Below are 57,639 nucleotides of genomic sequence, written 5' to 3' on the forward strand. Positions count from 1 at the left end.
GTACATTTACTGTGAAATCCAAGAATAACTGAAACCAACAGGAAAAAATATAGAAGTGTTACCCCTGAATCTTCCCTTCAACTTGAAAATCAATTTCAGGCAAGTCTAAACTCAAACTAATAGAAAAGTATATGGAATAAAAACAGAGAAATAACACTGTGATTTGTGGATTAGCAAGCTGTCTCATGCCCAGATCACTGCTTTCAACATGAGCATGACTCGGTTAAAATGTGAAGAAAACTGCATTACGTTTCGAGTCTCAGATGCACACTCGTGTCTAATTCTATTGATCAGCATAGATGGTGTTTTCACTAGTAGGTGTCTGTGTGTGTGTGTGTGTGTGTGTGTGTGTGTGTGTGTGTGTGTGTGTGTGTGTGTGTGTGTGTGTGTGTGTGTGTGTGTGTGTGTGTTTGTTACTATTACAGAAGGAGCTGTGAGAACATACAGTACATATAAATGCAAAATATTTATATTTATTGGTGACCACAAAAAAAACATTAATCTGTTATTAATATTATTAATTTCCTAAATAACTGTGATTGACTTTTAACAGTTAATGCATCATACAAATATTAAGGTAAAATATGTACTCAATACAAACAGATTATTTCATTCCATATTGCATATTTCATTATGCTTCACAACAATAATTATTTTAAAGTGATTTTAGTTTCTGGTACACAACAGTGCAGCACTGTGGCCATTCTGTAGACTGTTCAATAGACAGTCACTCAGTCTTCTCCTGGGACTCATCAGGGTTTATAATCATGAAGATAGGATTTGCAATTGAGTTGAATTGGTTTGTATCAAAAAAAAAAAAAAAAAACAAGTCTAGTTTTGCATACGATTTATCATGCAAATGTACAGCATATCAGACAGAATATTAAACTATAGGATGAATTTAGATATTGTAGTCAGGGGAGTGTTCCCCATTTCTGAAGGCCAACATAGAGAGAATGAGGAGTAGCTTCTTTCCACATGTCATACAAGAGCAACACTGGACTTTCCTGAACTTGTCTTCTGCGCAACACCCTCTACCTCAACCAGAGTTTTGCAAAGCATATAACAATTAGTGATATCTAGTTTATATATTCTGTTGGAATAAACTATTTAGACTTCAAGAATATTCAATTCAATATACTGTGTTATTCTCATCAAATTAATTTCAGTCATACTGTATCTCTGTATTCACATGCTCTGTCTTTATGTTTATATATTACAGTCATACTGTATCTCTGTATTCACATGCTCTGTCTATATGTTTTTTCCAGCAGACAGCTGGAAAAAACATTCCACCACTTATAGATAGTTATATTGTGTATGATTGTGTATGTGACCAATAACATTCGAATTCATTAGCTTACCATTAATAAAACAAATACCTTAACACAGGATACATTTCGGAAATCCTCAATGTATTGACTATGTACAAATATAGACAAAAATATCTATATCATATTTTGAAAAATCATTATTTCCCAAGAGTGACAGGAAGCAAATTTTTAATGATGATTGGTCATTTCGGAGGTTTCATTGTTCATAACTTTTACTTTCACCCACAATTACAATTTATTTATTTGTAGCATACAGAATTTTACATACTGTAACTAATCTAATCCAAATTCATCTTAACTAATATTGTATGAACAAATTAGTCTGGAGTCAGTGTTATGAACTCACTATGAACAAATTAAGCAGTAAAATATCACCATTTCTTAAGATGCCATTTCAAACTGGCAAAGAACAAAAGAGACACCACAATTTATGTGAGCCTTTGCTTATTTGCTGTATGACACTGTAGTCCGGTGGTTTATCTGTCTTCATATGCACACCAAAAAAAAAAAAAAAAGCATCATAACAGTTCATCATTTATTGCCAAATGCTGTAAATGTAAATTTATTGTACACAATTGTCACAATTTTGTTATATATATATATATATAGTTTTATGTATAACTACATTGTGACACGTGTACAACAAATGATGAACTGTTATGATGCTTTATTGATTGTTTTGATTGAGTTCTAAACTGACAGGATGTGATTACTACTCTAAGCTGATTTGATTGCTGAATGTACTTAACACGTTCCACAAGATTAAATTGAGTACCATTAACACAGTTATTTTTCATATCTCCAACCTGATTTAAATGTCTGTTTTCACATCCCTGAACAAAATCCTGACAACATCAAGCTCACACCTGAGTCAAAAACCAAACCAACGACACTCATTTTTCCAAAAGAACAATTTATTTATTTTCACACTTGTTAACATTAAACATTAACACTCTGGATGTGAAGTGTGTGTGTGTGTGTGTGTGTGTGTGTGTGTGTGTGTGTGTGTGTGTGTGTGTGTGTGTGTGTGTGTGTGTGTGTGTGTGTGTGTGTGTAAGCAAAACAAAAGTTTATTTCCTTAAGAAATAAAATAGAAAATCTTAAACAAAAGATTTTTCATATATACACACATTTAACAGGTGTATAGATCAACAAGATGTACTTCTTTACATCTGATTATTTTGAATGCAAAATGACATGAAGACATAAACATAAGATCCAGAAGGCAGATGTCTGGAACATTTTGGCTGTTCTGCTCATTTTGATATCAGGAAGTTTGCAGAGACATTGTCAGTGTGGAGGATCAGATTTGACTATATGTCTCATCTCCTCTGCCTTTTTAACCGCTTCCTCCAGATTCCGAGGTGACACCAATTCCAAACGCTGCAGTGCCTCCAGCAGCTGAGCACGTGAATTGCTGATGAAGGAGTGAGACAGGAACCAAGGAAGACCACCACCATTCCTCAAGGTATAAAGGGGTACTCTAGTCAGACCCAATACCTAGATAGAGAGATTGATTTTAGGTCATTAACATGAAAAAAAAAATATTATTTGAAAGCTTGTGGATTTACCTCAAAGCCGTGATCCACAGCATTAGAGACCGCAGCTTTCTCGATCTCTAGCAGCTCAGACTCTGTAATCTTCTTGCAATAAAAGTGTAAGATGAGGCTGGGAGGAGACTGAGCAAGGTGAGACGACACATAGTCGTTCACGGACACAGACACCGCTGCCCCCAGTTCCTCCTGTAGCTCTCTGCTCAAGCCGGCCTCCAGACTCTCCTCTGATGGTTTAACTAGCCTGCAGTAAGCATTTCAAAACACCTTAATCTACAATCACACTTAAAGGTAACAATGTTTGCCCCATGTCACAACTGCCACACTGTTTATTTGTTGGTGTAAAGCCCCAAACATTCAGATCTGATAATACAATATTAATAGCAAAATACTCAGGCTGCTGTTTGCTAAATATCAAAATGTAATTGTGTTAGTATAGGTTTCTGTAAATGTTGCTTATATTTCTATTTAGAAAAATGTATTTTATTTACCAATGTAACATGCTGGTACATGAATTGGTTAAGGTAAATTGGTGCTAGGTGTGAGTGCATGGTGCCTGAATTGGCCTGGCATCCTAACAAGCTGTGTTCCTGACTCACACCCAGTGTTCCTGGGACAGGCTCCAAATCCACTAAGGTTTACTGAAGATAAATACGTAATATTAAACGTTTACTACTTAATCACATGCAATCTGGAAACTAGCTGAGTGTTTGGATAGAGCACAATGCATATATTTTGACTTCTTGTTTTTACTTCTTGTACTGCTAGAGATTTGTCTATATATCTAATTTACTTCTTGGAACCAGAGCCGACTTCTTGTTTATAACTTTCTCTTTCATTTTTCTGTGATAAAAGCTGAGCTTATGATTGTGCTGACAGTAGGCAGTAAAAGCATAGAAAGTAAAATAATAGGAAGTATAATCTAGCTGGGAAAAAATCTGATGAATCTGTATACCTGGAGAATATTGGATGTAATATCTCATGCCAGGGAGCAGCCCAAGTAATTTAAAGAAAGCAGTTTTTTGGAAACCGATCTTGGTTGTGGGTACAATTCTCACCTTGGACCTGTGTGCATGGAGCTGGCCGTGTTTTTTTTTCCAAGGTGCTACAGTTTTCTCACCCATTCCAAACGCTTGTGTTGTAATCTGACTGGCATCTCTAGGTTGTTTCTAGTTTGAATGCGTGTGTAAGTGTGTGGGTTTGTGCCCCTTGTATCCCTGCCTTGAGTTCCATGTGATAGACTCCAGGTTCCCTGTGACCCTGACACAGAAAATGGAGGGATGGATCAACTAATTTGCATCAAATGGATTAGATTCTCACTCAGCCTTCATGTGTCACCTTACTGCTAGTTGTTGTTTTTGAATTTGAAAACTCCAAATTGCTCACTTACACAGGAGTCTATGTTTGCCTGTTTCTTCTTAGTGTGAAACGGTTAGAATTTATGTAGCTTCTTTAATTTAACTTACCCTCCTGGGAAGCCGAGTAAACCATCAAAGCGCATCTGCATCTGAAAAAGATGTGGAATTTTATTTCATTTGTGTGTGTGTGGTGTTTTGACCGCATTTGCAGAAGCATGTTGGGGAAAAGGTGGTTTCAAGTCCTAATTATTAGTTTTTGCTAATGATTTGACTTTGATTTTCATACAATTAGAAGGATTGATTAAATATATAGCCAAATATATAGTGCAAGCGATCATAGAGATAATGATAATAGTGATTCTACCCTTCATACAAAACCGTTCATTCTTTTTGTACCGAAATCCACCATACAATCTTGATACACTGTCCCAGCGCTTTGTTCACTCTACCCATAATCACGTGACCAACGCCTGAAGCTTTGTTTCACGTCATTACTGCTTTTTATCTGCCAGAAAAGAAGCACAAACCCTGGCAGCCATTTTGAGGATTGTGTAATGAAGTTGTCTAAGTAGTTTAATGAAGCAGAAGTAATGATTAAGGAGACAGTGAGCAGTTTAGCAGTTTAGTTACCAACTGAGAATGGATCAATGCTTAGTTTTGAATTCATCATAAAATATAAAACTGCCCAAAACACCTCTTTCAATTTGAGTTACCAGTGTATACAGATATCCTTTCATTTTAACTATACACAATATACAGGATACACATAAAATACATTGAAATGAAATAAACTTTCTTGACTGTATGTACACAAAACAAATATATAAATAATGAACTGATCATGGACTACAGGAAAATAATGAATGCAGAGACTTATGAAGTTATAAATTCCTTGGTGTCTTCATCACTGAGGATTTCGCATGGTCACTGCACAGCAGGCCTGTTATAAGGTACACACAGCAACACCTTTACAACCTCATGCACAGTAAAAGATTCTATCCGAGGGCATCCTTACTAGCAGCGTTAACAGCTGGTTTGGGAACCGTGCTGATCTTAACCATAAAATCCTGCATGTAGCATTAAAGTAGTACAAATTACCCAGTGCATCACATGAGGGGAACCTCGCTCCGTCCAGGACATTTACTACAGACGGTAGCTGAGGAGTGCCTGGAGGAGTGTCAAAATATCCAGCCATCTGAACCAGCCATCTCACACTACCTCCTGGAGGCAGATGGTACCTCAGTGTTCCCACAGGCCAAATCACTGCTGAATAATTCTGCATAGCTCTAGCAGTACATTAAGTGCACACAGCACATTATCTGCGTATAACGTAGCCTACCGACTACACTCTACAATTTTATACCAATTTAACTGTTTACATATACAAGTGGGGTCATTTTCTTTTAAATGATGGACCACAAAACATCCATTGTTTTAAAATTATTTTAATATTGCCCTGATTAAGTTAAGATGTTTACATATATAACTACCACAGAATTACCACAAACAAACAGGTTCAAATGTATACATAGGATTATACTCTGAATGATGAATGAATAAGATAGAAGAAATAGATATATAGAGAAGAAATAAGAAAGAAGAAATAGATAGATAGACAGAGAGAGAAATAGATAAAGATAGAGAGCGAGAGAGAGTGTGTGTGAGCCGCTTCTCTACTAATAACGAACCATGACTTTAACTACTTAAATACACCAACATTTCCATATTCAACCAAATAAGTTAAATGACTCGTAAAAACCACCCATTTAGCTTAAGTAGGCTAATTTGAAATGTTTTCAATAGTGTGTGCAACTGTAACTGTATGTTACTATGGTTACAGCTGTATTATAGGAGCCTCGTTAATTTATGGTGACTGGAAATAGTGCACACAAACCTTCGAGCCAATCGTGTATACAGTACAGAAATACCCCAGTGTGGAGATTATTAATGGCTGCACTTTGTCATTTTAACCGCCAGACGGTGCTAACGTGCACTAAAGTACGGAAACCTTATTGTGGCGTCCTCACCGCCATTTTATGGTATTTCAAAATACAAGGCTGTCTGTGTGCGTCTCTGTGTTGTAAAAAATGAGTCCTATGTCTGGTTTTGCTGTGGATCTCACTGAATTTCATGGCATATCCCACATAAGACTAAGAAATAAAAACTTCCTTACCAGTACGATATGTTTAATTGGGATTTTGCCGAAGAGTTTAGCTTTGCTATCTGCATACAGCAGGATGTGACAGGCGTGTTTTTGGTCCAGTCTGGACAACGCTTCTTCTTTACTTATGTCTCTTGCAGCCATTTCGCACTCGAGCTAGTTTTAGCTTATCAGAGAAATAACTTAATAAATCTGATAACCGATAACAGTGTCAAGACAACTACAGTGGCCTAATAAAGTTAAATTTCAAAATATGAGTCCTGCATCATAGACCTCATGCAGTGTTTGGATAATGGAGTGACTTGGTGTTGATGGCCTGTGTATGATTATTTCTATCAGGCCTGAACTGGAGGCTAAAAACGTCTCCATTACCCTCACAGCATCAGTGAGGGTAATGGAGACGATTATATTATATATCAAATATAATATTTGATATATTATCAAATATAAACAAGTAAACCCGAGAATACCAAATGCCATGCCTGACTAGTTACACATTCAGCCTTTGGGAAATCTTGTATAAATTCAATTTTTATTATTTTATTTTTAATTGTATTGTATTGTTTTTTATTATTTAATTTAATTAAAATTTATTTTATTAATTTATATATATATATATATATATATATATATATATATAGATATATATATATATATATATTCCCCCTGCTTGATTTCAAATCTTGATTCAAGATCAGCTTTGTCACATTTGTTTTCTAATTAAAAATGTAAACAGACTTTCTCTTATTTTGTTTTAACCATGTTATTTCTGTCACGGATCTTGCAAAGCAACCCTTAATGTAAGAAAGACACTATATAAATAAAACATTATTATTAGAATCAGTATATTAGTAACAGAAGTAATATTATTAGTAATACAGGCTGCAGTAGAAGGTGTAGTTTTAGTAGCAGTAGGAGTATCAGCAGTATGTAGTAATATTAGGAGCAGCAGCAGTAGTAATAGGAGGAGGAGGAGGAGGAGGAAGAAGAAGAGGAGGAGTAATAGGGGTATACTGTTTAAATCACTGTAAGCTCTATCCTCTTACATATTCTACATAGACAGATAGGTGATAAGAAGAAAACAACATAAAGTGTCTTGGTCAGGTGTCCACATACATTTGGTCATATAGTGCATAATGGAAGTCTTAGTTGTTGCACTTAAACTTTTATGTGAAACTTCTTAAATTAGAAATATATTTATCAATTAATTTCTATACCTGTGTAAGTTTTATTTTAGAGATGGATGTTTACGTACAACATTAATCGAGTGAAAGAGGAACTGTCTTTAATGACATGATGATAAACTCATGATGTGATGATAAATAGTCTGTGGTATCTTACACAGAGATGCAGTGGATAAATAATTAAATTAATAGTAACAAATAGCAATGGTACCATAACATTTAATTTACATTTGTGGCATTTGGCAGACAACCTTATCCAGAGTGACTTACATTGTATCTCATTTTATACACCTAAGCAATTGAGAGTAAAGGGCCTTGCTCAGGGGCCCAGCAGTGACAGATTGGAGGACCTGGAATTCAAAGATTGGTGGACCCAGCAGTGACAGATTGGTGGACCTGGGATATAATATATGATGCTGTAATTGAGAGGAACCTGTAACACCAGTTTATATTAATGATTGTTACTGATGTCTATATGTCTATATACTGTACATCTTGGTTTTAATGTACCATTTAGAAATAATTTATTTGTTTGCCTACTTGTGGTTTGACAAAATAATCTTCACGGCATAGACACACATACTTGCCTGCAGTTTTCTTATTCTCAAAACAAGCTGCTAAGTGTCAGGCCATGCAGAGTGCTGCTGAGCGGTATGCAGCCCGGCCTGGAGTGTGTGTTGTCCATCTAAGGGGTGTAAGAATACAGCAGAGAGACAGTGAGGCAGGAAACAGATGGCTGCTCAAGTGTCTGGCCTCGTGCCCCCAGCACTTGTCAGAATTCTTGAGCAGCCTTACAGCGGGATTGGAGGCTTGCAACATCACTACGCTATGGGACTAGAAGAGGAAGGAGCACGTTTCACAGCCACACCCTTTAAGTGAAAAATCATTTGTCTTCATTTGCCTGCACCAGCTGGACATTGCTACACAGGACAGCCATACACTAAGGATCAGAGAGACATTAACCTCTGAGCCTTACACTCTGATAGCCAGCTTGAGTGGGTTTTACTATGAGGACATTTTGCTTCATACATTAATGTGTCACCATCAGACAGGTTAATTTTTTTTATTGATTCAATTTAAATGTTATTATAGAGTGTACATATTTATCTGTACTGTGAATATCTAAAATATACTGTACTGGATTTGTTGGTGTGTGTCTATGTTTTTATATCTTGGTGTGGAACATTATTTATTTTGTTATTCTTTTAAAAATAAAATAAAAAAAACTAAAGGATGCTAATATTTAGGTGTAGAATTAATAAGCTTCTGTAATTATTATGTAAATAAAAGGTCCTCATAAGAATAGTATGACAATGTGCGTGTGTGTGTGTGTGTGTGTGTGTGTGTGTGTGTGTGTGTGTGTGTGTGTGTGTGTGTGTGTGTGTGTGTGTGTGTGTGTGTGTGTGTGTGACAGGAGGGCAGCAGTTGTCACAAGGGACAGGTGTGGACTTTGTCTCTTGAGGCTTTCTGACTGAACCGCTCAGAGGCATCCGCTCACCGCCAGCATTCTCTGCTTCTTTGAAGCTTTGCCTTCTCTCAGAGCGGCTCTCTATGAACACACATTATGTTTGTGCAGCCGCACAGTGACCTCTCCTCATATATCCTCCCTATGATCACGGCTCCTGCAGTGTCACACCATGTCTGTGTGGGAACACTGCAACTGTACAAGGTCATGTACATATCTGTGTATAAAATAAGTGCATTCTGTTGGAATTTTATGTCTATGTGTGTATTAGTAAATGCTTCAGCAATTACAAATGTGTGCTTTATATTCACCTACATTAAAAAACAGAAAATCATAATCTTGACAATTTCATCAGTGAGCTTCATTACTTCATTACACAAGGCGGAAGTTTACCAGGGACATCATTCAAAATGTTTCTATTCAAAATTAATACATACACACACTCATAGACGCATACACACATAACTTAGGGGTTTTAATGGAAACCTGTTTACCTTAAAGGCCCAAATCAGTTTAATATACAGATAAGACATCAAAATGACATCTCGTTGCTCTTGATTTGTCTAATCCAATTGATCAGAAGGCATGGGTTAATTTTCTATAACCTCATGGCTTTAATAGATACGGCTGTGAAGTAAATTCCTTTAGCAGTTTGGAAGGAGTCAGTGCTTTATAGCAGACATGTTCTTATAAACATTGTGAAACTGTAATTTAATTTGAATAAAATTGTTCACAAATCATGGTGTCAGAGAAATTAAACACTTTGGGACATACGACTGCAGAAAAATGATCCATGTCTGGGTGGCATGTGTTACGACCCCAAAGTTGATTATGTTCATATATAATAGAATACCATGATTCAGTGGTTAACACATTTGCCTCGCACGTCCAGAGCTGTGGGTTTGATTCCCACAGTGTGCACTGAGTTTGCATGTTCTCCTCATGTTTCAGAAGATTATTCTGGGTAATCCAGAAAAAACAGCCCAAAGAGGTGAATGATTGTTGATTGGCATCTATAAATATTTATTTGGTGTGTTAAGAATGTACATGTAATCTATCAGTATTTGATGCCATTGCCTGCTGTTTACTTTTAAAATGCTTGTTACTTTGTAACACAACACTTGAATTTCGTCGCTTGGTTTAAGTCTGTGTGCTATTTAAATCAATCTACAAATTGTCTGTGATTGTTGTTGTCATTTCAAACCTTTCACTTTGTTATCTTTAAGCCATTGTAGGTATGCTTAGTATCCTCGTCCTGCTGGAATGTGGTGTTGCTTCAATATTGCATCCTAATTAAGATTATCTTCCTAGTTTGTGAAGTGCACCAGTACCTTTTAGAGTAAAACACCAAAAGGCTTTCATTCTGGTGTAGTGTTGTGTAGTGTGGATGTGTACACTTGGAACCTGAAGCATCCTTCACTAATTTATTTTGTTGTTGTCTTGAATACATTAAAATATTTAAAACAAAGTTCATTTAGTTTATTGTGGCTCCTTCCTGAAAGATGTCATGTCTGTCTGGTCCCAAGTTGTTAGATTTGTATACAGTTGTTCATGGTTCTTTCAGTTCTTTGGAGCTGAGTTAGTGGAGGTCCACATTTTTTTTCTGAGGTCTTAGCTGATTTGCTTGGATTTTTAGCATGGTGTGAATAACACTTTCTATAAAAGTAGGCCCTGAAATACTGCTATGAATGCACTCCCAATTAAGTAAAAGTCATTATATCAATTTCTGGGGTCTTTCAAGAGATGATCAGCTTGGTGACTACAAACTTTTCACCTACTGGAATTATGATATTGTTAATTCATGAAAATAAATCTGCCTTTATAACGTTAAAGTTATAAAGAATACCTCTAATGTGAACAAAGCAGATTTCCTAACTGACTTGCCATAACAAATGTATAGTAACTGGACAAATGTGGAGCTTAAAAAAACTGAAACTGAATCTCTAAAGCCTAAAATGTATGCAACATAATACTTTCTCAAAGACTGACTGAAATCAGAATCGCAGAAATAGGAATCAAATCCGGCAATCAATGCTCTACATTCGTTTACAATTTTAATGATCAAATTGATTTGTGATTGTTTATTCTCTAAGGTATTTGTACGTCATGCAGTTCATATGTTTGACACTACATGCCAAACATTATAGTATATGGTATATACTTGACCCTAAATGTCAAGGATTTGATCCCAGATGACCCCTAATTACACAGTACTCTCAAGCAAGGCACTTCTGCTTCAGCAGAAAATAACAATAGTAATGGAGTTGGTTAACACAAATCACTCTGAACAAAAGCATCATCTAAATAACTAACTATTGCTATCTGCATGGATTGATGGAGTAATAGATAGATGGGCAGATGGATAGGGTTTGGATAAGGGTATCTGCCAAATGCCATAAATGTAAATATTAATGACAGACAGACAGACTATATGCCCCAAAGTGGAGATTTGTTATCTATAGTAGCTGAAACGCGTAAATACACCTACTGGTCTAGAATCAAAACCTTGTTAGTGCTGTCCATCTTATTTGGGCTGACTGTGTGGCAGATTGTTCTGGCATGGCTGTGCTATTCTGGATCTACATTACTAAGTTTTATGAGCACTAGTGGCTATTGTCCTGGTTTAGGCGTCAGGCTCAGATAGGGTGGGAGACATTTCGCTGTCAAAACAATGACTAAAATAGACAAACAGCTGCAGGTGCTCTTATCTAGGTTACATTCTAAAGTGTGTGTGTGTGTGTGTGTGTGTGTGTGTGTGTGTGTGTGTGTGTGTGTGTGTGTGTGTGTGTGTGTGTGTGTGTGTGTGTGTGTGTGTGTGTGTGTGTGTGTGTGTGTGTGTGTGTTTTAGCGGTAGAAGATGTTGGAGGACAGGGAGATCAGCTCTATCACAATGCAGCTGAGCCTGGAACTAGAGCCATGAGGTGGCGGTGATGACGCATGTCCATTCTGAGAGACACTCGCTAAAAGACTGATTAGCTCACATTATTACTAATACAGGAGGAGGGCTGGAGATTAGAGGTCCTAGATATAGCTAAAGTTAAACAGACTCAGTCTCTCTATCTCTCTCTAGTTTATCACTCAATCACACACACATACACACACAGTGTGCTGAGTAACTGTCCTGCATGGTCTATCAACGTATTTAACCTGTGATTAATGAGGGATATTAAACAAAACCTGCATTAGTGTATACAAATCAAGAAAGGAAGTCAAAAGTTACTCAAAGCTCCAGTAAACGCAAACCATTTAGAAAATGAAATGTACAGAATAATAATAATAATAATAATAATAATAATAATAATAATAATAATAATAATAATGATAATAGGTTTCTTAAAGCTCTTTATGTGAGAAAGAAAACAGAAAAGGAAGTATAAAAGTAAAAAACAATGTATAATAGTATGCATCAAAAACAGTTCAAGGTGTAAAATACAATTCATAATAATAATAATAATAATAATAATAATAATAATAATAATAATAATAATAATAATAATAATAATAATAATAAAGAATATAACTTATTCACAAAAAAGTAAAGATTTAAATACAATAGGAGAGTGTGTTTCTCTGATCAGTGAAAAAGTCCCACAGTTTTTAAGATATAAAACAATATGCCCTATAGGGCCCCAGGCCATCATTTCAGTCTTTTAAACTCAGTTGAAATAACTTTGTATGTGATAATCTAAAACAACTGCTGAGCTCCATGTGCAGTTCCAGGAAGTCTGTATGATTTCAGATGGTTATTGCATCACTTTTTTTCAAGGTTTGCATACGAGATAAAGGCTACAACAAATTCTGCTAAACTACAAAATAAAACTAAGAAATTAACCATAAAAACATTACATATAAGCATAAGTCTAATATGATACTTATTATATTTAATAATTAGGTTATTTTATAGGTTAAATAAGGCTATTTTACACTGATAAACAATACACATGGTTTAACAAGTACAATAATAATAATAATAATAATAATAATAATAATAATAATAATAATAATAATAATAATCAGACAGACAGACAGACAGTTAGAAAGATAGATATGCTCATAATCATAGTTGTAATCATAATAATACAATAAGATGAAAAAGAAAAAAAAACTGATAAAAGCTAATAAACCTCACTCTATCCTTACTCTAAGGCAACGTTAACAGCTGAAGCCATGTATGTACAGATTAATAGTCCATCTAAACACAATGAATATCGTTAATGTTATTCAAAGCTAAACAATTTATTATTATAAATCAACTTAGGATTCGATTGATTTCCGGTACCTAGCTAAAATCTTTATAAATAAATTAACGGGTTTGCACTATGTACTGCAACAGCTATATATGGTTGAAATGACAATAAAAGCTACTTGACTTGACTTGACTACTTGAACACACTAAAACACTGTTAACCAATAATAACTGAACAGAAGTGGCATCTGCCTCTTTAACCACAGAGCCATGCCAGACAGCATGTCTATCTCTGAACATGTCTATCTCCACATGGAATGGCTACCATCACGACTGGGAGTATTCTCTTCTATTTTCGGCCTCCACAGCAGGCTCTGCTCTCTGCTACAGGACTCTTATCTCGGCTTTGGCTATCAAGGTCGAGAGCCTCGGAACCCCAACAACCAAAAGGAGGTTCAGGTTTTATTAGTGATTAAGTGTAAATACCAGCCATTATATCATATCTTAAAGGAGAATTACTGTGACATTACTGTGGCCTTTACTGAGAAATACATAATACTCTATTTCTCCATGTTTTATGTGTCCAAAGTCAAGTCCTACCTTATGTATCTAGTACAGAGCATAAAATCTAGAGCAACTTTTAGATACAGATTAGTGACAAATTAAAAGAAAACTAACAGTGCGTTGGTAATTTGCCAAGCCAACATGAGCTGCCAGAATATCTTCTAAATGTTAATAATTGTAATAAATCTTAATAAACACATAATTCATTATTAATTATGTATTGTATTAAGGAGTGAACACTATTCTTCCATAAGATATTCTCTGTTTAACACATCAACACAAAATCTCTGGTTGAGATCTGCATGTAAACACGATTACATTACTTACGCACTCTGGATGGGAGCATTGTCATCCTAGAAGAGACCACTACCATTGTTTTCATTATATGATAAAGATGATCAGTCAGATTTGTCAATCATCTGAATAAACATGACCATATATATGATACTATTTTGTGCTTTCTAATTAGCAAGTAATAAAGCATTATGATTTTATGAATTAGAATATAACACATTATGCATGATACTGCTTAAAAATGAAAATACTGTTCAACTGCTAAAATCTTATATTATAAAATATTAAACAGGCAGTATATATTAAAACATGCACTGAGTGAAATATTTAGACCCTTTTAGATTAGGCTATTTTACTCAATACAAATCTAATGCATTTTTTTTATAATAATAAGAAATAAATAAATAAGATTGGAAAGGAAAATAGTCATATATTTTGCAAAACTAAAGAAACAATTGCTTATGCTCATGCTCAACATTTTTTGTGCATCAGGACTTTGTGGCACAAGAAATATAATAATTCAGAAATTTTATGTTTTATGAATGCTATAATTATTGCAGCTTACCAACTAAGCTGCAGAAGAAAAACAGATGTAAAAATGTAATCATTTATAGTGCTTAAACTTAACCTAGTTTTAACATTTAATATTATTTCAGTTTTCTCTGTTAAATATACAGTTAATTATTTCTCCTATTCAATTTCATACACAGTATGAAGTATTGTATTTGTCATAAAATATTCTGTGTGGTTAAAGATGCTGAGGAAAACCTTCCTAGTAGTTTATCCTCCTGTGAAAGTTGCAGGTCTAGGTAAAGGTCTTTGTGAATACTGAAGATGTAAGGGTTATTATAGATAAGACTGTACACATAGTGCTCTAAAATATAATGAGTCTATTTGAGCTTCTACGTTGCATTACACTGCATTGCATTAGTTCTGTATTACAAAAGTTTTGGTGTTATTTTATAGATCTGAATGCAATAATAAGCTATTTTATTCTATAAAAGTATTTCGATTTTCTCAGTTCAGATATATGCATGAACAGTAAAGGCAGTAAAGGCAGTAAAGGCAGTGAAGGCAGTGAAGGCAGCTTTCATTCAAATATCGATAATAAGGGAACAAATTGCTTCTGTCGTGCAAAACGAATTGTTCACGTTGTGCAAAGGACATCACGCTAATTGGTGGCTGCTTTCCTGTTAGCGTGTTTGGTCAGGGTTTTGCTTTAACCTTGATTGCAATGTAGAGATCGGTGTAGAAATGTTCAGCACCGGCGAACATCAGTCGGCTTTTAAAAATAGTCTGCGTGCAGATAGAAATGCCGCTGGCCTTTTGTGCGCGCGCACAGCCAATGAGCGCGGAGCTGGTTGCTCAGAGCGCGCGCGCGTTTCTCCCCTTTCTGCCCAACTCTGACCTTGAGGGAGACAATAAAAGAGGGTCAGAGCGCGCGCCTGGGGCAAGCCGAGCCACCGTGAGCCTTCCACAGGTCAGTACCCACGTGCATTTTCTAATATCTCTGACGGGAATATGTTTAGAGATTCAAACGTTTCATGTCTTTCACTTTTAGGCTGTTCATGAGAGAGAGGGGACATACTTTCCGAAGTGTTATACATGCTCTCTGACCTGGATATGTGTGCTGTGAAATGTGTGCAGGTGTTTTAAGGACCAGTTTCGCGTCCCGGAGTGTTTACTTGCGTCCAGCTTTATGGAGCTGATTGAGTTCTTCGAGAGCGCGCACAAGCAACCTGGGCCTGTGCACGCGCACGCGCAGGGATTGGACGGTACTGTCTCATCAATCTGCGTCTCAAGCAGTGCATCTCGTTTGGAAGCACATAACAAAAAAAATTGTACTGAAAAACAGCATTGCTTAGTGATGAATGACTTGCAGAAATACCTTGTGGAATTCAATGCCAGGTTTGCATTTTTAATACACAGATACAAATGAAATAGAATAAAAGACTGGGGCATTTTTCCTATTTTAAATACAATAATTGTACTAATACTGAAACCTTGTGTCAGTGTCAGCTAACCCTAACCAATTTCTTTTAAAATGACCAAGCTGTAAAATGAACTATTCCACTAACAGTTACAGGTAAAAGAAACTACAATAGGATGCACAGAACTGCAGCTTTTTTATATTGAGTTTAACACAAAAAATCTCTTAAATTGCAAATATGAAAAACGCATAGTTATACAATAAAATGTATATTAAAATTGTAATAATTTACATAAATTCTATACATACAAAAATACAACAAACCTACGTTAATGTTGTTTGGCATGGCTTTTTTATGCTATTTCAAGTTGGAGCTGATTTTTTTTTAACCCCTTGCACATCTGATATGTAGATTTGCAGATTCATATACATGCACAGTAGCTATATAGCAAAATATTTATGAGAAAATGCTTGGTATCATATATCATATATATTTAATTTAAAGATGAAATAAAATAGCCAAGAATAAAGGAAATCTTTCTCAGGGGTTTCTTAGTTACTGACATTTCTCTGTGTGTTTTGTGCAGAAAAGATGCAGGTCTGGATCCCTGATCAGTTGGAAGCCACAATGTGGAGATGAAAACAAATCAGATGTAAAGAAGATGGAAGAATTATATTGATAAGAAATTCACAGAGTAAGCATAAATCTGATGAATGTATACCCCATAAATGCAAAATTCAGGAAATGCTCATTTATAATAATAATAATAATAATAATAATAATAATAATAATAATAATAATAATAATAATAATAATAATAATAACTATATATATTTGCATATAAACTTCTATGTCCACTTGGAGCGTATGAGATTTACATTGGTTTCAGAAACAAATTAAATGATTGTTTTACTGTTAATCACAGTTTTTGCACATCAGAGTATATGCAAATACCTACTAGTGATTTGTCTAATTGCTGTGGTTTTATTTGTTTTTCTTCCCTCACCTCCATGCACCCTTCTTACAGACCTCCTCATGGCTGTTCGGTGTGACAGGGAACCATAACAAATGGCTACCAGTCTACACTACTGCTGACATCTCAGATTTTCAGAAGCTCAGATGCTTGAAATTATATCTGCTTCATTGCTGACAATGCACACCATGACTTGCTAGAATGTAAGCCAACAGCCACTTTCTTTTTAATTTCACACACACACACACACACACACACACACACACACACACACACACACACACACACACACACACACACACACACACACACACACACACACACACACACACACAACTTTTTTCTTTTTGTCTTTTTCTTTTGCAGCCAGTTGGCTGCTTTTTGGTATTTATATCACCTCTGATGTATCCTATCCTCTCTCTCTCTCTATATATATATATATATATATATATATATTTATATATATATATATATATATATATATATTATAATGAGTGCCCAAGACATTCTGTAGGTCCAAATAAAAGAAATACATTATATGTGCATGATGTGTGCTGTTCTTAGCCTGTTTCTCTTTCTCTTTACAGTTTTGAGCAGTTGTACATCAGTTTCACAACTGACAAACTTAAGCAGGGTTTTTTTAACCAGCACATGTTCATCTTGGAGCAAAAGGAATATAACAGGTGGCACTGAATGGACTTTATTGACGTTGGCTTAGACCTACATTGACCTCATTGACTAGGTGAGCTCATCCTGTATAAGTAAGATTAAGTCATGATAACTGCTAAATAATTGTGATCCCCAGTGATGTATTTTTATTGCGTTGATGGCGGTCATCTGCGTATGTGTAATAAGAGAAAATGCATAAGCTACAAATCAGCAAAACCCTAATGCTAGAATTTACCAATACCTAAGCAATTTGGACCAGTTTTTAGAAATCAGTTATTATATATACAGTATATATAATATTGAATATTTATATATATATATATATATATATATATATATATATATAGAAATATGCTAAGAATTAGACATCCAAATGAAGTAAATTGTGAATATCTTCCAAGCATTATCTTTCAATTTAATGACAAGCAGTTTTTATAATTTCACAATAAATTCTATGATTATTCAATATAAATTCATAAAATCAATATATATTCTTGTTTTAAGAGACTGAGGCAAGAAAAGAAGAAATGCACTTCACTCTGATTAAGCAGTTATTTACAGCACAGAAAGTTGAGGTTGAATGCAGAAATTGGAAAGACAGAGTTGATTTGTTGATAAAATCAGATGCAAAATGACAATTAGAGAGCAGCAAATTTGAAAACATTAGAAAATATTGAATGGTTGTATTATATGAGGATTGGTCCGTAAACAATTGAGAACTCTTTCATGGACCCATAATTCCTATAAAAGATGTTGGAGAGCGAGGCAGTTAAGACTTGCAGTGATGTTTAGGTAACTTCACCCATGAACATCACTTTAAGTCTGTGCTGGCTCCACTCTCACCTGCAGCACCAACATTATACAAGGTAAGAGTTAAGAGTTAAAGAGTTTTGGTTAAGCAGAGCAAGTGGAGTGGAATTGCCTCTTGTGGTCTTAAAGGTATTGCTTTGTATATTTCCTAATGATGAACTTTTGGCATATTTTCACAGGAGAATCCTAACCTAATGGCCAACCAGATGAGCACTCGGTCTAACTTTGTATGCTGCAGCATTTGTGAAATGCAGACCTACTGAAACTTGCACCCTGCATCTACTATTCCAAAGGACAAATCGGACAGTGGGACAATGAGACAATGAGACTGTAGAGAAACTTCTAAGTTTGCTGTATACTAACCACATGCAATACAGGTTAGCCAACACAATGGTTAAAACATCTTAATCTGTTCTTTCTCCCTTCTATAATTTCTTCACCCTGAGTTCATGACTCTGTTCCTCCTCATCTGCTTGATCACACAGAAGATATGAGCGATAAGCAGATAACAAAGATTACCGGCATGCTGTAGTAATTCTGCTTATGATGATTAAGGAAAATAATAAGCCTTCAAGTATTTTTTGCATACTTAAGTCAAAATTATTAACTGGTACCTTTTTTTTTTATCAAAGTGCTTAAGAGTTGAATGTGTTTTTGTATGGCTGCAATTTTAAGGAGGTATGAGAGGAATGTGTGAGGTATGTTTAGCCTGTGATGTGGCGTGTGTCCAACATGTGTCCACAAACGCGTCCATGATTGTGTGTGGCCCCTTTGCAAGAAGCCTGTTAAACCCCTTCTACCCCAAATAGCATTGGCAAAAGCAGGTGTGGTGGTGGGTCATGTGGTGGCTCAAAGGAACCCCGTGCCAGTTGTTGAGTATTCTTTCCCAGTATGACCCCCATCCCCACATTATAAATAACCCTCACTGCTTTGTTAGGAATAGTTGCTGTCAATAGCATACACATTGCTGAGATACCAGCTCAGGTGATTGAGGATTAAGTCCTCTTGTTTCACCATTGAGTTGGGTTGCAGATAATCAACAACCTCTCTCCAACCTCTGACTGAGTGTCTCTGATTGTCATGCCATGCCAGCAATGCGGAATTGATTTACTTTCCAGGCATGTCTAGTGTCACCATGGGCTTACTGATATAGAACACAAGACACAATGGCGTGTGCTAGTCTGACCCTATTTGGTGCTGGCCTCGCTGAGCTAATTTAGAACAATGGGGAGGAGGGATTGAGTTCCACTATCAAAAAGGAGGCTCTCACTCCTAAACTTGTACTCAAATGAAAAGGAAGAATACTTACTGCCAAATTCTGTAAATGTAAACGTACTGCATACTAATACATTTATAGGACTTGGATTGATCCTTTATTTTTATGCACTGTTTGCACTAGTTTGCCCACTATGCACTTTCTGTGGCTAGGACAACTACTTTGTAGCACCATAGTCTTGGAGGAACATTGTTTTATTTCAGTATGTACTGTGTCAGGTATACATGGTTGAAATGACAATAAAAAACTTGTCCTTTTTCCTAAAGAAAGCAGAGACCTCGGGATGTGGATTGGTTAAGTAGGCAAGACAGTCCATTAGAGCAAATGTAAAAATCTCTGGATTAAGAGCGACATCCAGGCACACTGGATGAGCCTTTTGTTTGAAGTGGATGAAGATTGTGTAGAAAGGCCTAATTGAGATTTTTATTTTATTTTAAGAGGAAAACAAATTGAGAATTGAGCTGTAATGTGAAAACGACTATATTAACTACAATGGAGGGTTGGTTCAATCCAAAATCAACATAGATATGTATCCTCTTTATATATTATCTATACGTATGCAAGTTACATAAAGGCCAAGTAGCATGAAAAAAATAAAGGCAATGGAGCTCGATGGGTATATAGTCATCTGTATGATGTGGCAGTAACAGATCACCATAACAGCTGGTTCTTGATCTGGAAAAGGTCCAAATAGATATTGAACAAATTGGCCAAAATGTGCAAAACCTGGTGGAATGAAAGTACAAGACCATCCTGGACTATTTCAGAAAGATTTACCACAGTGCAGCACAGAGCAGATATGGACGAGTATCTTGCAAAACAACTGTGCCTTTTCACGAAACAGGCACATTGTTCAGCCATGATTGCCTATATTTAGAGTAGGTGACTTCACACAGTGATGAAGCATGCTCCTGATTAAATTTTTGGTTTTCACTTTGCTCTATCCTAGAGATTTCATATAGTAACATGATGTTATTCAAAACTCGCAGATGTTTCGATGGCTGCCTGAGTACAAAAATGACAAAGTTTTAAATAAAGCAAAATTAAAGAGAATTATTGGTGTGATGTATATATGTAATATGCAATGTTTTGAAAATTAAAGAATGTTAATAAGATTGTATATTTCTTTTATGTCCTGTCCACTACAGCAAGGAACCGCTTGACCATTAATCAGAATAACATTCGTGCCATAAGCTTATGTAATGGTGTGAGATTCATGTGTTACCTGGAACACACTCACATCTCACTGTCACACATCCCCTCAACATGAACGACACATTTTTAAGTCTCTGCCTCAGTTATGTTATACAGTACTGAGAATAAGGCATGCAATTAGTTATGCACGTATCCAAGTTCTCCCAGAACACCATATCTAAGCTCTGGATGTTGACAGATTCCTGATAGACAACCTCTAATTGTCTATTGCCTAATTATAATAACAATCTTAAGCCAAACCATGGCTGCAGTGGGTTTAAGGCAACTTGTGTTTTGTGTTCACAGAAATATTATTAGTCATCAGCCATAAAATACATCACTGCACCAGATCAGGGAATAAAGCAGTTCCGTAGAGACTGAAACTTAGTCATCATTGGTATCATCATCATCTGAATGTATTCCTTGACAGAATTTAAATGTGGCTTATAGGCTTCCATAGAAGATGCTGCAGATTTGTTTTAATCAGTTTTGAAAGGCAACCTGTAGCTTGTGCCCCTACACTCAAGTAGCAACTTTATTCACGGCTACATAGCCTAATAAAATGCACTCATTTCACATTTTGTGTCACTCTATATCTCTATTTTTCTTCCGAGACAGAAAAAAGTGTGCCCAGCTTTCCTTTCTCAACAATTACACTACAATAATGTTGAGTAAAAGAGCATTAAAGAGAACATTCCTGTTCTTACCTAACAGTAGAACCGATGTGGTTGATTTCTTTTATAACCCATCTGCCTCAAGGTTGAAGGTTGCACCTCAAGGTTCACGGAGTTGCTCTTTTATTCACCAGGATGGCAAAGAGTAGTTACGCAAATTATACAACCATCCCGTTATCTGAGACTAGTGCTAATCTGTGGCTAGATTTTTATACCATACTGTGTAAACCCTAGAGAATATTTTGCATGAAAAAAATTTAATTGTGTTTACTGCAGCTTCTGAAAATGCTCAAGCCATACTAAGATCCCAATTTTACCTCATTCTGATATTCTGAACAACTTCTGTTTACCTCTTACAACACATGCATTTGTCTTCATGGCCTATTAGTGGCTTATTTTTAAAATGTTTTCTGGGATTTGTTCTGTTTACTGCTTTTGAGTCGTGGATTCGGACAAATGCGGATGGTTAGGCAACATGATATGAAAACCACACCTTAAATGACCTCACTAGTTTAATTATACTTATTTGTCATGCAATAAAATTCAAACAGAATAAACAAGAAATATATATAAGTAGTAACTCGCTATTCAAGTACACTGTTTTAGCTTTTTTTGTGTAAACAATAAAGAAACAAAAATATTTCATGTTTTATCTATTAAATGTAACCCCACATAGACACACAATCACTCACTGCATTTGGGAACAATAATGTTTATGTAATCATGAGACAGTTATGATAAAACATGTTACATCTTTATTTTTAATTACTGTTCTGTCACTGGGCTGAAAAGTTAGAATTTGAGTTCAAGAATGAGCTAAACATTATCCATAAATATAGAGGCAGTATTGAAACTAAGCAAACCACCAACAATAAATTGCATTGGCCCTGAAGTTTATCGGTTTTTGCTGATGAAATAGGCTCTTCATGGGCATTTCCATGGTTTGTTTTTTTATTCAGGTTACAACATTCCCGTAATATTTAAAAAGAGGAGAGAGCCCTTAGACTACAGCTGAAATGTGTGTGTCTCTGTAGGCCTGGACAACAACATCCAGCGGCTATTGCCACACACAATTTAGAATCACTGGTTCATTAGAAGCAGTACAGTCAAACACACTGGTAAAACATATGATCCACTCTTACCCAAGCACACTCTTCTCTCTTTCATTCTCTCTCTCATCCATACATGCATACACCCTATATAGCAGTCCTGTTTAATGAGCGCTGCATGTTGCTCTGTAGATGTTCACAACAGCAGCTCATTGACAACCTTCTTTTGCTGCCACAGCCACAAAGTCACCATTTTCACATCTCCAGAAAGTCTCTATCCAGGTCCCTGTAGGCCTCGTCTATGTAAGTGGCTATGGCACAGAGGGAGCTCCGATCTGAACTCAGCAACACCGTCACGGTCTCCTTCCAGTATGTGAAAGGAATACAGGAACTCTAAAGGGATAGATACAGTAAGTAAGAAATGTGTACACAGTAACAGATTAGCCAAAAAAAAAAAAAATAAATCCCTCTATGCATGACTACTTTTCAGTCTTTAGTAAAAAGGCATGGGAAAAGAAATTATCAGTGGCATTAAGAGCTTAGTTTATCATGACGTCTCAGATGCATTATCATCTGTTCACAACAATTGACATTTGTATATTTATGACATTAGCATGTATAGAAAGTGGATCTGTGGAGAAAGTGGAGAAATAGGATCTGGCTTGGATCTCGACCGGAATACCCTGAGCTGGCAATAGCCACTTGTTCCTTTTTAGAAGCCAAAAAACATCAATTGGCCAACAAAATGTTTTTCTCCTCATGCCAGTATCAGAGTGTGGGAGTAGCAGTAGCTTAATCTTCATCAGTGTGAAATTATGGACTGCTTACATTCTCCAGACAGGTGCTGTCCTTGTCTTTGTTGAGGTAGTGATGTTGCCAGAAGCGCAGCAGGTGGTGGAAGTTGTTGAGCAAGCAGCCGGGGTATTTCTCAACATACTCCTTCTCCTTAAGAGCTCTTAAGTAGAACGGCAGCTTGCCCCGCCACCGTGCCAGCATCAGCACTACCAAACTCGTGTTCAGGCAGCTCACATTCTCCTACAATTGGAAAAACAAGACACAAGTGTTAATAAGATTGGTCACCACAGGAGCTGTAATGCACACTGGCAGAATTTTCTAGAACAGTACAAACCCTCGGTACCAGATTTTACTGAAAAGTAATCAAACAAAATAAAAATACAGTCTTGCCTGAGTTAGAGTCTGCACATTAATGATGTTGATCAGCCTAAAGAGGAAAGAGAGTCTATTCTCCACTTGAGCCATGTAGGACAACAGGCGGCACTCGGACAGCACCTCGATCACTGAGAGAGGAACACAGTATGTGTAAAGCTGCATCATGCAATGCAAATTCAATCAGCTCTACTCATTTTCTCATTATCACCTTTCATGTCCTCTGTCTGCCCTTCGAAGCGGTCCAGGGACAGAACAATGCAGCGTACCAGCATGTTGGAGTCCACGAGTGAGCTGTTGATCTGGTTCAGAAACGTCTCAAACTGAAATAAAAGTGCATGCAACAATTGTGTTGAGAGCATTTAACTGATTTTTTTTTTATTATTATTATCCTTCAGCAAAAAGTACCAATATTCCCTTAATAACAAAATATGTTGTGTCATAACTGGATTACAAGTTTTTCCGTAAGCTTGTCAGCAAAATCCAAAATATACTGATATAACTAGGAACCAACAATGTCACCTATAAACCCACCACAGGTAGTTAGATAAAATATATATAAAAAAATTGTTAAAAAATCTATGCATCTTTAGCCATGTTATCAGGCCTACAGTCATTTTACAGATATTTTCCTCAAATGCAGATATTTTCAATATCCCCCAAAGAGAAGCAGCTGAAAACAGAACAAACTGAATTCGTGTTGAAATTGGCTACTAACATTAAGCACTTTACTCTGGAGGCCACACTAACCTTTTCTTCTGTGTTCACATATTTGTTAAATCTTTTGAAGGCATCAATGTTGAACTTCATGAGTTCACCAAGCAGATCGAAATAGCTCTGAAGGACATCACGTGATTTACAGCCACTGTCAATGATGCAGAATAGGATGTGCTGCAAAGACACAGAGGGGGGTTTAAATATAGGCAACAACAGATTTCGTGACATACATGGATATGAATGTGCAAGTTTAAAGGACAACGTATATAGAATGTCAGGATCGCTCACCTCCAACAACCCCCTTTTCAGCAGAAACATCTGGTCTGCATATGATGTGGCTCCTCTTAGAAAACTCTCTACTGCTCTAGCCTGCCAGAACCTACAGAGTAGAATAGGAGTGACAGATTTTAATGCACAGATAATCTAAGAATCGGGTCATTTTATTGGTGAAACGTTAGATTCGATTTGATTGTTGCACTCACCGGAATGATGAATCGACTGGCTCTTTCTTCATGACTGAAATCAGTCGTGTGAGCAGGCCCTTCTTCCCATCACACGCTAGATTCCTGTAGTAAGTGTGTTCAGACAACAGGAGATTGTTGTTGCAAAGCAGACAAAAGGACAGAACAGGCAAACAATAAGAATTTATTTCCTCAGTACCTGTCTGTATTGACCAAAGCCTCCACTTCAGGAATATTAGCTTTCAGAGAGATGGCGCTGAGCTCATTCAGCTCCTGCCCATTCAGGAGAAGATACTTGTTCCTGAGACCAAATAAAAAAAACATGTTAATGCATTATTTTAAAATATAATTTAGATTTTAGAATTTTAGATCTATTTTATAACTGGTACCTTATACAAATACAAATCAAAATTCACGACACAAAGCATAGGACAGATAGTTGGAAAGGAAATGATGAACATTCAGAGAGTACTCACTCATGATGGTCACTGAAGCTCTGGAGCAGTCTAAGGAACTGGATCTTAAAGGAGATTTCCTGAATAGAGAAGAAAATGTGGCCTGTGTAAGCCTCCACGTATTTTACATTTTAGTGAATTCTAAGTAAATCCTAAGTGCGCTATGAACATGTTTTCACCTGGCCAATTGCATACATTACATTTACAGCATTTGGCAGACGCCTGTATCCAGAGCGATGTACATAAGTGCTTAAATCTCTATCATTGGATACATTAATGCTGGTTCACTAGGTTACATACGTAAGATACCATGAGTTTATAACATTGTGCAAGTTACAATGAAAAAGTGTCAAAGGTTTTTTTCTTTTCTTTCATACATCTCAGTAACAGGAAACGTAAATCAAGACCAGATAAGGTTTATCAAGACCAGAACATGCACCTTCATATACAGTAACACTACAGTAACCTCGCCTTACTTTCACAATTACAGTTTAAAATATTTAGAATTTCTCTCTTTTTCTGCAGCTTGTACTGCCTTATTTCCAGTATTGCGGTGTGACCCATCTTGCACTACAAGTCAGTAGTTTTAATTTCCTTTAGTACTGGGTTTTTACAGTGGTAATATTTTCTGTATTTTCTTTATGCTAACGATAATTAAATTGAATTTAATGAATATGTAGATCGGATCTTATTAATCAAATCTTTTGAGTAGGCATGAAATGCAATTTAACATTGTGTAGTTGGTCAAAATGCCGTACCCAAGAAATTCAATGCCGTTTTAACATGAAGTCTATTTTGACGAAGTTAATAACTGTTCAAAAAATGGAGACTTGAGTGCAATACGGTTTGTGGTAGCTGCAGCTGTAAAGCTAACACAGCACATAGTCCTAAACCATTGCATCAAAATGCTTCGTATCGACTGCAGTCCAGAGCCGTCTTCATGTTTTTTAAGTGACACCATCCACTGTAATCTCATATGCAAGCTAAATCAACCCCTCTTTCCAATAGATTACACATGGACCAAATCTCAAACGGTTTCATCAAAATACTTTATCAAGATCCGTTTACAGGACACATGAAACAAAACAAGTGTCAATGTGGTTCTTTTTGTAATAAGTGCAAGCTCAAGGACACGAGTCTTACTGGACTGCAGTCACAATTCTGGTTCTGTCTGTGTAAGACGTGACTAGATGGATGTCTCCTCCAGATCAGCTTGTCAAACAAATTGTTCAGGCCAGGAATCAGCCGGAACTCTGCTAGCATCCTATGAACCTGTGTGAGAGAGCTACTGTTACTCCAGCTACAGCTGAAACATCACAAGGTTTCCACTAATATTTGAAGCTCGACTAAACATTTTACCTGATTTCTCTGTCGTCCCATGAGCAGTACGCACAGAACGTAGAGAACCTCCACTTTGTACATGATCTCATGCACGATCTTCATAGACTGAGGCAACGTGTGCCTAAGAGGACTTGATGAAAGCGAGCCTTCGTCAGATGACTCTGGAAAAGAGAGTAATGAGGTTAGAGTTAGAGATTTAAAGAGACATTTTCTCTCCACCTACTGATGACAGATTTATACTGTCACAGTCAACGTAGATGCACATTGCAGATAAATTAACTTTGTAATATGCATGTCTAGTACTGGTGTAATACTGGCATTGACACCTGAACCATGTACGCTCATTTCCAGCCCACAAAAGCTCAACTTGTCCAGTGGATAGTTCTGTTTCTAACCAATCGTTATATTTTCTTACAAACTAATTGGTCAGTTTCACCAAGCATAATGATGTGAATAATACTAAATGTCTGCAAATATCTTTATATATTTTTCAACAAAATGATTCGAGTTCTGGTTCCATACCCAGTTCTCATTGTTGGATCACAAGTTTCCACTGACTTGAGAAATGAATGGTGGCAATAGGATTTGTATCTAGCGTTGTTAACATGACTATGCAACCAGACAGAGCATAGCAACTGAAACTCAGCGTTTGTTTTCAGTGAACGCTGTTCTGAATTCATGTTGCTGCTTAACTGAGCGGCTGGTTGGTGTCCAAGTACAAAGTCCAAAATATTGTAGTGTACGATTTTATGGCTTTTTCCAGTCCTGCTTTTGGCAAGTTCCTTTTTATAATCCCTACTTGTTTATGCGCACACACACACACACACACACACACACACACACACACACACACACACACACACACACACACACACACACACACACACACACCCTTTCCCCCCCAGATGTAGAAGTTACTGAAGGTGTTCGTTTGGTATCTAGCAATCAACACTGTCTTGTTTAGAACACTTTTCCTGGTGATGCTACATTTCCCAGCCCCTGCACCACACCCAAATTTGTAGATGGAAAAGCTGCATTAATCCTTCTCTCACCTGTGCTGCTCTGCTCAGCCTCCTCGATGGCCATCTGCATGAGAGCATCCAACACCAGAGCGTTGTCCAGCCAGCTGTGCCAGTCCTCCAGCTCCTGCAGTAGTGCAGCCGTGCCTGAAGCTTCTGACACTTTCCGTGTAGCCAGCTTACAGAGTCGCTCGATGAAGCCCGGGATATTTAGTAGTGCAACTGCAGGGACAGCAGACAGCCAAGAAACTCTAGTTTTATTCATTTTTAGAATCTCATGGATCTTTACATTTGATGTGGTCCTGTGTGTTTATTGTGTTGTATGTGGATCCGTAGTCCTGCAGGGCCAATATTTCATCCTACTTTATGTGAGGAAAGCATTTTAACATGTATTCCTGAAGCTTCATAATTCATTCAAACGCATGACTGTTTCAAAAGTGTTTACTGATACACAATGTAAATAAGATAATTTTAAAAAATATGCTTTTTTTTTTTTAGTTTAGCATGTGGCCCTGACCTTGGTTGCTCTCTGCACGTGAGGGAGATGCGGTTATCTTCTGCTGAGCATTGCGGGCCAAAAGGGTGTGTTTATCATCCATGCCTGCATCTGGCTCCGAAATGGTGACAGACAGGATACGGCAGAAGTTAGCCAGCTGCTGTTGGTTGAAGCTCTGCACCAGACCGGCCAAGTTGGGAATATCCTCCAGTCGGATCACCTCCTAAGAAAATAAAGATTTAGAGTTCTTATGTGTTACATTTTGGTAAGTTCCTTAACTTAAACAAGTATGTTAATTTACCTTCCTGACTCCCATTATATCTTCTATAAGTGTGGCAGTCTGCAGGAAAGTCTTTTTATTTGACATTAGAGTGAAAAGAAACATGACAAAGTCGTCCCTTGCAGCAAGACTTTTGGTAACACCCTCTGTCTGCAAGAGATGAAAAAGAAATGTCTGCATTCCCAAGTGTGATCAGAAATGTTAGATTACCTTCATATCCAAATGAAAGAATAGCAAAAATACCTACACATATACAGCAATTGTAAAGAACACTTAAACAGTCCTTAATGAGATCATCACCCACTGCAAACACAGAAAAAAAAGAGTCAAGGCTGCACAAGTTTCTTCATTTTATTCTAAACATTCAATAAAACAATTCTGTTCAGCAAATTAATTGTTTTATAAACACTAAATATAGTTTCTGGGCTATACACATGAAGTAGTTACAGAAACTGTGTTTAGGCCAGCATTTTTTTTTTAAATATTTCCCAGTGGGGTTTTCTATCACTTACTACAATGATATATGAACATGACAGTCAGCATGCTTTACCAAGTTTACCAGAACAATGTCTTTGTGCATGTGTTGCTACATTTAAATTCACCCTTTGTACTACAAGGGGAAAAACCCTGATGTAAGGTATTATTATTATTATTATTATTATTATTATTATTATTATTATTATTAACTATCTAAAAGGAAATGTACATTGTTTTCATTGTGTTAGTTTGCTACTATGACAAACTCTGGCTGCATTTTTTCTGGTATCTTAACTTATTAGCAAATGTTAAGATGTTAAATAGATGTAATATTGCTGCCAACTAAATGAAGATTATGACATTTTACATGTAATACAGTGACCCAATGCGCTCTAATGGTAATGAATATTTCTGTATGCTACAAGCTTTACAGCCCTCTCCTGCCCACAAGAGTGTATTTATTAAAAATATTTCATTTATAAGCCCAGTTTGACTTTTTTTTTTAAAACACCTTGGAAGCCAGTCTCAACGCATAAAACTACAACATGCAGATTTGCGTGAATGATGAATGATTTTGAATGATGTTAAATTACAGGTACTTACTAATGGGAACATTCCCCTGTATTGAGAGAGTGGGCCTCATCAAAATCTCTACAAACAACTGAAATAAATTGAATTGAAAATAGATTAGCATTGTCACACACCATGAAGAGATGAGATGATGTGACAACGTGCAGAGACAATGCATACAACACAGGTCAAAATGTTCGTGTACAGCATCACTCACGTCGACTCCTCCGAAAAGGTCGAAGGTGTAGGTGTTCGGTGACACAGACTCCTGCGGTGTCTTTCTGTCTTCTGTCACAAAGGACATCGCCTCCATGGACAGCAGTGACGACAGCTCCTACGTCACCACAAAACAGTATTGGCTTGCAAACAAACATTTAAAATACAAAAAACATACACAAATATTTATGCTGATCTGTTGTTTTTTTTTACAGGGATTTGTTATAAATACCTTAACCACATTGTGGCTCTTGGAAAGATCGCTGTTTATGTGGCTGCTGTTGTGAAGTTTCCTCAGCAGTAGTGGGATTCCCTGCCATCGAGCTTTCTTATCTCTCTCCTCAAGAAGACCCGCTGGGATCTAATGACACGATGATTAACACTCAATCATGCAACTGATGCACAAGTAAAGTCACTGCTACAAACTACAAAAGGAAATCACTTAGAAAATGCAGATGCACGAAATTTACGCTTCGTTAAAGGCCAGATGACCTCATTATTTTTACGGAGATGCATAAACAAGACATAAACGCTTACAAGGAAACTAGTAACTATTGGATACGACTAGTAACTATTAGTAACTAAGTTACTAACTCGTGCCACCCGGAACTAATCTTAAGGGCGTTAGCTTGCTATGTTAACTCTTTTTTTTTTTTAGACTTTAACGCTTTTAACAAGTTATGCAGTTATTAATAAGATAGCTAAAAGCGATTATTTACAAACCTCGGACCTGCTAGGTTTCGTATGCAATACGTGTTACTTATTGTTATTATAATCTACTAAGATTAAAATAGCCAAGCTGAGAAACACTGGAGATGTCAGGACTGTTAGCAAAACAGCTAAGCAGCTAGCTAAAGCTGGATTGCAACCAGACGACTGTGTTATAATCCCACACGCTACCGTTATCTAGCACACACACACACGATGCTTTGTTATGTGTTTAAACTCCAACTAAAAGTCAATATTGTGAGGTAAATGTAAATAGGTTTGTTAAGGCGTTTTAAATAGCTGTTAGCTAAGCAGTAACTTCGGGTTCGGGGCTCCTGCGGCCTGCTAGTCCGAAATCTGCGGAACAGGCGCTTGATTGCAACAACAACAGATATAAATCATGGTCTTCCTACCTGTGTGCCATGGTTCATCCCCAAGCCTGTTATCTGTCCATATTTGATCTTGTGCAATATGTTTTTGCTCCGATTTCTCCGTCTTGTTTGAGTTCGAGACGACTGCTGCCCGTTAGCCGCCATTGTTTTTCCTTTGACGTCGCGATGTTTTCTTTTTCTCCAATAACGTCTTTGCCGGATGACACAAACAGATACATTACTGACCCCTACCGACCAGGAGCGTGAATGAACCGCGCCCTTATTCCAAATAGCGTATGAAGACATTAATCCTGGCTCTTTTCATCATTTCATCATAAAGTGCTCCTTCCTCTTCCAAAACAAATGTGAAAACGCCAAATTACTAGACCTTTGCACTAACTAATCCACAGGCGTCGAAAAACATTTAAGTAAATTTACTTTGGTACTTTTGTTCTTGCACTCCCACAGACATGGACATTTACAGATCATCTGTTTGGGACCATATCAACACGTGCATCGACAATGTCACCACCGTCAAACACGTGAAATGCAAGAGATGTTGCTTTTAATCTGGCAACGCAGCGGACTACAACAGAGCCAGGGCCAACCTGAAAAGAGGCTTCCGGAGCCAAACATACCTACAAAATCCACATAGAAGAGCACTTCCACAACTCTGACCCCAGATGCATGTGGAACAGCATCCAGACCATCACAGACTACAAACTGACACCTCAATCTCAACCAACCAGCAGTGCCTTCCTACCAGACAATCCCAATCACTTGGTTTCGATCAAGGTATAGGATATTTAACCTCAACCGCTGACTCTTCTCCTGCTCACAGTTCACTTTCCTTCTCAACAACAGACGTCTATTCAGCGTTTAGCAGAATGGATGCACTCTAGGCAGTTGGTCTGGACATGTTCTTAGAGCATGCGCTGAACAACTTGCACAGGTTTTCACTGATATTTTCAACCTGTCACTGTCCCAAGCCACAGCTCCTACATGCCTGAAGACTACAACCATCATACCAGTGCCTAAGCACTCAGCTGCCGAATGCCTGAATGACTTTTGCCCAGTCACTCACCCCTATTGTTATGAAGTGCTTTGAGAAATTGGTTCTGAATCACCTCACTATCACCTACACTGAACCCACACCAGTTTGCCTATCGCCCGAACAGGTTGACAGAGGATGCAGTTTCCATGGCTCTTCATTCAGCCCTCACCCACCTGGATAAAAACACCTACATCAGAATGCTGTTCATTAACTTTAGCTCTGCGTTCAGTACAGTCCTTCCCACTGTACTGATCACTAAGCTCAGTGACTTGGGTATGTGCACCTTCACTTGCAAATAGATTCTAGACTTTCTCACCAACAGACCTCAACCCTCATTCTAACACTGGCATCCCACAGGGCTGTGTTCTGAGCCCACTACTTCCCAGTTCACCACGGCTGTGCTCCTCTGCATATCTCTAACATCTTCATCAAATATGTAGATGACACACTGTGGTTGGCCAGATCAGAAACAACGAAGAATCGGCCTACAGGGAAGAGATCCGAAGTCTGACAGCGTGGTGTGCCATCAACAACCTGACCCTCAACACCACAAAGACTAAGCATACATTGCTGTACATTGTAGGGGCACGGCTTTTAGATACTTAGCGGTAATAGCGCTGAATGAATAAAACCAGGATCTGCAAGCTCCGTCACAGAATAATAAATTAATACAAAATGATAATTTTTATACAAATTAATTCGGGTAAGAAAATTATTTTATTAATTAATATAATTAATAAAATTTTATTTAAATGAATAACATTAATTTAAATTAATACAATTCATTTGACTATTAAATAACACTAATCAAATTAATTTATTTTATTAATTTTTATTATTTTATTAATTTAAATAAAACAATATTTTAAATAAATATGTATATATTTAAATTGATTTAAAAAGAATTACAATTAATTTAATAGTTAACACAAAACATTTGACAGTATTTATGAGAGTAAAGGTGTAACTGTTTAATAATCCAATACATATTACAAGGGGTACATGCAGAGATCATAAGAAAATTTAGTCATTATCACATCAAAACAAGACAGAATAAATATAATAATGCAGGGCCTCTTAGGATGTCCATACTAGAAAGCAGATTGAGGTGATATTCTTTCTGGACCCTTAGGTTAGAGTAATAAAATAGAGTAAAATTGTATATTTTATTTTTGATTATTTCATTTTCAATTCTTAAAAGCATGTTCAGTTTTAGTAATAAGTTACTTTCTACATGAAAACATGAAATTAAATACTAGAGTGCATTGTTTTTCTTTCATCACATGTATGTATTCTTGGCTGAATACTTCCAATTTTATATATTTTTTTTAGCTTTTTACAAGTTTTTAAAGATTTTGACACCTCTATTATCTATATATCTTGCACTCTATATTTTCACTTAATTATATTTCCTCCGTTCTCATCCACCCCTTTTTATGCAACAACTCCTTTTATTGTTTGTGCTTTACAACCACTGAAGATTCCTATAGATCCATTCTTATATTTTACTTCATAGTATTCTACACTATACACTCACCGTCCACTTTAATAGGAACACCTGTACATTCCTGAAGTGATCTAATCAGCCAATCATATGGCAGCAGTGCAATGCATCAAATCATCCAGATACAGATCAATAGTTTCATTTAATATTCACATCACCCTCTGAATGAGTAAAATATGATCTCTGTGACTTTAAATGTGGTCATGATAAATCATGATAGCCTCAGATTCTTGGCTTCGGCTGATGTAAGGGGAACATGATGTGGTCTCCTGTTGTTGTAACCCAGTTACCGTGAAGTTCAATGTTTTCCCTTCCCACACTTGTATATAGTGATTGAGAGTGATTGTATCAGTTTCTATTTCCTTCCTGGCAGCTCAAGCAAATCTTTCCCTCTCACCTCTCTTATCAATAAACATTTCCATCCACAGACCTGTTGCTCACTGAGACTGTTGTGGAGGAAATTCCCAGGAGATCAGCAGTTTTTGAAATTCTCAAACCAGTCTGAGAATCTGATACCAACATACATCTCATGATCAAAGGCACAGCAGTCACACATTTTCTTTATTCTTTTATTTAATTTCTATTCTTATATGTGAAAAAGTATGTGTGAGTGTGTGTGTGTGTGTGTGTGTGTGTGTGTGTGTGTGTGTGTGTGTGTGTGTGTGTGTGTGTGTGTGTGTGTGTGTACAAATGTGTTCCTCATAAAGTGTAACTATTAAATTAATCAGTTTGGAACATGTTTGTTTGCACTATATCTAATTAATGGCTAGGATAATCCTGAATACAGAATATTTGTGAATATTTAGTCAAAACATGACTTTTCTTTTTTTCTGCCTCTGAAAAGTGACTCTTCATAAGTACAAGCTGGCTCATAATGTTCACCTAAAATAGATGTTTCTGATTCTTTAATCTTTTATCAGATACACCTACCAATTGTTTACCACTTTGAAAGTAAAAGATTACTGACTGCATCCTGTCTGTCGCTATGCACAATTTGGCATCCTCTCTACTCCACCCTTCAGTTGTCTAGGAACTCTCTAGGACCTGAAATGTTTTGGGTGGTGGACCATTTCACATTCACAACAGTGACACTGATATGGTGGTCTTGTGAGTGCTGCTTGTTAGCATGTATCAGGCAGAGCAGCAATGCTAAACAGCAAAAAAAAAAAAGAGGTTTATTGGCAGATATTGTAGGGTTTACATATACAGGAATTTGTCTTGGTGTGTTTTTGCATTGTAATAATAAAGAAGCAGATAAATATTAGAAACAAAGGTTATAAAAATAAGCATAAATTAGAGGGAAATAAAAATAGCAACACTAATTGTACACTAATGCAGGATGCACAAATAAAAATGTTCCATTAAAAAATTTCCACACATTACAACTAAACAAAATTAACTGTACATTAGTGCAGGATGTACAAATTTGGATCAGTGCAAATTCTCACAATTTGAGGTACGAAGGTGGATTATAACATTCAGAGCACTGAGAGTTTATGTAATGCATATGAACAGTGGGTGGGGCTGTTTGTTAAAGGTAGGGTCTCGATTTTTGAAAGCCAATGTCGACATTTGAAATCACCAAAACAAACACGCCCCTAACCCAAATGGGTCCCACCCCTGTATTTATAGCTCCGCCCACACATACGTAACCCAGGCAACTAATGGAAAGTAATGTGTCTTTATCATAGCTGAAGGGAAGAACAATACGATTGCAGATAAACAAACAAGCAAAAATGACACACAAGCATAATCATGCAAAGGACGGCATATATTAGTTCTGTGAAATAAAGCAAAACCAACGTTACTCACCTATCGAGAAGGAAAAAAGCAACCTCGGTGTATTAAGTAAAGTTGGCCACATATTCACAGATTGGAGTTTCCCGAGTCAATAACTCCTGAGCTAAACGCTGTTACTACACAAAACGTGGTTGTAGCTGCCTCTCTACATTACAAAGATAGAAAAGAGGTGTTATTTGTGTAGTAACAGCATTTAGCTAAGGAGTTATTGACTCGGGAAACACAAATCTGTGAATATGTGTCCAACTTATTGCTCCTTCAGTTCTCTCCAGTGCTGGAAAGCTGATCCTATATTAACACAGGTCCTACTTCTTGCCTTATCGTAAGCCTTTCTTCGCTTTCTTTCTTTGTTTTTATCCTCCATGTTAAAACCACTTTCTGCTAATGTCTCACACTGAACACTCTCTCCGAACAAGACCCGCCCCTTTCTCCTCATTGGCTACACGTTTGTTTTGTTTTTTGCTTATTTTCTGGCCCGACTCAGTTTTCTGAAGCATTTCTCAAAAACCGGAGACCCCTACCTTTAATGGCCAAGGTGGCAAAAAACAGAACCGAGCGGAGTGCCTCAAAGATCTTGTGTCCAAGATGAGAGGGGTCAGCTAAAATCTTAACTGCCCGCTTTAGGGTCCTGGAAGTGTACAGATCCTGAAAATGTGGTAGATTGCAGCTGAGCACCTTCTCAGCAGAGTGAATGACACTCTGCATTCTGCTTTTTTCTTTGGCAGTGGCACCAGCATAAAAAATGGTGAAGGAGGAGGTGAGTATAGACTCAATAATGGAGATGTAGAAGTGCAGCATCATTGTCTTTGGTAGGTTGAACTTCTTTACCTGCTGCATAAAGTACATCCTCTGCTGAGCTTTTTTTTAACTAGAGAGTTTATGTTCGACTCCCATTTGAAGTCCTGGGTGCTTAGGGTTCCAAGGTAGCTCCCAGGTAGCTCACACAGAATGACAGGGGAAGGAGGCCTGGGTTCTTCTTAAAATCTACCACCATCTCCACTGTTTTCTTAGCGTTGAGCTAAGGTTGTTCCTGCTACACCAGGTCACTAGGTGGTTAATCATCCTCCTTGTAAGCAGACTCATCCCCCTCAGCAGTGTTGTAATGTAACGGAGTACAAATACTTCGTTACTGTACTTAAGTAGATATTACACGTATATATCTACTTTACTTCGCTATTTAAATGTATGTCAACTTCCACTTTTATTCCACTACATTTCCTAGATAAAATGTATACTTTTATTCCATTATATTTCCACTAAGCATCTTCGTTTCTTGTTACTACAAAATAAAATCAGAAGAAATGTGTGCGACTGCAATAAGGGAGGTTTGGCGAATCACTGCTCCTAGATTGCATCATGCACGTCCGCGCGCGCTACGGAGAAGCACAGGCACGTGCAGCGTGCACGCGCAGTCAGAGCTGGAGGCGTTTATTCGGCTGAAAGCCACAAATACGGCAATCAAAAGCAGTGAAATTTCACTATTCTTATTACCAGAGTTGATAGCACAAACAAAATATTAATGCAAACAATCCATTCAATACTAAATAAAAATAACATTTATTGATTTGGTCTTTGACTTGTAAATATTTGTTTATTAGTGACTGCATTCATTGGACACACTTTTTGTAGAGAATGCACACATACATGAACTGATTTGATTCAAGACTGGCATCATTACATCATGCATAAAATTTTGATGTCCACTTTTGCCATTTAATAATACCATAACTTTTGGCTTACTATGTAGTCATATAATATAAAACTCGTCTTGTTTTAAATTCTCACTGAGGGCTAAAACCCCTAAAGATGAAACCCTAGAACCGCCCCTGGTCTTATGCCTACCGAAAATCACTGAAATTTTACTTTTTACTTTTACTTCAAATACGTAAGTACATTAAATATCAGAAAATTACTTTTGATATGTAAGTACAGAATATATCAGATACTTTAAGACTTTTACTTGAGTAATACTCTAAAAGGTGACTTTCACTTCTACCAAAGTCTTTTTCTAGTAAGATACTTGCACTTTTACTCAAGTATTGCTTTCTAGTACTTTATACAACACTGCCCCTCAGAGATGAGCCCAATGAGGGTGGTGTCATCTGCAAACTTCAAAAGTTTGACAGACTGCAGATTGGAGGTGCAGCTGTTGGTATAATGGGAGAAAAACAGACAAGAAAGAACACAACCTTGGGGAGAGCCAGTATTTATAGCCATTTTATATGCTCAAAGTACTTCATTACCATAGATGTCAGAGCAATAGGTCTGTACTTATTAGGTCCCATGGGTCCTAGGTTTTTTGGGGACAGAGTTGATGGTGGACATCTTGAAGCCGGCTGGCACATGGCATATGTGTTAAAGGTGTCTGGGAACACTGGAGACAACTAATCAGCACAGTGCTTTAAGATTGATGGCAAGATTCTGGTCCAGTGGTTTTGCGTGTTTTATGTCTCTTAAATATTTTGTTAACGTCTCTCTCTGTGGTGAAGAAAGCCATGCTTAGGCTTGGGGGGTTGGGGGGCTGCCATTGAGGTATACGTATGTGAGGAGGCCTTAACTCCTGCTAGGGTGGGGGTGGTTAGGCTCATGGGCAGCAGTTGGTGTTGAAAGCTGGTGTTGCTGGGGTAGTGATGACAAGACTGTCACATTGACTTTTAAAGTGGCAGTAGAACTCATTCAAGCTGTTGGCTAGACACAAGTAGTTAGCAGAGAGGGGGCGTTGGGTTTACCGTAAGTAATTTGTCTGAGCCCTTTCCTGGCAGAGTCATTGGCTGAAAACTGCTCTAATAGTTTTTCAGAGTACAGCTGTTTAGATTCTCTCCCAGCCTTGCAAAACCTGTACTTCAGCTCTTTAAACCTAGTTCTGTATGCAGAGTCTGTCTGTAAACCAGGGTTTGTCCTCATTGCAACTCACTCTGGTGCATGATGGTACACAGCTATCCACACAAGAACTTATATATGATGTTACTGTATCTGTGTACTCATTTAGAATGTTGGTGGTAGACTTGAATACATCCCAGTCAATACAGTCAAAGCATGTGAAAGTTTTATTAAAGTCACCAAGGATAATAACAAATGTGTCCGGGTATCTGATCTGCGACCACGCGATGGAATGTAAACACTGACCAGTATGAATGAAGCGAACTCACGTGGTAAGTAGAAAGGCTTGCAGTTTATCAAAAATTACACACGATCAGAAGAACAGTATTGCTGAATCATCGTCACATCTTTGCACCAGTCAACAACAACAACAAATTTTCAGATTCAGATCTGGTGCAATTTAGAACAAATAAAAACAGTTATTCCTGTAATTTTCCTAATAAAGGTGTTTCCTCTTCCCTGCTCAATTTGACCATGATGACGCCCTTCAGCTCAGCAGAGGAACCCTGGTGGGCCAAAACGACGTGTGGATGCTCTCGTGTCTCTTCGTTTAGCTGGGTGGGCCTGCTTAAAAGCCTGGACTATTTTTGTAGACGTGAGGGAGTGCAGGGAAGTAAAGGGAGTGTTGTTCCTGTCAAATAGGAAACGGCAAACAACCAAGTTCAGAGCAAATATAAAGTGCAGACTGAAAGAAGGACAGTAGTGGAAAAGAAAACGTGGACTCAGTGGACATCCCCCTCCAAGTAGGTGAGCGGTCTTGTTGATTGTAATCATTGCAGGTGAGCCAGCACTTCTTTTCATAATTGGTATATTATATTAAATTGTTTAGGTTTAAGTTATTTAAATCAAGCTCTACAATTAGACTGTAAGTCTTATGAACAGTTTTATATTATTTATTAAATACTAAATAAATTTAAATTTATATTATTTAATAAAACTTTATTACATATTTTATATTTTTTTATAATCAGTAAACTTTTAAAAATGTAAAAAGTAATACTTTTAAGAGAAACACTTTTTCAAAGTGTTGGAACAGAAGTTGATTTACTTAAACTTGAAAAAAGAGCCAGCAACAACAAAAAAAAAAAGCCTCCATGTTACCACATTATCTACTGTGAAGTAGAACATGACTGTGATTAACTGTTTTCTCTGCCTCTAATTAAAATGCGAATCAACACAATCTAGACGGTCCAGAGACTGGGAAACACTTAGAAGTGCCTTACAGTTTACTCTTCCATACAAATGTATTTATTACTTGCCCTGGTTTTGAGAACAGAAGAATTCAGTATTTTATTAGTAGTAAGCAGATGTTGTGAGAATGGTTTGAAAAGATTTAAAGAACTATATCCTATGTTCCAGGAGCAGGTTTTTTTGTTAAATAGGATATTACATTTATTTACAGACTGAGGGACCATGGCCATCCTGCTTATTTTTATCACCCTGCTACATCTCTTCACAATGGCAATTCTGTTTATTGCCACCATGGACAAGGTTAAAAATCATAAAGCTTCTATTCACAGATATATGTTTATTTAAAAAATTGCCTGTAGATATAATCCAGTTTTGTTTGTCTCATATGTACACCAGAAATGATTATAGAGATTACTCAGATATTATGATTCTCAGTCCCTGGTTACAGTTTTGTATGTTTCTCCTGCTTGACTCAGTCATGGTGGGTGTGGAACAGCACAGAGAAGTCAGACATCTGGTACAACTGCAGGCTAGACAATGAAACAGATACGTGGCTTTGTGCTTCATTAGAAGAGACAGGTATAAACTAATCTTTTTTATTCTTTAGCTATTCTACTGTCTGAAAGCACAGTTAGCGATGAACTTTATCTTTCAGAGTGGCTTCAAGCTGTCCAAGTCCTGATGGTCATATCTGCAGTCTTCTGCTCCATCTCATTTCTCATTTTCCTTGCTCAGCTTTTTATCATGTCAAAAGGAGGCCTCTTCTACCTTACAGGAGTCTGTCAAGCATTTGCAGGTAAAATTGGTGACATTTAGAAGTTGTATTGCTTATAGCTGAGCGTGAATTGTAGAAATATAGTTATCTATCTAGTACATGTAAATGGGTATTCAATTTGTTTTAAATCATTTCTAAACTATGTTTATTTTCGGTTTTGTATGAAAAAAAAATCCAAATTTTCATTGTGGTTACAAATGTTTGGACCCTACTAATAGGAACCGAGAACATTTTTACCAAATAAGTGCAAGCTACATAATTAAAGCCAATGTGGTCTCCTTAATGAAATCTCGTCTGTGTAATCATTTCTTTCTCTTGCAGGTCTCACAACCTTGACTGCAATACTCATCTACACATTACACAACAAAGAATTCCTTCAGAACCACAGAAAGTTGAGCTCTGGACACTTTGGTTACTGCTTTATTTTGGCATGGTTGTGTGTGCCTTTGCTAATGTGGAGTGGAATCATGTACATTTATTTGCGCAAAAGGGAGTAGTGTCATTTTTCACTCCTGTTCAAGTTAAATATAAAACAGCCACAGGAAAACCTATATTTATATTGTATCAATTTTATATTTTAACAAAATCAAACTTAATATTTGTTCTTCATTCGTAAGATAATGTATTGTACCGCAATATCTTGCAGTATTTTTATGAATAAACCCTGATCAAAACCTCTTTGAGGCAGAAATTATTTCATTTATTTCTATTATTTCATTGTGCATGTATATAGCTTAGAAATAACTGAGTATAGTGGATTATAATTTTTACTACTTTTCTTTGTGACCTGAGAAATAATGATGATAAATAAACTGTCAGTTAAATGCACTCTCAGTAATTATCTCTCCATTGTTGACCCTGCTGTTATCTCAACGCTGGACTGATGCAATACACTACTCCGAGGCCTTGAAACCAGCCATATCAAACCCCTTTAGCTGATTCAATGTGCAGCAACATACCATTTTATCAGCCCCAGTAGACCATCAGCATCATGAGGTCCCTTTCCAGAACCTTCAAACACACTGGTGGAATCAAATGAACTTCCAACCTCAAACTGGACAGCAAAATGTTTAGGAAACTGCTATAGGAAACTTCCACCTCTTCTGTAAGTACTCGCACAGCCAACAAAACTAACCCCTAACTTGTTCTCACTCCAAAAATTAATATATAAAAAATTTAAAAATCTGCACTTACACCTCCACTCTGTGTACTTTCCTATAGAAATCTATAGAGCTCAATTAAAAATCTTGTATTGTATGAATGTGTGCATTCTTGTCTTCTAGTTCAAACTCAATCTATCAATACTAATTGTAGAGTACTACAGTATAAATGGATGCTTAAGAAATGCCTTAGTTAATCTGTATCTTTTTTCTTTCTATCTTTTCTGTACTGAGATCTGTGAAATAACTGGAAAAAAAATTTCTTTGGAACCAAAATGACATATACTAGATATCCTTTATGTCCTGTAAATCTAGCAAACAGAAGCTTATAGATTTATATTTAATACAAGTAAAATGCTTTTTTTGTCATTGCATGTAGAAGTATTCAAAGGCCCACTCTTTCACAATGGTTTAAAGAGATGTCTGATAACCTTGTTCGTAACTAGAAACACAGCAAAGATTTTATTAGGGCCCGAGCACCGATGGTGCGAAGCCCTATTGTTTTTGCTCGGGTTTATTATTAGGGCCCCGAGCACCGATGGTGCGAAGCCCGATTGTTTTTGCTCGGGTTTATTATTATTATTATGATTAAATTTTTTTTTTTTTTTTTTTTTTTTTGCACACATTGGCCAATTGGGGTCCCTTAACATGCTCGAAATTTGGCACACACGTCAGAGTTGTATGACGCTAGGCTCGGGCAAAGGCTGGAATACGGGCGTGGTAGGGGGGCTCTGTAGCGCCCCCTGTAATGAAAAAACAAACATTTGTGCACAGATCGGGCAATTATGTACGCACATGTACGAGAGTTGGTACGCGTATAGATCTCATCGACCCGAACAACTTTCGTGCTCTAAACTATGAGCAACAGGAAGTCGGACATTTTGGATTATTTCATAATTTCATGCGGTGAACTTTTAAGTAGTCCTCCTAGGGAACTCATGCGATTGACATCAAACGTGGTGAACATGATGCCGAGACATTGCACTTGATAAATTCCGAAGGGGTTATTGATATCACGAACGGTGCTACCATGGCGAGGCGAGAAATTTATGGCAAATTCAGAGAAACAGGAAATGTCTAATATCTAAGCCAAAAAATGTCTTATTGTGATGACACGGGGTGTGTATGTTCGGCCAAGGATTCCGATCGCATCGATGTGCTTATTGTGAATCCCGGGTATAGCGCCACCAACAGGCCCCAAGAAGTGTGTCAGTCACAAAAGTGGATTTTTTACAGTTGCATGCAATAAACTTTTAAATACTCCTCCTAGGGAATTCATGCGATTGACATCAAACGTGGTGAACATTATGCCGAGATGTTGCACTTGCTAAATTCCGAAGGGATTTTTGATATCTCGAACGGTGCTGCCATGGCGAGGCGACTAAGTTATGGCGAATTCAGAGAAAAAGAAAGTGTCTAATATCTAAAGCAAAAAATGTCTTATTGTGATGACACGTGGTGTGTATGTTCGGCCAAGGATTCCGATCGCATCGATGTGCTTATTGTGAGTCCCGGGTATAGCGCCACCAACAGGCCCCAAGAAGTGTGTCAGTCACAAAGGTGGATTTTTTCACAGTTGCATGCAATGAACTTTTAAATACTCCTCCTAGAGGATTCATGCGATTGAATCTAATGCGAAATTGCAAACGGATTTTTGATATCTCAAACACCGTTGCCATGGCATCGTGTCAAAGTTTACTTTTATTTCAGGCATATTTAAGGCTTTTGGCGTGCTTAGATTAAGTTGCAATTTGACACATACATCACATTTGTCGGCTGTTAAGTGTGGACAAAAAGGTCAGACAAAGGTGTGTCTCTTAAGTGGCTCACTAGCGCCCCCGTTTGTCTAAAATGTGGGGTTTCATTTACCTACAGTCCCCAAATGGGTCAGTAATAACATAAAATAGTCCACTGATATTTACCCACTTGATGCACTTGCCCACCGTGCATTGTTTTCTGGGAGGCACCGTATAGCGATAAAACAATGTGCGAGGGTCCGCCATCGCTGCTTGCAGCTATATTTATTATTATTATTTTTAGAGAGATATGTTTCTTATATAATTAGTTAACCAATAGATGAAGTGGAATAAGACTATTTGTGTTGTCCTTTAAGGACTTTAATGTTCAAATATCTGCTTTAAATATTTTTGTTAAATAATCTTAGGTAAAATGTAAACTTTCTTTTATGTACCTTATTCGTAATATATATATATATATATATATATATATATATATATATATATATATATATATATATATGTATGTATGTGTGTGTGTGTTTGTGTGTTTGTTTATGTGATATGTCACTTCCTGTTAGCGCTCAGTTCTCCACGAAAACAATGAGACAGTCATGGTGTGCTGTGCTCTCTATAGTAATCCATTGCATCCACTAAAAAGCATCATAGAGGCAATGCCGTAAGTTAATTAATATGACATTGGACATGTTAAAGATCATATATTAGGGATTATTTGTTGAAAAAGTCGATGTTTTATAAGCTTATGTGAATGGTTGTTTACCATCGTGTTCTAGCTTTAGCGATGCTAATAGTTTGTGTTAATAATTTATAACGCAATGATAGTCAACACACTGCTGTATTGTTTTATTACAGTTTTCACCACAATGTTAACGAGAGACTGACAGTAAATGATCAGTCTTACTACGACTCTATCTTCATTGGCTACGGTTTAACTTGGTGTTTAGTCAGAGTTTCAACACAGTACAGTGAAAAGGCAACATTTGATGTTAAAGTGGTTAAGATGGCTAAAAGCAGCAAGTTGTCTGTCTGCAGCGCAAGAAGTGGCAAGTCATCTTCGTCATCAGTGAGCGCAGCCCATGCACTGGGCAGAACTGAAGCCGCCAAAGTGACAGCATCACATGCTAGCTAGGAGGCTAAACCCAAATTGGAAAAGGCCACAAGAGAAGCTTTAAATCACCTGGAAACAGTAAGATTAGACACAAGATTAGAAGTGGTAACACTACAACGAGAAGCTGATGCAGCCGATGTGGAGGCTCAAGTGCTGGAGGATGTTGAATTAGCAATGCATGCAGTAGGGTTTTTTTTTTATTATTATTTATACACACCTGGTCACCTCATGTTTTCTCTGATCTGATACAGTAGCTATCTGATTTGTTAAAACATTAGGCCACATAAATGCGTCTTAACGAATCGGATATCAGTCCGATCTTTCTACTCCCGCACAAAATGCAAATATATTTTACCTCATATCCGTGGTAATTGAAATGGAACACGCTTTGGTGTATGCGGTTTTCAGAATGCAATCAAAAAGAAGACTGTTTTACAAAGCTTTTGTTGGACGCTTTCATCGCTCCAAAGAGCAATAAGTGCCTGCATTTCGCGAGTGCTCCAACCCTCATTCATTTACACCTGTCCAGTTTCATCTGAAATGTGTCCCAGACCACCTCCTGAAGTGGTTTGAACAATCGGATTTATATCCGTCTCGAAAACGTTTCGGATAGCTATCCGATCACAGAAAACGCATGAAGTGACCAGGTGTAAAAGGCCCTGTCGAAAGAGGAGGATCTGAAGCAGAGAAAGTTCAAATTGAACTTACCAGTGAAGGTCAATTCTCAAAACAACCTTCAGGATCATTCTCCCCCTCCACTCCTATTACCTTTGCCAGTCACTCCTCCATTTCATGTAGGGATGCACCGATACCACTTTGTCTCTTCCGATCCGATACCAGAGTTTGTCAGTAGCAGCCGATACCAATCCGATATGCGTTCTTTTCTACATTTAAAACTAAAGAATGTATACAACTCGCTTATTTATTTATTTATTTATTATTTATATAATATTTATTTACTTAGTTATTAAGATTAAGAAATACAAAAATGCCCATTACTGGTTGAAAAATTAAAACACAAGAAACCTTAAAGTATTAATGCAGAATCAAACAATACTTTTAACAGTTAGTGGTATAACAATCTAAACCATATATACTGCAATTATTAAATTATTTTATGAAGAAAAGGCGATATTTTAAGTGAATCTTAAATTAGAACTCTTGAAACAATGCAAATTGTATTAAACAGTAAATCTGTTGGAAGGTGTGATTAAGTCTTAAGTTGGGAGGACCATTCCCATCAGGAATGCACCTGCTAAGCCTTACATTGCTCAATACATTCCTCCAGCTAGCATGCCACATCAGGCAGAGCCTTTGGCACAGTTTTTAGCCAGACGAGACCTCGTTAGTTCAGGACTTTACCTATTCAACGATAAGCCTGAAAATTGGTCATGGTATTCCTCGTTCACCAGTGCAGCTCATGAAGTTCACCTCATCTCACCACAACCCAGGAACTGGACCTCATGACTAAATGGCTGGGAAAAGAATCTGAAGCGTATAAGTGAGTATTTCTGTAACTTTGCATGCTGTGAAGCAAAGAAACTAAATGACCCTAGCTTTATGCAGTGCTACAACAACTGCAAAACCAGACCGATCCATTGTGAAGTTTCCAAAATAACAAAGCCATCACAGTTCACAAAACAGATGTGCGTGCAGCCAGTGATGACCCTAACAAAATCTGTCCATTACACGATAAACCACACCCCTTGAAAAAATGCAGAACATTCAGAAACAAACTCTTCGTTGACAGAAAGGCCTTTCTCAAAGAGCAAAGTATATGTTTCAAATAAAGAAAAGCTCTCTCCAGTGGTAGACAGAGATTTTAATCACAGAATTACCACACAACCACGCAGTGTCCAACTTCTACAAGTGGCTGCATAGAATACATCATAGCTGCCGTTTACGCAGCACAGAAAGGCCGACTCTGAAACAGCTACTTTATCTTGATAGCATATTTTAATCAGGCAACAAGACAGATAAGGTGCATTTGTCAATTTAAAATCTATTTTAGTGTTAACAACCATCAGCTTTTGTACTGAAGCAATTCATTTTGATATCCACTGAAGTGGGTGGTGGGTTGTAAGGCTAAAGGTATTATGAGTTGAGACTGGAGTATATGGTGAGACAGGCTTGCATTCAGAAAAGAGAAAAGGAGGTAAAGGAAAAACAGTAGAACCGCTTAAGAAATATTGAGGTAAAAACATCGAGGTGAAAACTCTTAGAAAGCTCTTTATTTTCAGTTTGGATATGTTTTTCTAGTTGGTTTAATTGGTTTGGTGGGAAACTTTATACAGTAATACCTTGTGATACGAGCGTTCCGACATGAGTATTCCGAGATACAAGCAAGCCTTTGAGCTAATTTTTGCTTTGAGATACGAGCATGCTTACAGACGCCGACGCTTGGAGCAGCCCACACCGCCTCACTTGTTCACGTGTTCATCAACTTCCGTACACATCTACCGCCAGTCTTCCGTATTGTTTGCGTTATCTACGTGATTTTTCTCTCTATTTTGTGCATTATTCGTCATAATAGTGACGAGTCCTAAGAAAGTGAGTGGCAAGGATGGTAGTGAGAAGAAACGCATGATGACCATTGTAGCAGACATATTTGAATATTTAATTTGTTTAAATAACCTTTGGCATATTTTGAGTTTTTGGAGCTATATTATGTTTTATTTTGATAAATGTGGGACTCTTGTTTTGAAAAGTGGTGGCATACATTGCAGTCACGGATCACAGTTGTGAAAAGCATTACTGCACTATGGTTCTCAGCCCTAAAGTTTTATATTTTTGTTAGCACCACCCCAAAAAGGCATAAGGTGTGTATGTTCATATATTTAAACTGTTGATTTTTAGTAAATGACATTATATTTGTCACGGTTATGGAAAGTGTTTATGAACATATAGACTAATACGCATTTTCCACCTGTTTGTTAGCTCTAACAGTGATCTGTTTGAGTTATCAAGGCTCATTAAAACTTCATTAAGACTATCAGTAAAGTTCTGGCCGTTATTAGGATGGGGTCCGCTACAACCATGGAAATAAAGCATGAAATTGTCGATAAATATGAGCATGGTGCCCATGTGAGTGATCTAGCACGCATGTATGATCGCAGTACATCCACGATATGTACCATCCTAAAGCAGGAGGATATATAAATTTTCAGTTTTTTGTGTGTATGTCTCTATAGCAATTAAAAATGTATTTTTCATTGTTACCACTAATAAGGGAGTTTTTTAGAGGGCCGGAACAGATTAATTTTCTTTTGTTTTTTTATGGGAAAAAATGATTTGAGATACGAGCACCTTGCGTTATGAGCTGGAACGGATTATGCTTTTATATCAAGGTATTACTGTACTTGCTGTGAAACATTTCACAGGAATTATTTTATTTTCCAACAACTCATGTCATATGCAAACTGCAACACCATCACAAACTGGCAAAGAGAAAATATCACGAAATTTAAGTAATGAAGTCCTCAAGTCCTTGTGTCCCCTGTTGAGTAGGAAACTCAGAGTGCTGTGATAAAGGCGCCACTAGAAGGCACCATCACTTTAGCCGCTGTACAATGACCGCGTTCAGCAGGTTGGCCTCTTTCAGCGTCTGACTCTCATCCGTCAGCTCCTTGTTGGGGAAAGTCGTCATGAGCACAAACTCTGTTGCAGCCATGGCTGGTCGAGCGTTCACCACAAACTGGCGTATATCAGAGACCCTGAGGGGAAAGCAAAACGAATTAAACAGGTTATTATTGCTTATTACAAGTGTCTAACAAGGCTCAGGGGAAAACATCCCACAACATCAAGAATCTCAGAGCAGACGGATTTGAACTGCAAGAGATGCTCATCAACACTTAGAGCAGAGAACAGTTTCAGAGCATGTAGCTGTATACTTTCTGCCATAGAGCTCTGCAAACTCACCACGAGTCACAGGAGTTACTTTTCTAGTCCGTTTTTTTGTCTGAGGCCTAATTAAAGCCTTCGCAATACACAGATTAAAAAACACTGACTTGTGATCTGAGAAGGGCATGTCATCAAAGTCCTGAAAGGGCAGGTTATGAGATAAAACCAGATCTAACATATAACCCAATCTATGAGTATTCCACATTTACCCATCGTATCAGGTCATATGAGTCCATCAAGTTTATAAAGGTAGATAAATTAGATAAAGTTTTTGTTACCATGCACCTGTACATTAAGTAGTGACGTTCATTCTCGTGTTTTTATCTTGTATCACATATGTCACTGATGTCACTATACCACCATATTGAATGATTCTCTAATCTGATTGGTCAGCTCTGCTCTGACAGTAGATCTGACTGGGATTCAAAACGCAGGATTATATTATATTCATGTCCTGTTTTAACACATTGTTTCTGCACATAAACATAATTGTTAAAACTGTGCAACTGTCTGAAAGGACATGTTTCTCTAACCTTTAGTTCATTACATTTTTATATTGCCCAGTCAAAACTACACACTGTAACTTCCACTGAATTCTCTGAATAAATACTAGCTGTTCATTACTTTCATTGTTACATGTTTTTTCTCTCTGGTTATGATTACTGTTTTGTGTACCGTTGAAAACGAGAAAAAAAAAGACTGCAGACATCATAAAAGTAACAAGTCTGATATACTTAAGTACATGAACACCAGTCTGACTGCAATTATTGATGTAGAAGGTTTTGATTGTGTACCTGTGGGTGTGGTTAAACTTCTGCACCAGTCGTCCTCCATCAGCCAGTCTGATCTGTATGTTGGTGACGGGCTGCGACTCGTCCAGGTTGATAGCTGCACAGGCCTGAGCCTCACTCGCAGCCTGATTTGCCTGATCCATTCTAGGGACAGACACCAATTCTGGAGTGGCACTAAGAGTTGTATGTAAAAAGGGAAAAAAGGGATAAGATATGCAGATTATATTGTATGTTCCCGTGTGATTAAATGATAAACTCTAGAATTATTGGAACCCTTTATTGGCCATTTTTTACTGAAGTTTTATATAACATTAATACAGGTTAACCTCTAACCTTGTTAGAGGTTAACCAGAAGAGTGTTTCACATCATGTTAAAGGTAACAATGCCCATAAGTAATTATAGTCAAAAATTACACTATGACAGAAAATGTTAAAAACTCAAACTAGTTACATACAGTACATGTTCAGCTCAGAATATTACATATGCATTGTGAATATTCTTGATTTAAATAATGAATGCTGATTAAGAGACTGACCTTTGAATGGAAAGTGGAACATACAAAAAGCACTCTCTCACCTGCCCAGTTTCTGACCCTCCCCAGTAAAAGCCTTGAAGGAAAGCTTGGGTTTGTTGAAGTCTTCGTCCCTGTGGTCTTCCATATCCAGATTCACCTGCCCACTGCGAGAGCGCTGCCGCAGCTCCAGAGGAATCTCCCTGAGACACAAAGCCAGTTTACACAGTAAGGAGCCAGCTGTAATTGCAGTCAAAAACCAGTGAACACAGTTATTTAGTCAATTAACAGACATCCCAAACTCACCCCCTGCGGATGGACTCCAGGAAGAGAGCATTCCCAGGATCACTGTAGTTTCTTAGCTCTCCATCATCAAGGCTGAATCCGGTCTTCCACAGCTTCAGCACCACATGTACCTGCATCATAGCAACAGTCACAAAAAAGACATCACAGATGGCCACAATTAACCCTGCGCACAAGCGCTACTGTAGCTCAGGAGTTTGTGGACTCACATCTTGAGAACTGCCTAAGGATCTCCTCTCTCCAGCCACAAAGGCAGACTCCTCATCTGGTGCTACACCCAGACGATATCCTCCTCCTACAAATGGCTGCAGGAGAGGGACAAAACAACAAGATACAGAAACACAGAAAGACTGAATCAGAAACTGAGTGGACTCATCAGAACCGAGGCTGCAATAACAAACAAAATCAGTACAAATCTATAATAAAAAAGTTCCAACAGATTTCATTATCTATTAGTTGGACTGTTATTTGAAGTGGTGGAGTACATTACTTTATTTAAAATAATACTTTTTAAGCAAATTTAACATTTTACACGTGCTGCCCAGATTTAATGGTACTATTTAATGATGATGCGGTTTGTTGTCACTTGCCTTGTGTTCACAGCACATGCCCAATACACGAGTATATGATACCTTAGCTCTGCTAGACTCTCCGAGTCCTTTGCCTGCTTTGTCAACTGGAACAGCACCGTGCTCTTTAGCGCCCTTGAACAAGTCCTCAACCACCTCATTTGTGCTCTTCTTCTTGGGTGGACCAACAATCTGCTGACCACTGCGTTCTGAACCACCAGCGAAGAACCTGTAGGAAAAGAATGCATATATAATATATATATATAAACAACCTTTGACACTTTTTCATTGTAACTTTGAACAATGTTTTAAACTCATGATATCTTAAGTATGTAACCTAGTGAACCAGCATTAATGTATCCAATGTTAGAGATTTAAGCACTTGTATGTACATCGCTCTGGATACAGGCGTCTGAAAATACTGTAAATGTAAGAGCTGACAGCACACTAATAAATTCTCCACTCAGTTTCTAGTGTAGTGGCTGAATGTAATGCAGAGTGTTTCAATTGCAGGTCTCCAGAGATTATCATCTGCACAACGTGCTTACATGGGGTTAAAAATGGTCCACCTGCAATTGCTTTTATCCTGTTACTGATAAACCTTTAGAAATGCTCTGAAAAGAAAATTTTTCACTGGACCTATTAAATACCTGGTTTTGGACTACGGTTTAACATTAAACTCAATGATTTACCTACTGGATGTGCTACAATCCACAAGTGACAACGGTTCATGCACACATACTAACCTCTGACCTTCTTCATCACTCTCCTCTTCATCTTCATGCTTCAAGTCTCTGAAGGAAGTCACTCTGTGTTCACTAGATTAGAACATACACAAAATAAGCCTGTATAAGTAATAAGACAATTAAGGCTTACATCTTGCACAGGACTGAAAAACAACTGGATCAGGGAAAAGGAGACCAATATCAAAAGACAAACATCAAGCAGTCACATATGTGTTTGTAATCAGTTTCAAATTATCTAATTATTAAGTATTGATACTAGCAACTGATTCACATTAATGAACTCATAATGTGTAGTATAAGTGCAGAGTGCAATTGCAAAAGTGCATAATTTGAGACACAGCTATAGTAGGTTTCCAGGCTTCCACTCCAATGCTTCAGATATGGAATTGTAGAAGCTTTAGGTTATGTGGATTATGATGTAGCTGGATTTTTAAGCAGATGACTTTATTATTGGAATTCTTTTCTTTTTATGTCCCAGCTTTGGAGGTTGGAGTCAGGGTAGCTATGATGCAGTCAGTGTCTCTGGAACAAAGGGGGTTGACGCTTATTATTTTATGAAAATATAAGAGTTAGAATTAGAATCAGGTTTGTTGGCCAAGTGTGCCAACACACACACAAGGAATTTGGTTCCAGCTGTTGTTGACTCAAAAGTACAGACATAAATAACATACATACATAAATAAATCAGATGTGATAATCGGTAGATTGTGTGTTTTTTTTTTTTTTTACCAATTGATTCAATAAGCATATAAAGACAAAAGCTGATGTATTTGGAAGTAGCTCTGCTGCTCCCTTTACCTTGGTCCTGAGGATCGAGGCGCAGGGCCGCTTTCTGGCTGAGGAAGAGTCACAATATCATCATCTCCTCCATCCTCAAAGAAACTGGCTAGGGCGAGCTGAAGAGACACGAACAATTTGCTGGTACTGTTTACAGTATTCGACATCGTTCAAACGCGAACATTTGTTGTACGTCATGAACCTTACAAATTATTAACCTACCTTTAAGGTCCGTCCGACACTAACGTAGCTAAAACAGCTAGCAATCTATAACGCCTGGGGTGTTTATAAGCTAGTTACCTTGAGCACTTCTGGGAACAGATTTATTTTATCAGTAATTTTAGTGAATTTTAATGACAAAATGCTCAAATTTAGGGTGTTTCCCGTCAACAATGACTTGCAGAATTCACTAGCCGGTTAGTTAGCATGTGCTAGCTAATTAGCTACCTACTGAGCGCGACAGCTTCTTAGAACGTACAGTCAGATATAATGCACGCAAAGCAACTTTAATCTGTTTCACCTGCAAATCCCAGCCAGCCGATTCAAGGAAAAAACGGGCTCTCTCCTCCTCAACACCGGTAACTGCAACAAACTCCCTCACCGAATCATCCCGTGACGCCATTTTGGTGTGTGGAACTGCAGCTAGGTCCGACCGATCGACGGGAAACAGTGAACTGAGAACTTGTGTTCCGAACTCAGTAGAAAATACAAGAGCAGTTCTGACATACACCAGTAGGTGTCTGTGTAAGATTAGAAAAAAATAGACAAGCCACAAATATCCTCATAGTGCAACGCTTGTGAACACAACTTTTACACAAGTAATTTGTAGTATTGATGAGAGAATAAAGTGCATCCTGGTTTGTCCCTAGAATGTTTTGGGGAAAAAATGTTTGCGAATGTTGATAATTAGCTTGTGATCCGTTTATAGTTTCTTTTTCTTTCTTTTATTTTATATATAAAAATTAAATTAAATAAAAAAACAAAAACAAATAGTCTGTTTTCATTCAGGGCTTCAGATTCTTACATGTTATTTGCCTAGTCACTAGTACTGGTGCCGGTGCCTGTTTCCTAAAATGAGCCTTGTCATGCCCTCAGCTCCTCATCAGGACACTCAATAAATAAGGTATCAAAAGCTTGAACTTTCACATTAATACTGCTGGTGCTGCAGTGCCATTGTGCTCATTATCTTGTAGACTACCTAAGCTGTGTCTCTGCTGTAACTTAGCACAACTGCATCATACAGCTGCACTGCATTCTGTTGCTTTGAGTCATGTTTGCTGTCTCCCCAATTTCATGTTATATTTTTCTGTTAATATGACATTAAAAGTCACTGAAAATGCTGGGTGTGCTCTTTTATGCTTAATAGACAACAACAAAACTTTTGAAAATGACTGCTCATTAAACAAATATTTAAATATAAACATACTGAATGTTTCAGGGTGAACTTTCGATTTTTTTGTAATTGGGATTGTAGTAGTGGGTGAAGTACCTTCAACACAGGATATGTCAGTGATGTATCAGGGTGCATCACAGGATACATCAGAGGTGATACAAATACCAAAAAGCAGCCAACTGGCTGCAAAAGAAAAAAGAGTGGTTTCATTTAACATGCCTCTCTATTTAGTGTGTGTGTGTGTGTGTGTGTGTGTGTGTGTGTGTGTGTGTGTGTGTGTGTGTGTGTGTGTGTGTGTGTGACCTTTCAGATCAACAAAACAAAAGCAAAACAAGCAATGAAAAACGATTAGCCTGACTATAAATAATCTTTTCTCTGACTTCATCCATTATTCACAGTGTACCAAGATGAATAGCCTTCTCACTGTATGATTTGAGAGACAGCTTTTGATAAACCAAGGATGACCTGGTGTGAGTATATGTTTTGGTCTGAAAGTCTGGAGTTGGACATAAAAAATACACAATGCAGGATTGCAGAGTCTTGCGAGGATTTGCAACTAATGCAGGAAAAGCTGCCAGACAGAGAAGCTTGTCCCTAAATACTGTGCAAAACTGTCTAAATGAGGAAGTCTGAGAAACTTACAGTGAAATAACAGAACAAGTTTAACCACAACGAGCTGAATAATGAAGTCTCTGGTTGATCCCAAACACAATAAAGCTAAGTTATTGTAAAACACAATGAAGTTATTATGTGTATACTGTGGTTTGGGTATCCGGAACTTTAACTATTTAAAATGATATGTTGTATGTATATTCTCACAGGAAACTGAGCTCTGTAGAAATTGTTAATGTTGCATGTACAATCAAAATGTTTAAAATCAGTTTTCATTTAAGAAAGTTATCAGAAGTAGATTTTTAGTGTGTCAGTGTGCAATGACATTGAAGAAGCATTACGAATGCGTGATGATGAAAGGCGGTAAGTAAGACTGAGCGGCTTCGATTAATCCAACAGACAGAGAGGAAGACCTAAAGCTAAACAAGCGATGGCCTGCACCACACACTCTCATGCATCTCAAAGATATGCAAAAATGAGGTAAACATGACTGCAATCTGGTAAAGCACAGCAACACGTACATAAAAATCAACCCAATTGCAGACTTATCATTTCATTTAGATAGCGTGGCTGCGATTCTCTAAACAGGAAATAATAAAACGTGCAAGAGAGAAGAGGAAAGCCTAATTACTCTGCATTTGTATCTATTGCTAAGATGTCATACACACCACCCAGTCCCTGTTGGGACACGTTTTTATGTGGATGCCCCAATGGATAAGGCTGTGTAATGCATTTATGATCAGTTAAACTTGCCACCAGAGAAATATTTGTTCTAGTAATGGTTTAGAACTGCTTATCCATGTGGAAATCATCTGCCATGTACACTTGCTCTTTCTCTTGTTCTCAAATACACACTCTATCCCAAAATCATAACCACTCTGCACCATATTTCTTGTGTTAATCCCATTATCACCGTAATGTAATTCGTGTCTTCTAGGCAACACTGCACACTCATGATCTTGGTATACTCTGAAAAGCCATCAGGTCTGATGTGTTATCATTACCATTACTAACAGACACTCCGTGGAGATGAATGTGAAAACCAGGTCAGAAAAAGGGATCTCTTAAATAACGGTGCATAAACTGAAAAGTCAGTAAAATTCACATCTACAGATCTTATCTCTGAAACTATGATCATTGTTTATTTAGAAGAGCGATGTTTCCCCCACTCTCCCGGGCTTTGCTGTTTCAGGAGCTTGATGCCTGTGTGGGGGCTCAGTGACTTGTTCAGGCTTAGATCAACAGGAAGAAGCCTGCTTATATCCTGAAACAGCCTGGTTTTATCTCTCCTCTACTGCCTTTCATCTTATCTTTGTCACTACTGTCCTCCTTTCCGCCACTATCTCAGTGTTGAAAAGCCAGCACTCTAGTTAATACTATCCTCTCTCTCTCTCTCTCTCTCTCTCTCTCTCTCTCTCTCTCTCTCTCTCTCTCTCTCTCTCTCTCTCTCTCTCTCTCTCTCTCTCTCTCTCTCTCTCTCTCTCTCTCTCTCTCTCTCTCTCTCTCTCTCTCTCTCTCTCTCTGTCCATTAACTCACAACATCATTTTCTTTTCTTATATTTACTGTTACTGATAAGAGACCATAAAAAACAGCAAAACATTTAAACACACCACAATACAATATCACATAACACAAGAAGACACAGTGTTGTTGGGTTTTATTTAATCTTTAGATCATATGATCAAGTGTCTTTATACACTTTGTGTTTTTTTTGTTTTTGTTTTTTGCATAAATTTTGATTTAACAACATTGTAAAAATATAGTTACTTGCATATGTAATCTGACAAATTTATGTAGATTTCAAAATAAACACTATATTTCCTTAAACATAGAAGTTAAAGGACCTCTGTGTTTGATCGTTATTGATCGATAATCAGTTATACAGATTCTTACATGTTATGTCCTGAGTAATTCTTTATAATGTATGGGAGTTTTTCTCTTCTTTGTTTTTCTCTTCTAGATTGTATAATCAATACAAGTGTACCAGTTATTTAAAGACCCAAAGATTTTATACTACAAGAAGTTATAATATTCCTACTCTACTTTGACCCTTTTTAGTTTTCTATTTGTGACATTTCCAGTCCTCAATCTTCTTTTCTATTTGTGTGCAAGGTTTGTTTATATCTCTTCTGACCCCCTCACTCTGACCTGGGTGTCCATGTCATTTTTCACTCTGACACTTTAATCAGAAGGTTTACCGAAGACCATCTAAATCCCCGCTCTGTCTTTCTCCTGACCGAATAAATCAGCTTTCATCCCTCTGTCTCTGGATAATATGCTTCCTATATCTGTACTAAAAGAATAATACTGCTGTTTCTCAAATGCTTAAGCATATCTAACTGTTGATTCTACAACCGTTCACTCAGGTTCATAGTACAGTCATTATTAGATGAGGTGCTTACATTAAGGCTCTTCAGTTCTCTTTAGGAATGGATAACAGCAGCTTGGAAAGTGATTAATCTTCTCCGAACAGGAAAAGTTCTTTGAAGCTTGGATCTTTTTTTTTCAAATGTTTTTTGAGTTAGTAGAGAACTTGGTTCCTTGTTTATTTCTTGTGGAGCCATAAACCCTGAGCAGAAGAGCTGGGACCAGGGGGACAACAAGGGCAGATTGATCTCTCCCTTGATAGAGTGAGAGTTGTAAATCTACTTTCAGCTAAGCTAACAGCCACTCAGTGCGTTTTACAGTGAGCTTCACCCAGCAGCAGGCCACCTGCTGTTATCCCCCTCTTTGTTCCTAAAGAACAAGCCGGCCTTTCACTGCTGCTTTAGAGAATTTCATTTAAACCGGCTGGTTGAGGGTGTTAGAGTACTTACAGGTCCTACTTTGATACTAATGTTGATTACAGGGGGCTATACAAACATGGAAGTGCTGCCAGAATAAACACATTGACAACACAACTGTAGTGCCTAATGAAATGTAAAAGATGTTTACTCTAACCCTAACCCTGGATACAATGAATATGCGGATAGATAAGGCTCGGCCCTTCAGAGACAGTGTGTCACATCAAGGACAACTATGCATGAGTGTAAACAACACAACAGTGGCTTGCTGGTCCCTTGTTAATAACAGCTTTCTTTGTGAGTAGATAAAAACTTGGCAGCCTTGATGCAATTACTAGCACAAAAGACCCAATAAAAGTAAGTGAGCACCATCCAAAACAAATGGCTATAAAACTAAACAAAACTCAGAGCCTCTTGTCTCAATTTAAGGCCTGTTGCCACAGAGCCACTTGCCCTGCTAGCTTTATATTTAACCTTGCTCCTGTATATTTGGATGTTAAGGGTGATTCAGTGTGACATACCACTTGTAGTCTCCAGGGCAATCACTCTTTTACCCCTTAAATGCACTACAATGGCTGAGGGGCAGCAGGGTCTCCGTGGCAACCACAGAGAACCTCATCTGCGCTGCTAGGTGCATGGACTAAAGTTGAACGCATATGTATTAGAGCTCAGATGACATTTGTGACCTTAATGCCTTTATGTCACCGTGTGCATGTGTGTAAGTGTGTGTAATATATGTGAAGGGGGTTGACGGTTGGGGTGGGGGGTGGGGTGGGTATGAATCATGGCCATGCTGAGCTTAATCACTGCTGTGTGTGCGCAGTGTTCAACTTAATTTAAATTTTAATTGAACAAAGCCATAAAAAGCTAATTTCACATTTGAAATGATCTGACTCGGGTTTGGAAGAGTAGGGCAAATAAGTCACTGGGTCAAATCTTGTCAAGTGCATAATTATGGGCACCCCTTAATATTACTGACAAAAAATCATTTATCTTCAGAAACCAGATCCAGAGCCTATCCCAGGAACAATCAAAATGAGCTGGGAATACAGCCTTGATGGGACACCAGT

The 57,639-nt window shown here is 37.5% G+C and overlaps 4 protein-coding genes and 2 long non-coding RNA genes across 12 annotated transcripts; 3 read left to right on the forward strand and 3 right to left on the reverse strand.

Moving 5' to 3' along the window:
* Positions 1-2,352: 2,352 nt before the first annotated feature.
* zgc:103759 (U8 snoRNA-decapping enzyme) lies at positions 2,353-6,700 on the reverse strand. 3 transcript variants are annotated; one of them, XM_027170315.2, is made up of 5 exons: positions 6,419-6,700; positions 4,354-4,394; positions 4,109-4,147; positions 2,906-3,131; positions 2,353-2,834 (listed from the first exon to the last, which is right to left on the reverse strand). In XM_027170315.2, the coding sequence occupies exons 1-5, from the start codon at positions 6,548-6,550 to the stop codon at positions 2,625-2,627; spliced, it is 648 nt and encodes a 215-aa protein (XP_027026116.1). In that variant the 5' UTR covers positions 6,551-6,700; the 3' UTR covers positions 2,353-2,624. The 3 variants fall into 3 exon arrangements, with proteins under 3 accessions (XP_027026116.1, XP_027026118.1, XP_027026117.1); XM_027170317.2 differs by lacking the exon at positions 6,419-6,700 and adding an exon at positions 6,140-6,367; XM_027170316.2 differs by lacking the exon at positions 4,109-4,147 and having other exon boundaries at positions 6,419-6,696.
* Positions 6,701-7,846: 1,146 nt separating this feature from the next.
* LOC125140065 lies at positions 7,847-9,793 on the forward strand. The gene is made up of 2 exons (XR_007139302.1): positions 7,847-8,642; positions 9,005-9,793. It is a non-coding gene; the product is annotated as an uncharacterized LOC125140065 (long non-coding RNA).
* A 5,541-nt stretch (positions 9,794-15,334) lies between these two features.
* On the forward strand, positions 15,335-20,840 carry LOC113658300. 2 transcript variants are annotated; one of them, XR_007139201.1, is made up of 6 exons: positions 15,335-15,579; positions 15,661-16,007; positions 16,617-16,724; positions 17,058-17,206; positions 17,591-17,745; positions 18,662-20,840. It is a non-coding gene; the product is annotated as an uncharacterized LOC113658300 (long non-coding RNA). The 2 variants fall into 2 exon arrangements; XR_003444352.2 differs by having other exon boundaries at positions 15,344-15,579; positions 15,747-16,007; positions 18,662-20,839.
* Positions 20,841-22,361: 1,521 nt separating this feature from the next.
* trpc4apb (transient receptor potential cation channel, subfamily C, member 4 associated protein b) lies at positions 22,362-31,168 on the reverse strand. Its single transcript, XM_027170668.2, has 19 exons — positions 30,996-31,168; positions 30,107-30,235; positions 29,876-29,992; positions 29,692-29,749; positions 28,859-28,914; positions 28,633-28,761; positions 28,353-28,554; positions 27,869-28,057; positions 26,835-26,977; positions 26,619-26,747; positions 25,497-25,555; positions 25,220-25,321; positions 25,042-25,125; positions 24,848-24,938; positions 24,593-24,733; positions 24,054-24,165; positions 23,861-23,973; positions 23,504-23,710; positions 22,362-23,068 (listed from the first exon to the last, which is right to left on the reverse strand). Exons 1-19 carry the CDS (start codon positions 31,116-31,118, stop codon positions 22,931-22,933), a joined length of 2,322 nt encoding a protein of 773 aa, XP_027026469.2. The 5' UTR covers positions 31,119-31,168; the 3' UTR covers positions 22,362-22,930.
* A 7,614-nt stretch (positions 31,169-38,782) lies between these two features.
* On the forward strand, positions 38,783-40,835 carry emp3b (epithelial membrane protein 3b). Of its 3 annotated transcripts, none has more exons than XM_027143188.2 (5): positions 38,783-38,934; positions 39,594-39,682; positions 39,859-39,961; positions 40,038-40,178; positions 40,479-40,835. In XM_027143188.2, the coding sequence occupies exons 2-5, from the start codon at positions 39,605-39,607 to the stop codon at positions 40,652-40,654; spliced, it is 498 nt and encodes a 165-aa protein (XP_026998989.1). In that variant the 5' UTR covers positions 38,783-38,934; positions 39,594-39,604; the 3' UTR covers positions 40,655-40,835. The 3 variants fall into 3 exon arrangements, with proteins under 3 accessions (XP_026998989.1, XP_026998988.1, XP_026998987.1); XM_027143187.2 differs by having other exon boundaries at positions 38,786-38,938; XM_027143186.2 differs by having other exon boundaries at positions 38,802-38,970.
* A 5,563-nt stretch (positions 40,836-46,398) lies between these two features.
* Positions 46,399-52,460, reverse strand: nsfl1c (NSFL1 (p97) cofactor (p47)). 2 transcript variants are annotated; one of them, XM_027170524.2, is made up of 9 exons: positions 52,301-52,460; positions 51,802-51,899; positions 51,004-51,075; positions 50,321-50,486; positions 49,898-49,993; positions 49,692-49,801; positions 49,451-49,588; positions 48,877-49,047; positions 46,399-47,895 (listed from the first exon to the last, which is right to left on the reverse strand). In XM_027170524.2, the coding sequence occupies exons 1-9, from the start codon at positions 52,400-52,402 to the stop codon at positions 47,733-47,735; spliced, it is 1,116 nt and encodes a 371-aa protein (XP_027026325.1). In that variant the 5' UTR covers positions 52,403-52,460; the 3' UTR covers positions 46,399-47,732. The 2 variants fall into 2 exon arrangements, with proteins under 2 accessions (XP_027026325.1, XP_027026324.1); XM_027170523.2 differs by having other exon boundaries at positions 50,279-50,486.
* Between the last annotated feature and the right edge of the window lie 5,179 nt (positions 52,461-57,639).

The sequence above is a fragment of the Tachysurus fulvidraco genome, chromosome 23, assembly GCF_022655615.1.
Source record: "Tachysurus fulvidraco isolate hzauxx_2018 chromosome 23, HZAU_PFXX_2.0, whole genome shotgun sequence".
Classification (NCBI taxonomy): Eukaryota; Metazoa; Chordata; class Actinopteri; order Siluriformes; family Bagridae; genus Tachysurus; species Tachysurus fulvidraco.

Coding starts and splice junctions, on each gene's coding strand:
- zgc:103759 (XM_027170315.2), bottom strand. CDS start 6,550: ATGGCTGCAAGAGACATAAGTAAAGAAGAAGCGTTGTCCAGACTGGAC. Junction 4,395..6,418: donor CAATTAAACATATCGTACTG/GTAAGGAAGTTT, acceptor CATCTTTTTCAG/ATGCAGATGCGCTTTGATGG. Junction 3,132..4,108: donor TCTATCACATGGAACTCAAG/GCAGGGATACAA, acceptor TGCTTACTGCAG/GCTAGTTAAACCATCAGAGG.
- trpc4apb (XM_027170668.2), bottom strand. CDS start 31,118: ATGGCGGCTAACGGGCAGCAGTCGTCTCGAACTCAAACAAGACGGAGA. Junction 29,750..29,875: donor ACCTTTTCGGAGGAGTCGAC/GTGAGTGATGCT, acceptor AATTTATTTCAG/TTGTTTGTAGAGATTTTGAT. Junction 25,126..25,219: donor GCTTTGGTCAATACAGACAG/GTACTGAGGAAA, acceptor CACTTACTACAG/GAATCTAGCGTGTGATGGGA.
- nsfl1c (XM_027170523.2), bottom strand. CDS start 52,402: ATGGCGTCACGGGATGATTCGGTGAGGGAGTTTGTTGCAGTTACCGGT. Junction 49,802..49,897: donor CCTTAGGCAGTTCTCAAGAT/GTGAGTCCACAA, acceptor GCTATGATGCAG/GTACATGTGGTGCTGAAGCT. Junction 49,048..49,450: donor GAGGGTCAGAAACTGGGCAG/GTGAGAGAGTGC, acceptor TACAACTCTTAG/TGCCACTCCAGAATTGGTGT.
- emp3b (XM_027143188.2), top strand. CDS start 39,605: ATGGCCATCCTGCTTATTTTTATCACCCTGCTACATCTCTTCACAATG. Junction 39,683..39,858: donor TTATTGCCACCATGGACAAG/GTTAAAAATCAT, acceptor TGCTTGACTCAG/TCATGGTGGGTGTGGAACAG. Junction 40,179..40,478: donor AGTCTGTCAAGCATTTGCAG/GTAAAATTGGTG, acceptor TTTCTCTTGCAG/GTCTCACAACCTTGACTGCA.